This window comes from Marmota monax, unplaced genomic scaffold (genome assembly GCF_021218885.2).
Source record: "Marmota monax isolate L192 unplaced genomic scaffold, Marmota_monax_Labrador192_F-V1.1 WCK01_AAM20220418_F8-fsc01086, whole genome shotgun sequence".
In the NCBI taxonomy this organism is placed as follows: domain Eukaryota; kingdom Metazoa; phylum Chordata; class Mammalia; order Rodentia; family Sciuridae; genus Marmota; species Marmota monax.
In genome coordinates, this window is record NW_026693970.1 from 1 (window position 1) to 72,089 (window position 72,089).

At 38.3% G+C, this 72,089-nt stretch overlaps 2 pseudogenes; both read left to right on the plus strand.

Annotated features, from left to right (window-relative positions):
- Positions 1-7,416: 7,416 nt before the first annotated feature.
- On the plus strand, positions 7,417-8,358 carry LOC124106405 (olfactory receptor 8K5-like; annotated as a pseudogene).
- A 13,056-nt stretch (positions 8,359-21,414) lies between these two features.
- On the plus strand, positions 21,415-28,456 carry LOC131424928 (uncharacterized; annotated as a pseudogene).
- The last annotated feature ends 43,633 nt before the right edge of the window (positions 28,457-72,089 follow it).

The following is a 72,089-nucleotide window of genomic DNA, read 5'->3' on the forward strand; positions in this document are numbered from 1 at the left end:
ATGTGTGGCTCTCATCTCACAGTGGTAGTGGTGTTCTATGGGTGTCTACTTTTTATGTATGTGCAGCCCAAATCCAGCCACTCCTATGAAACTGATAAACTGGCCTCTGTATTTTTCACATTAGTTATCCCAATGCTTAACCCCTTGATCTATAGTCTAAGGAACAAAGAGGTGAATAATGCCTTCCAGAGGGTACTAAAAAATCACTGCAAGGTGTGTTTTTGATGCTCACTGTGGAATATTTTTATAATAAAGCACAAAAAAGGCACCCATCACATAACAATGCTTCTCATTAAATAATTGGATTCCATTTATCCCCAAAGCAAAGTCTAGTTATAACATATATTATTTCCCTTATATGTACCAATCTGCTTCTCACATATAAGATCTCAATAAATTCTAACTTTCTATCATTTGTCTCTTGTGATTTAATGCTTCATGGTTGATTGGCTTGTTATTCCACAGAACTTTGTATTTTTCTAAATACTTTTTAAAATATATTTTTCATAAGTAAACTGTATTTTTTTAAATCAATTATTGTTTAATGTAGTTTCTTCCTTAGCCTGTTATTACTGTAATATGCTTTCTTTGCCTAAATTAAAACAACATAATGAAAAAAGTGATTCTCTTTTAGATGACATGGTTATTTTAGAGGCATATTGCATAATATTGTTTTAAAAATATTTATTCTGGAAATAATGATTTTTAATTGGAGAATTTAAATCAATTATACTTAATTATATTTAATAATTTCTTTTTGCATATTGCTATTTTTTCTGTTATATGTAATAAAATTTTCTTTGTTTTTCTGTATTTGCACCAGAAATCTTGATTTTGAGATTAGGCTATGTATTGCGAATATTTACAATAATAGTCTACTTGGCTGCTGAAAAAAAGAGAATACAATAATCAAATGGCATTTTGCACATGTGTTTTTGTATGACACAGAGAAACAATTTACAAATTTTATTTTATTTCTCCATATATGATTTCTCAGTTTTCATAGTGTAAAAATTCTTCTTTTATTTACTATATATATATATATATATATATATATATATATATATATATATATCTGCTTATCTATCATCATTCTTTTCAAGATTACTCATCTTAGTATGGTTGAAAATTTGGTTTGGATATTATATTCAGATATTGGGAATAATAGGTTGTTTAAAAGCATAGCTATCTTCTAAATATTATATACCAACAGGGCAAAAGTTACATTATTGGTATAAAATTATACCCTAGGTAAAATTCATTGTTATATTTATGCCTCCCTCTTTTATTGTATTAATGCATCTTTAGTGAGAGATGGTATATTTTCAAATATCATACACTGGAAACTACATGTAATTTATTTATTGTATGTTTTCATGTTAAAATAATCTCCAAGTTAATAGTACATGAAATCTATTGCCTATGCTGATGTCTCTATCCAGACAGTTTTTTGGGGGTAAACATGCATGTAATGTGACCATCTAACAATGGTAAAAATATTCATTCTAACGTTCATCATGCACTGTCCTGAATTGTAGACATCTCTTCAGTGCTGGACAGCTCAGACATATTCATTCTCACCAAGATGGAGTTTGAGCTAACAACATACACCTACATATTTTCTCCGACACCTAATTTTCATTGATGCTTGTTATTCTATAATTGTGTGAAACAAAATGTTAGTAATTTTTTATGAGTCAAAAAATATATTATTTTTGTGTTTCTCAGCAAGGTTTCTTTCTTTTTCTCATTATTAGTGAATATTTTAATCTAAAGGATATCCCATGAGACAAATTTTAACCTTCTTCTCTACACAGTCATTTTGGCACTAAGGTGTCTCAGATGCTGTTAACAATCCCTTAGCTCTCTTACACTTTAATGTTTCTCCTGGTCCCCATAAACACTTTCATTTTATCCTCTGTGGCTACAAGGTCATCAGTCATTTCTACTGTGACAGTCATCCCCTTTTATCTTTGATCAAATAGAAATTGATCACAAAGTAAAGGAATGTGGGTCATAGATTGAACAGATTTGAAATAAATCATGGTGGCTAAGAAGCACACATTAACATGAATTAAGAGCATCCTACAAAAGAAACAAAGAGAATGGTTCCATTATTAGTGTCCCAAGAAGTTCATCAATCTTTGATAAAAAAGTGAAAAAAAGCAGAATTTTTATGAAAATGGCAAATGTCTAATGATTTGTCATTGGAAGTCTGTAAGGATGATGACAACAGACAGTGCATGTCAGAAGAAGCAAAATCCCTCAAAGAAACATTTATTCCCATAAACTTCTGCTTCTCTGACTCATATCATTTCATGTTAGCTTCATCAGTTAGGAATATTAATTCAAGCATAAGACAATGAATGTCCAACAAAACATACTGACTCTGATATTGTCAGGCTACTGAACTAATGAAAACAAAAGCTATCAGAACCCCCAATCCTACATTTTTTGTTGTTCAATTAAGCCATCTTCTTTGAGTCAGCATTTGTGAAATGGTCCATTGAATGCATGAATAAAGTACTCCTAAATGCTTTCATGGGGAAAGACAAAAAACACATGGAATTGTGAAGGTTGGGCACCATGTTATTCTGGTGTATGCCATTCACATAGGCCAAATTGAGAAAAACATCACCCTCTTCAGAGATGTGCAGTACATTGAGTATTGGAAGGAACACCAAAAATCTCAGGAATGTGTCAACCTCAATAAAATATACTTTGCCAATTCACCTACCCAGCTTATCATTTAAAGAGTTTTTGAAGGGGCTGGGGATGTGGCTTAAAATGTCACACGCTCGCCTGGCATCACCGGGAGCTAGGTTTTATCCTCAGCACCACATAAAAATAAAATGAAGATGTTGTGTCCACCGGAAACTGAAAAATAAATATTAAAAAAGTTCTCTCTCTCTCTCTCTTCTCTCTCTCTCTCTCTATCTCTCTCTTTCTTTAAAAAAATAAAAGAGTTTTTGAAAACATGAGCCTAAGGAAATATTAAAGATTTTCCATATGAATTTTAAATATTATTATTATTAGAATAAGAAATAATTTTGATTCACTAAAATACTCCATGATTACAAAATTCCTTATATCCCCAAGTGTCAAATTGTATCTGTATACGATTTCTTCAGGGAAAATAATCTAGGAATAAAATTCAGAACAACAGTTGCATGAGGATACATGAGGGTAACGTACGTGGAAATTTCCCTATGATAGAAGGTGGGTGTTAAAAAGCATGAAAGAAAATTATTTGGCATTTAAAATGAATCTATTATCTTCATTCCAGTATTAATATATCTAATAATAGATTTTAAATAATAATTTTGTTCAAAAAAGTTCCGTGTTTCACTGTGTACAAATGCTTACACATATGCAAGTCAATGAGGAGAAACCATAAAAAAGAAAGCATAAATGGTGTGAGATATAAGTGATAATGTTCTGTAGTAGATTTCACTCTCAACATGACTGTGCTTTGTCCAACAGTGGTGAAATTGCAGCTCAGAAAATACCACTGTTGGGTAGACATCATAGTAAAACCATTGCATAACAACAACTGTTACAGTTTTGAGAAAATAAAGGAAAATGTACATCTATCAAGCACATAGAAATAAATTAAGCTGTATTTTCAAAACTTTCAGTCTCAATATATGTAATTTAAAGAAAATTATAGTTTATTTCCTTTTGGTGTCTTCTCTGTATGGTAATGGTAATCTCTAGCTCACATGAAAGGGCTAAATTGCACATTTTTAACTCTGCTTCTGCTATATTTTTTTTAAGAGAGAGTGAGAGAGAGAGAGAGAGAGAGGGAATTTTTTAATATTTATTTTTTTTTGGTTTTCAGCAGGCACAACATCTTTGTTTGTATGTGGTACTTAGGTTCGAACCAGGCTGCACGCATGCCAGGCAAGCATGCTACCACTTGAACCACATCCCCAGCCCTTCTGCTATATATTTTAATTTTAAAAATAAATTGAAGGAAAAATCCCTGTATGATAGTGGTAATTTCATGATTTGGAATTGTTCTATTTTGCAGGGATGAAGCTGGTTTCAAAGTACTTTCCATTATTTAATATTATATTCTAAGAAAGTAGGTAAATGAGTGTCTTCAAGACAGTAAACTCTCCAGGGAATCATGCAGATTATTATGTTGTTTTTCTCCTTTCTGGGATTTTTCTCCTAAACTTTATCACTGGGGAACAAGTAGGGGTGACTTCAATGCTCTTTTTTTTTTTTTTTAGTGAGTCACTCATATAATTAGAGTATAATGAACTGAACACATTGCATGCTATTTCCTCAGGGAACGTCACAACTAAGGGAGAAAACCATAAATTCTTTGTATGCCAAGAAAAATAACAGTTATTTAGGAGAAGGAAGTCCTATTCTTCATTGAAGGTGAGTGTGTAAGAATTGTTATGGACTTACATAATCACCTGGGTTTGGTAATTTTCTATTACTCCCAGATTCTGACTGTATGATCAAAGAGAGCTGATTCATTCCAATTCACTACAAAAAAAAAATCAATCTTTCTTGTTTACTGCTGTCCCTTGGATGAATCATTTGTTTTCAGGTAACCAAATTCTATGGACTCAAAGAAATGTCCTAGAACTATTTTATTTGTGAGATTTCAATGTGGTATTCAGATATTACAAGTGAAAAGTAGGACAGGAATTAAAAAAAAAAATCCAACACTGATCTCATCAATTGGAAATCTTTATAAGATTAGAATTCCCAGATAAAATGTTGGATGTCCAATTTCATTTGATTTTAGATAAATGAAAAGTAACATTTACTGTATATGCTATAAAATATTTGATAAATAAAAAAAATATTTTTAATGTAAATACATAAAAACACATATTTTACAAAAGAACATTTTAAGATGAGCTTTTCTATGGGAATATTTCATCAAATGCAATTAAGTTTTATTTAACATTATTCTGAGTTTGAATGTGCAGAGTATGTAGTCATCTATTTGAATTATTGTTTGCACAAGTTTTCTTACTTCAGAGCCTGCTATTTTTTTTCCCATACTGAAATCCAAACATTGTGTAGATTAAAAGAAATAGAATGACTTTAAGAGTTATGAAGTTATGGAGAAACTCCTGAATCCCTAATAATTCTTGCTATTAACATGAATAAAGATTGGAAAATCAGTCAGTCCTCTGCTTACCTTTTGCTTTCTAATGGTTAGCCTGATGTAGAGATAATAAACATATATCAGGTTATTCAGAGGAGATTAGAGATGTTCTTGCAGGAAGAAGCCTGGGTAAAGCAAAGGAATCCACATATTTTGAAAGGAATATAATAATTGACACTGAATATGGAGATAGTTTTTTTAAAAAAGCAGCAAAAAATGGATTATTTAAAGCTTCAAAGTCCTAATTTTGTTATTAGAATTCTGAATTTCTTTGTTCAATCCAGTGTATTTTCTATTCCATTGTAAACACCTAAAAGAGTAGGCTCTGTTACCCTGTAAACTCCAAATAATATTTTCAAAAGGTAACAAGCTTATTGTTCTTACTCGTGAGTGAGGAAAGGTCCTGAAACTAGAGGATACTCAATGCAGAAAGAGCAGAAACTTCATTCAGGAAGAATGGATGGAAATGACTCCATAATCTCCAGGGTCACCTCCAGCCCAGCCCCAACATGAGTGGATTCTAGAGCTACTAGAATGCCACCAGGTGGTTCTGGATGGCAGCTTCTCCAGACTACAGTCCTGGGCCATTGGGCAGATTTCCAGAAGTTTCTACCTGACAGTTTTGCAGGCTGACACTTGTACTCTTCTAAGTACTCGTTCTCTTTTGCATTTTACCTGTGTATGCTGATATACACTTTCTTCTCAAATCAAAAATCATAATTACAGAGTTCTACATTTTCATTGAGGTGACTCTGAATGTGATAGGAAGAAAATTTTAAGATATTAATCTAGAATATGCTTATCATCTTTAAACAGAGCACTTCTATATTATTTTACTGACTGTTCATATTAATTGTTATTACTAAAATATCTAAAGGTAGAGAGTTATGCTCTCTAAATATTACATTATAAAACTCCATAAATTATTTAGTAGTTACTACTATACAGTATAATAAATGCTGACATATGTATATATCTTAAATTCCTAATAGATCCTCTTATCTTATAATATTATGCAAAGTGATGGTAGAGGATACGAAAGGTAGCAGAATACAACAGTTACTAACAGGGCATTATGTAAAAATGTGGATGTGTAACCGATGTGATTCTGCAATCTGTATTTGGGGTAAAATTTGGAGTTCATAACCAACTTGAATGTAATGTATGAAATATGATATGTCAAGAGCTTTATAATGTTTTGAACAACCAATAAAAAAACTTAAAAAAAAGAAAAATAATAATAATAATATTATGCAAAGTGAAATACATCATATAAAATTAAATAATCAAAACCCATGTATATTGAGCTAAGCTAAGGAATATATCTGTATATTGTGTGTCTTGAAACCTATACTACTCAATTAAGGATTTATGTTCTTCAAAGAAAAAGTAAAATTACACACATTTGAATATTTATTTTGAAAGGAAAAAGAATCTTAGAGTTTCAGTATGAATATACCATTTCTTAACAACCACATAAATATGTAAACATATTAACTTTATTAATTCTATTATAAGGATATTCACAAAGGAATGCTTTAATAACCATTTGTACATCAGATAATAGCATTGCTTAATGTCATAAATTTTTAACCATTTATATATGCCCACAAAATACAATGTACAGTATTATCCTTATTCAATTCCCTGTTAGTTGGACCCCATAAATGCCTGTGGTCCAACTGCAACATGTTATTAATGCAACATGTTATTTGTTAAAGTATGATAGAGTGGAAGTCAGAATGGAAAGAGAGAGTGAGTTTGATTGATTGGGGATGACATATCTTGCCTTTGCAAGTCAGACAAAAATACATCTCTGTGAGTTCACTGAGAAAAGACTATAGAACGCCTTCAAGTACAAATGAGGTGCCCAACATTTAAATTTCATTTGTTTCATGTTTCTTAACCTCTATCTTTAAAAGTACCAAAATGCCACAAATATTGTCCAATAAAAATGGAAGTATCTTAATAAAAATTTGACTCCATTGTATAGAGGATATGAAGACTAATGTTTCTATATTAATGCCTACATGGTTTTATAACCAATAATTATATTTCAAATGTTGCTGACTCAATTAAGACTTTATGCCAAAACAGGGATCACAAGAATCCCTACTTTGCAAAGTTTCACCTTTCACTTAACTTTCAGAATAATTAATATACACTATATATACATATTTTTTCTGTTCTGTCTACAAATGTTATAATTTGTTTGGATGATTCTAAATAATGTGGATAACAATATCTTTGTTTCTTCCAGGAAAAGAGATCTGGACTAAATGGGCCAACAGAACCTTACAGTGCTGACTGAATTTATTCTGACGGGAGTCTCCAGGCGGCCTGAGCTGCAACTTCCCCTCTTTGGGGTCTTCCTCCTCATCTACACACTCACAGTGGTAGGCAACCTAGGCATGATCATTCTGACCAAGCTGGACTCCCATCTGCACACAACTATGTATTTTTTTATCAGACACCTGGCTTTCATTGACCTTGGCAATTCCACTGTCATTTATCCCAAGATGATGGTGAATTTTTTTGTTGATCAAAATACCATTTCCTTCTATGCATGTTCCATCCAGATGGCTTTCTTTATTACTTTCATTATCAGTGAAATTTTCATCTTGTCCACCATGGCCTATGACCGCTATGTGGCCATCTGTAACCCTCTTCTCTACAATGTCATCATGTCTCAAAGACTTTGTCATGTGCTGGTGGGCATTCCATACCTCTACAGCATCTTTCAGGCTCTGATGATCACTATTAAGATTTTCATACTGACCTTCTGTGGCTCTAATGTCATCAGTCATTTCTACTGTGATGATGTGCCCTTGTTACTTATGCTCTGCTCAAATGCACAGGATATAGAATTATTGATCATATTATTTTCAGCATTTAATTTGTTCTCATCCCTCTTGGTGATTTTAGTATCCTACCTCCTGATTCTGCTAGCTATATATCAAATGCATTCTGCAGAAGGCAGGAAAAAAGCTTTCTCCACGTGTGGTTCTCATCTGACAGTGGTGGTGGTGTTCTAGGGGTCTCTACTTTTTATGTATGTGCAGCCCAAATCCACCCATTCCTTTGAAACTGATAAATTGGCCTCTGTATTTTACACTTTGGTGATTCCCATGCTTAACCCTTTAATATACAGTGTTAGGAACAAAGAGGTAAAAAATGCTTTTCACGGGGTCTTTAAGAATAAATGCAAATTTTGTATTTAATATTTAATATCCAATGCTGTTTGTACAAACTTTGATAAAGGCAATGCCCATTGACACTACATCTAAAAATATGAATATATTCCTTTTTATCACTTCAAAAATTCACGATACCATATAGAAAACTAAATTATTTCCTTCATTTTTCACCCCAAATTACCCTCATATTGCAGATCATAATCAAATTTCACTTCTTTTTAACATTTCTTGTTGTAGTTCAATATTCCTTTAGTAATTCCATGGTTTTTTTATATTCTTTCAATGGGAAGAATTAAACTCTAAGTTACTTAACTGTTGGTTTTGCCGAAATTTTTGTTGTTGTTGTTTGGACAATTACCTTCTTATTCTTGTTTTCCTTGTATATTCTGAACCTAAAATAATAAGGTAAGTGTCCTGCAGACAGCATGTACTTAGAACATCATGCCAATTTCTGTTCTTTAATCAGATAATTTAATATTTTATACTAAAATTAATTGCAGATAATTAGAACATATTTCTGTCATATTGCTTCCTGTTTCCTATGTCAAAACGTATTATTGTCATGAATATTTTCCTCCACACTAGTTTCCCATGAGATTGTGGTTGAATTCTGAGTTGCACATGTCATCACTGGATGGCCACAAGTGTTTGTCCACAAGAAGTTTGACCAGGATACTGTAAGCTACTCAATTCCTAGATATGATATAGGGCAGGAAGAAATGCAAGTTCTGTATTGTGATGAGACAGAAGTCTTAACTACAGTGACTCCATTTTGTTTAGTAACTTTATTTTATGAAGCAGCCATGCCAAGTAGAAAGGTCATGACTGGGGCAAGTTATTTTTCCTTTTGTTGTGGATACCCTCAAGAAAATGGAACTATCTAACTGCAATCTCCTGTTTCTGTAACTAGGGAAACTGGGTTTATTTTGATTGGCTAAGCCTCCTGCTACCTGACTACAATCTCCAGCATCTGTTACTTGACTTGCTTGCATTGGCTAAACCCCCTAATGTCCCTTTTGTGGGTTTTTTTTTTTTTTTTGGCTTAAATATGCGGCCAAACTGAAGGGGGTGCATCACTCTGACTATCTCACTTTTAGACAGTAGAGAGTCAGCCGCTGGCCACGAATAAAGGCTTATTTGGAATGGCAGTTTGTGGTCTGAGACCACAAAATGGCAGTTTGAGGGTCTCAGTATCGGCATAACAGTATAACCAGATGGGCTTGTTTTCCAACACCTGGACATATAGTAGTGGTCTCAGAGTTTAAAGCTGCTTTGCACATTTCTAAGAACTTGAAAATAAGTCTCAAGTAGACACAATTGATTCTTGTTTAAAGAATTTAACACCTTTAAGCAAACAAAACAAAAAAAATTAGCATAAAATTTAAAATATTCAGTATCTAATAAGAAATACTAGATTTATAAGGATGATACAAGATGAGACTCTACCTAGGAGACAATTAAAATAGAACTTGAAATGACAGTGATGATAGAAGCAGCAGCAAGTTCATTCAGACAATCACTGTGTGATTCAAGGTGCTTTATACTTTAACAAAAGCATTAGTATCATGAGGAAAAAAATTAGGATTCCAAAACTGAACTTCAAAAACCAAAAATCACAATATTATAAGCAAGTGATTATATGCAGAAAAAACAAAAGATGTCAACTTAAATGAGTCATTAAGCTACCTAAAATGAAGACAGAAAGAAAACAAAATTCTGAACTGAACCATGAAAATAATCTCACTGGTCTTTTTTTAGAATAGGCATATGTTACCTAATGATGTATAATCGTAGGTTCAAGTGAAAAAAGAGTATAGATAGGGTAGGGAAAAAAATGGGAAGAAATGTTGGTGGGGATTTCCTTACCAAAGTACCTTTAAATCATAATACCAGAGATGTAAATGGCTAAAATAGTTCCAAGAAGGCTAAACAGAAACAAATGACACCAATGTGCATCACAATCAAATTTCTGGAAACAAGTGATGAAGAGCAATGTTTAAAAACAATCAAGATATAAGATTCATATGAACATATTAAGAAATTATTTACTACTAATTTTTTGGAAGAAATAATACAAGTCATAATGTGTTGTCTTATGCCAACTTATATTTATATATCTGGCAATATACTGTATTCAGCAAAAATATTATTTGTCTGTGGGTGTTGCATGACCAAATACTACCCCATCTTTTCTAGAAAGTCATTGTTTTATTCACTTATGAATTATGCTCTTGTGTGTGTTATGTACCTAATATGTACATGACATTGTGACAATGAAATTCTGACAAAGGCATGCTTATGATTTACAGGATTTAGTGAGAACACAAACTTTTATTCAATTAGAATGAGGCATGACATGTTTGTTTCTTCTTCCTAATGGAATATTCTGAGAATAATTAACACAGGTGCAAGACACTCTGCCTCAGATAAAGAGGTCTAATTAGTTTATGTTTGAATTAGATTAACATTTAAAAAAAATGAGTCTCATGGGTGAAAAACATCATTTAAATCCATTCTGGAGCATCTTGTCAGGATTAAAACTGGAAAGCCAAAGCAGACCCTCAGGAAGGTAAGTGGAAACATTGGTCTTTGACATTTTTTACGGACACAGCTTAAAAATCCTCAAAGACCCTCTACTCTGCAAAAATATTTCTGTCTTTGGACTACACTTTTCTACCATCAGAACCATTAATGCGCAGGACAAACATGTTATGCAATCCCAACACTGTTGTCCATTACTAGCATCACCTTGGTTTCACATTAACTCACTGATTTAATCCTCTACTTAACAATGACCTATGTCTTTATTCTTAGCATTCCTTCAGTTCCATTCCTCATTCCTAGCTATTCAGGATGCCCTGCACATAGGGAGCTATCTCAGAACAGGTTGTCATTAAAATTAAGTTAATATTTTATATATCAATGATACAGTGGCCATTTTGGAAGATTCTTGATTAGGTGCTCATTCAAAACTGCACATAATTATTTACCCTCTACAGAGATCTTCACACTATACCAAAATTTGCCTTATGATAGTCTCCTGCATGATAAAAAAAAAAGCTGATTTAAAATTAGCAACCTCAAGTTAGATTTTCTCATCATCTACTGGAATGGCATCCTTATTTTGAAAAATCTGTGGCTTTGACAATGCACATTAAAATAAATTGATACACGAAAGGGTTAATTTTATTTGGTTCCATGCCTATTTTGTCTTTTTTATAAGATTGTTTATACAGGTTCACAGACTCTGTGCTAACAAACAGTATCATTCACATTGTATGTTCTCATTCAACAAATAAATGGCTTTTTTACATCTCAATATTCCCTTTGTTGTTTGAGTACGCATTTTTTTTAAATTAAAGTATATGCATTTTCCAAATCATGCTTGTTTCAATCTACTGTAATATTCAAAGTGAAATTTGCATGGAATTGAATCAGAAAATGACTCAAGTTATGGTTATCTCTGACCCATGCTGCCAACTTACATAAAAATGCTCTCATTTTATTTATTTCTCTCTTCCCTGTACTATAGTTTGCATTATTTAAAAGATAAATTGAACTGAACAGCAGTAATACAAAATTCCATTATATAATCTTATCAAACACATATACCATGTTATGATTGGTGTTATTATCAAGGGCAAGTTTTATTTTATATTATACTGCACACACTTGACCATTTGATCTTGTAAAAGTGCTCTTCATTTAGACTTGTTTCCAAGCAACATTTTTTTAAATTTTTTTTCAAGAAAGTATACTGACACCATTTCTACAGTATAATGATAAAAGTGCAAGATTGTAATACTAGGTATGTAACAGCAGCCATGGCCTCGTGGTAAAGCCATGATAAAGCATTCTTTTCCACAGAATGTTTATAATATTCCAGGTCTCACAGATCACCAGCACTCCCCCAAAGAGCCACAAAACAAATATTCTCTTAATAATTATAATCATTAGTAATTGAGAAATAACACTGCCAACCGACATAGCTTTTACAATTTGTATAGTCTCAAATTTCTTCCCAGAGTTGAAAACTTTAGCTTTTTGTATTTGTGTTCCATATATATTAATGGATTGGAGTACCAAAGAGCTTTTAGGTAGGAAATTGTTATATATTCGTATTAATGCAGAAGTGACAGTAATGAATGACCATAATTAATGGACTACATAATGTAATCTCCATTATTTCTAAAATTCCTTGAGGCTGATATTCCACATAGGCCTCTGTAATGAATGTCTTCAATTCTCATCCCCTGACTAGGAAGACATACTCAGACAATAAGACAAATTCTTTCTTGAAATAATTTTCTCAACTACTTCACAATATCTGCCTGAAACAGAAATTTCAGACAGATAGAGGAAGATGGCTAAAAGGGGATTATCTTCTTTACTTCTTTATACATAGCATCCCAGAGCTCATTCCTTAATGGAATAAAAACAGATTTCAGACCAGGGAATAGCTTTTAACAAGGCTCAATTTTAATAGGACTCAAATTTGAATCTCAAAATAATTCAATGGCTGCAGTCAAAAGTGACTGTTGCCATAGAGAACTGGCCTAGAAGTAGCCTCAGGTACACAAGTCCTCATGTAGTCAAGAAAATGCATTATTATCTACAGATAGATGAAAGATTGAATAAACAGAATACTGGCCAAAAATTAAGTTTTATATGCATGTTCAAATGATTATCCACCAAGAGGTCCAAATAATTCTTCACCAAAAGTAATGATAAATGTTTGAGAAAATAGATATGTTTAACCTGATTTAACATTAAATAGTGATTACACGCATTGAAGCATTACTTGGCACCCCATAAATATTCGTGCTTTTATGTTTTTATGGGTCAGTTAAAAATAAACCTGATTTAATTAAAAAGGAAGTCCAAGTAATTCAATATGATCAAGGATATATGTAGGCATTCCGTGTAAGTCAATAGCAAAATGGGGAAGATATCTGAAAATATACCTCACAGGATGGACATTGATATTAATATCATTAGTATAAAAATACATTAAAAGTCCAAACATCTTAGTTATTAGGAAAATGAAACTAGAATAACAATCATCTGTTACTCCTCAACCACTTGAGGGACTATTAAAATACTTCATTACCAGTTAGAAAGTAACAAGATTATATCAATTATGCACTCTCATTTCAGTTTCTGAAATTACTATTGACAACTGGTACGTTCAGCGGTACTCAACTTTAGAAAACAATTTAGATTTTGAAATATACTTCAATACATTACTACCAGAGATTCCAATAATTATCTCCTAGATACCCCAAATGAACGAAAACATGTTTATCAAAATAAGTATACATGCATAGTTATTGATAGACTAATTCATATAAAATGGAAATATTCAACTGTGCCAACAGATAAAAAGAAAAATTGCAGTTCAATTATATAACAGAATAAATACTATTCAGCAATACGTTTCAATGAAACACCAATACCAGGGTGGAGCACTGTGGGGTCAGAAGCCATAGGACAATCACGGAGGGGAAAAGGAGACATGCTGTGGCTCTCATGGCCTCCTCCCTCAAGTACTCCTACCAGAGCTTTCCTTTGGCTGGAGATGGACTACAGAGTCAGGAGTTGTGTAGTCAGTTCTCTGCCAAGTAGAGAAGCTCAGAGGAGGGCTAGAGTCCCCGCCTCCAGGCTGAGGAAGAAACCTGCTCTGCCCTTTGTTGGGAGGAGCTTCCCATCAAGTGGAGAAGATGGGGGGAGGGCGAGATGACAGTGCTGAAGGGGCTGTGGAGAAGGGGAACCTGGGGTTGGAGAGTGTGGGGATGTTCGAGTCCAGACCATCACTTCCACATTTCCTGTACCACCTGCCAAGACTTCCTTCCAGACTTGGGTCTCTGGACCCTGAACCATGGAGGGTTGCAGCTCTACCTGTGCTCCACAGGAGGCAGTAGATTGCCACCAACTAGTCAGAGCCACCCTTGGAGAGATCAGTGGTCTTCAAAAACCTACCTTCTGCCCCCCATGGAGGGTGCTGTGTGCTTGGTTCTCTGGGTCCAAGTTGTGTGAATTGGAGAAAGAATCTCAGCTGCAGCTGCCATTCCTTCGGGCAGGAACCAGTGGCCTCCAGACTATTGAATTCATTTCCAGGTGGGGTTGTTGATACCAATGAAAGGGACTGAATTCCAATTCTGAGGGTTGTAGCAGGTCTGTGCTGTGCTATCTTGGGTTGAGGCCTGTGGTTCTCCCAGAATGGAGCCAGGGATTATACTGTTTGCCCACAGTGTCAACAGTCCACTCACTGGGGTCACCCAGTCCCTTCCCACCCTTGCTCTTTGGGGCTCCCTGGTGCCATCTGTCACTGCTGTTCAGAGCCAGCCCCCTCTACCTTCAGAGTCTCTGCCTGGGCTCTCATTCACTCTCTGATCCTGATCCCCACTCTGCCTCCAGCTACCCAAGGGAAGCAGTGAGAGTCCTTTCTGTTAGGGCTTCATTTCCTTCCTTCCTCCAGGCTCCTGCCCCCCTCCCTCCATCAATGTTGACAGCCCCCAGGGGTCAGCAGATATTTTCACTTCACTCTGCAAACAGGCCACTGGTGTACCTCCAACTTGAAGGAGGATGTGCTTTTAGATGACACTTGGGGATTAGTGAAGGCCATCAGGGTCTCAGGCTGGGGGTTGAGCCTGTCTCAGGACAGCTCAGGGCTTCATCAATGGCCCCAAATTAAGGTATCATTTTCTGCTTCAACCTGGCTTGAGAACAAAACAAGGCCCTTACAGCCATCATTTATGGCTTTCCATAGAAGCTTTCCGATGAAATTTGTGTTGCCTTTAGCTTGAGTTATAGGGGAACAGGAGCTTAAAGCCAGCCTGTTATTGCAGGTGGAATGTAAGATTTGGTGACAGTAAAGAGAGAAGATGCAGTCTTCAACTTCTTATAAATCAATTTTCAAGAGGTATCACACTCCTACATTTAAGATAAAGAAGAAGCCAGTCCCTGAGGAAAACAGAGCATGGTGAGGTTTGCAGTTACTTAATTTCTTTCCCACATTTGTAAGTAAATCAGAGTTTAAGTCTGGCCTTGGACTTTCCTTAAGTTATTGAGAAGGTAAAATGGGAACCTCAAGTCCAAGGACAAGTTCTTCAGCAGGGAAATGAAGAAGAAGAAGAAGAAGAAGAAGAAGAAGAAGAAGAAGAAGAAGAAGAAGAAGAAGAAGAAGAAGAAGAAGAAGAAGAAGAAGAAGAAGAAAGTAAAAAAAAAAGGTGGTTGTCTTGGTAGCGGCTGCTTGCTAATCACATTGCCAGTTGTAGTATCTATTTATGATGGAGGCACTGGGGACCCAATTAGCAGGTCATGTTCATGTAATGGCTTTGGGATTGGGCCCTGGTGTATGAGGAAGATATTGCAACCAGTGATTGCCTTCTCTGGGAAGGGGAGCTGGGGATGCTGTTAGATCTTCTTGCCTTGGATTGCCATCCTTCACTGACAGGAGACTAAAGCTTCACTGTTCCTTCTCATGGGTGCAGAGTAGGATGTTACTCACTTGATGGCTTCCAAGGGCAGAGAGAGATTAGTGATGAGGCCACTATTACAAAGATGGGAGAAGATGGGCATGGTGGTGCACACCTGTAATTCCAGTGATTCTGGAGGCTGAGGCAGGGATCAAAAGTTTGAGGCTGGCCTCAGGAGCTTAGCGAGACCCTGTCTCAAAATAAAATATAAAAGGGGCTGGGAGAAGCACTTTGATTCCTTTTATTTTGCTCAGGGTAGAAATTAAGGGCCTGTGGTGACAACAGACAAAATCTTGATGTTAACTTATTTGCAGTGTGAATGGCAGATATCACATTACCTAGTTTTGTAAGGTAAAAACCTAGAAAGCAAACAGGTGTGCTCTCTCTACCAAGGGCTTTAATATAATTTGTTCTTTGTCTTTCAATTTTGAAATAATTTCAGCTTTTCAGAGAAGTCTCCAAAGGATTCTCCCAATATGAAGTTTCTCATATTTGTTTTGTTTTTCTCATTATATACACATATCCAGTCTCTCTCTTATCCCTCTCCCTCTGTCTCTTCTTTATTCTCTCTCTCTCTCTCTCTCTCTCTCTCTCTCTCTCTCTCTCTCTCTCTCTCAGTTTGTTTCTGAACAGTTTGAAAGTAAGTCACAGATACCACACTCCCATACCCTTAAATACAAAGGTGAATTTCCTCAAAACAATTTTCTTACATAAGGATAACAAGGCTACACTTCTGTAATCCAATTGATAATTCATAGTTTTTATTCATATTTGCCCAACCATTCCACTAATGCTCTTTGTATAAAACCAAGAAAATTTTTAAGTTTTTTAAAATTTGTTTTTTATTTCTTTTTTAACTTTTCCCTGGGGCTGATGCTGTAGCTCAGTGGTAGAGTGCTTTCCCAGCATTCATGTCCCGGGGCCACATCCATGATCACATGTTCCGTTGCTGTATTTTACCTCTTTGGTCTCCTTCCATCTGGAACTTGCCCCATGACAAGGACCAGCCACTTACATTTCAGACTCTTTCCCTTTACTGGGTTTGTGGGACATGTCTTCATGATTTGATTCAGGTTGTGGTTTGCTCTGTATTGCAGTCAGATGTCCTGTTTGAAAAGAGACACCTAGACCTCGCCTTAATTTTTTTTTTTTTTTGGCACTAGGGATTGAACCCAGGGCCTTGTGCACTAGAGGCAAGCACCCTTGTAACTAAGCTAGATCCCCAATCCCCTCACCTTAACTTTTGGATCTGATTCTCTTTTAGGGGGAGAAAAAGTTTTGAACGTAGAGTCCTAAAATCCCTATTTTTATAAATTATAGCTGTACCACTATACTGATATCATACAAAGTAGAACATTCCCCCAAAGAGGGATAAATTAATATTTATGTAATATGTTCATATGTATCTATACAAGTACCTATGAAACTACCTGTGTGTCTGAGTATTCAGATGGTCTCTTTATTTCTTTAAGTAGCCTGTTGCTGGAGGTTTCTGCAGGCACCATCAGTGACAGCTCTCCACATGGTGGAAAGGCTTATTATGGGATAGATTTGCAGTTATTGGTCTATGTTATAGGATTTCTTCTAATACAGGGGTCAGCAAACTATAGCCAGGGGCCAAATCTGGCTCATAGCCTGTTTTATATAGCTAGTGAGCTAAGATGTATTTACATTTTTGAAGTGTTGAAAATAATTAAAACATTATTATTATTATTATTATTATTATTATTATTATTATTATTATTATTAACTGGGGATTGAACCCAGGGGTGTTTAACCACTGAGCCACATCCCCAGAACTTTCTTGTATTTTATTTAGAGACAGGGTCTCACCGAGTTGCTTAGGGCCTCACCAAGTTGCTGAGGCTGGTTTTGAACTTGTGATCCTCCTGCTTCAGCCTCCCAAGCTGCTGGGCTTACAGGTGTGCACCACTGTGCCTGGCTTAAAAATAATATTTCAATAGAAAAAATAATGATGACATTCAGATTTAAGGCACATCAGAAAAATTCATTGGAAACCCGCCCCACTCCCTTGTTTAAATGCAGGATCACGATGGCATATTCCTGCACAGCCCACACCCCTGAAGTTGTTACAGAATAAGATTGCCAGGTCCTGTACTAACACCATCCTGTTCATTAAAGTGTCACATGTTAAGTGAATGATGTTTTCAGGTTCTAGAATTGGCCTTTGGCATGTATTAATTAATGCTCACCACAACCCCCTGAGATGGGGGTCTTCTAAGCAAGCTCAATGAGAAATGAGAAAACTTTGAGGCTTCCAGAGAGAAAGGTATTCCCCTACTTGTACAGCTGGTCAGTGGTAGGTCTGTTTGTGTTTTGACTCTTAGTGACTCAGCATCATTGTGCACTTTTGAGAATTCAGATGATAGGTAGATAGGTTAGCATGAGAAGCCCAGGCCCCATGGCTGGTCTGCATGATCAGAATTGCCCAGCCCATATCTAGGTCTATAGCACTTTCAGTGGATGGCAGGTGCCTGGTGAAGAGTTGACGGATGGATGGATGGATGTCTCAACCTAGCATGAAAATAAAAAGCGGAATAGGACCGGGTGCAGTGGCACACACCTGTAACCCCAGCGGCTCAGGGGGCTGAGGCAGGATGATCCAGAGTTCAAAGCCAACCTCAGCAACTTAATGAGGCCCTGAGAAGCTCAGTGAGACCCTGTATCTAAATAAAATACAAAATAGGGCTGGGGATGTAGCTCAGTGGTCAAGTATCCCGGAGTTCATTCCCCAGTACAAAAAAAAAAAAAAATGGAATAGGGACATAGTGTCAGGGTCAGCTATTAGATTAACAGAAAGTGACTAGAGCAAGAGACCGGCAATCTCAGGGAGTCTGTGATAAGAGGTGGAAGTTAGGCCACAGCAGAGGTGGGAGATCATGAGGGCCCTGGGATGAGGTTTCCCAGACACCGTGCTGGTAAGTGGTGACTGAGGTGGCATAGTTCTTGGGAATGCCTAGACCTGGTCTCTGTGTCCTTTTCAGGCTGGCCTCACTTTCTCTTGCAGTAGAAATATGGCACTCACTCCTGTAGTAGGAATTGCTGCAATTTATTTATTTTTTCTTTAATTTAACAACTTCTAAGCCAGGTGTGGTTCCTGCCTGTAATACCAGCTCCTTGGGAGGCTGAAGCAAGAGAATCACAAGTTCAAGGTCACCCTTAGCAACTTAGCAAGACTTTGTGTTAAAATTTATAAAAAGGCTGGGGATATAGCTCAGTGGTAGAGCACCCCTGGGTTCAATCCCTGGTACTCCAACTAGCTCCCCCTCCCGCCCCTGAAAAAACCACCCAGCCACAAATTACAAACAAACAAAAAAATGACAATGATAAACTCAACAACAACAACAAACCCCAAAAGCAAACAAAACAAACTTTTCTCTAATATGTGAATATGTTATTGTTCAGGGCATTTCAGCTAAAGCTTTAATCTGTTGACTGCTTCCTCCAGCTTGCATGTAGATAGCACAAAACTATTTGAGTAGTTTTATATATGTGTTTATACAAATACATAGATAACTTTTACACAAATAACACTGTATTTATCATCCCACTGCTTGCTTTTTTAAATTCAATAGTGTTGTTTTTTTCTTAAATTCATTTTTGATCTCTCATATATTTAGCAGTAGTCCTTTTAATTGCTGTATAGTATTCCTTTGTTAGAATCATGCCAAACAGGTGATTTGATCTGTTCTTGCTACTAGTCATTAAGACCATTTCACAGAGAACAGTAGCTGCATGTACTTCCTTGTGTACATTCACCAGTATTTGTTTAAAGTCAGTACATGGACTTGGACCTTCTGGGTCATAACAGAAAAGGGTGGTCTTGGCTAGCTTGTGACTCTGGTCCTGATAACCTAGCTCTTCCCTAGGTTCTGATTCAGCCTTCCCTAGCTGATTCTCTCGTCCCTGTTTCTTGTATGCATCATTTCTCATTCTTTCTTTGTGGAGGTGGAGAGGGCTCAGGGATCAGCCTTCTGTGATATTTGCAGGCCATGTATGCACAAATCTAGGGACATCCTGCATTCTTTGTCACCAGCCAGGATACATTTGCCTTAGTTCTCTCTGTCTATTGAGCAAGAGAGGCCAGCAGCAGCCCCTCTGCTTGGAACCTGCAGAAAACAGTAGGCAGGGGAGAGGGCAGTGAGGAGTGTGGACGAATTAGAGAGAATCCTGATTATGCGATGTGCTCCTGATGCAAAATATTCTCGAGAGTCCCATGATATAGTTGCAGAGGAACAGGGGTTGGGAGGGCATGCGGATGGGCTCTGGAGCTGGGTAGATAGATTTGGTTCAAATCTTCTTTGAATGCACGACCAGCCTAGTCAGTCAACTTGCACTGAGCCTTGACTTACCTGAGAATTCTTTGAGATTCATTCCTCAAAGTAGACATAACCCAGAAGATGATGGGCATCAAGTGCTACACACGTGCCTCAAACTTAAGAGCCTTGTTAATTATTATTTCTCTGCTAGGTGTCATTTACTCAGTAACTAAGACATGCTCTTGCCTAGAATGCTCCTGGTTATAAACTTCCATGTAAGGAGGGCGCAGTGGCACACGGCTGTAATCCCCATGGCTTGGGAGGCTGAGATAGGAGGATTCTAAGTTCAAGGCTAGCCTCAGCAACGTAGCAAGACCCCATTTCAAAATAAACATTTTAAAAAAGGACTAGGGGTGGACAGGTTGTGGCTCAGTGGTATAGCACTTGCCTAACATGTGTTAGGCATTGGATTTGACTCTCAGCACCACATATAAATAAATAAATAAATAAATAAATAAATAAATAAATAAAATAAAGGTCCATCAACAACTTAAAAAAAAATAAAAAAGGACTGGGGATTGACTTAATGGTTAAGCACCTCTGGGTTCAATCCCTGGTGCCAAAACAAACAAAAAACACCAGACACCCCCAAAGTTCTTTGTAAGTCAAAATTACTATTTAATGAGCATGAATTGCAGAATCTTAGGACTGATTCTTACTGGACCTGTTCGGATTGTGGTGTCTCCTCTTTGGCCTAAGTGTGGTGGCCAAGGGGACCTACTGAAGGTGGTTTCCTAGGGAGAAGAATGCTGGGGGTCATATTGTAAGGGTAAAAGAAATTGAAGTTAAAGTGAAGGACTAGGTATTGTTAAGTTCCTCTGCTACACCCAGAACCTGAAATTCCTGAGGCAGTTAAGACAATGCCCTACTGGCTATTTAGTTGATTAATAGCCTAGGGCCCTGTGGAATCTTGCAAGTAGGCATCGCAGGGCCTAAACCAATCAGTTTGAATGTGTACCCCGCTTAGGAGTAACCAATCACCCCTGCCCGACCTGTTCCCGCCAATGAATGAACTAATCATGTTTAGGAATTGTTGTTTGATTTTCCCACGGTGTATGATCATTTGTTAAAGGAGACTGTGATGTATGTAAAGTCCCCGCCCTCCCCAAGAAGTGTACTTAAGCAGTGCTCAGCCCCTGCTCTGGGCTCTGGGCTACTCTCCCTTCTTGAGTGAGCATGGAGCCCCAGCGCGCTGGAATGGATCCCCAATAAATCCCCTTCTGCAATTGCATGAGTCAGTCTCTTGGTGGTCTCTTCCTCTGATGCTTCGCCGGACCCTTACATTTGGTGCGTTGGCCGGGAATCCCGCAGCGCTGGACAAGGAGATCCCAACAGACTACTCTAGGGGTAAGTAAGGCACCTTTTTTCTTTTTCTTGCAATCACTCAGGTCAGGTTCGGTTTAAGGGTTGGCAGCGTGTCTGCCGGCGGAGAGAGTGAGCTCCCCCTGGCGGTGGTGGACAGACGTGTCCTGAAATCCACAGGCCATGTCCCCAAGGGACACCTTGGAGGACTCGGGAAACTGGGGGACGGAAGCGCCCTCAACTCAGATGTGTATTCAGTGATTCTGCTGCCAACCCATTGGGTTCTGCCGGTTACTTTAGTCTTGTTCATTGTCTCATATTGAGTTTACTGTCTGCCTTTAGGGTACTCGTGTTAAACGTTTAATGTTTGTCCTTGTCTCTGTGTCACATTTGTATTGTCCCTGTCTTTGCCTGAGTAACTGCCAGTATGGGACAAAGCCATTCCACGCCTCTGTCCCTGACCCTTGATCATTGGACGGGTGTCCACTTAAGGGCCCAGAATCTTTATTTTTCAGTGAAACGCCAGACCTGGCAGACTCTCTGCACTTCAGAAGGGCCCACACTCGGAGTTGAATGGCCCCCAGCAGGATCCTTCCACCTTCCTCTAATCTGAAAAGTCAGAGATATTGTCTTTCAGCCTGGGCCACGTGGCCATCCAGACCAGCAGCCATATATTTTAACCTGGCTGGACCTCTGTGAATTTCCTCCCACATGGCTGAAGCCTTTCCTTGTCCCAACTCTTACTCCAATCCCTTCCCCCACGATCCTATCACTCAAACCTACTGCTCCTCCCCCTCGTCCCTCCGTTCTCCCTGAGTCACAGGATTTAACTTTACTGAACTCCACCCCCCCTCCTTATCCTCTACCCATGCTCCCAAACCCCCAACTCGTCCTAGGTGACCCTCCCGCCTCTGACTCAGCCTCTCTCCGCTGCTAGAGATAATGGGACCAGATCCAAGCCCTCCCAGGGATTTCCCCGCGGTAGAAGCAGCAGCCCCTCCCCCACCAGAGGAAATTGGGCTAGCTAAGGGAACCCGCCAGCGGCAACTAATGGAAAACTTGGATGCCCCTGTGATGCTTCCTCTTCGTCCCTATGGGCCCACAATAGATGATGGGCACGGGCGGCGGGGGGGGGGGGGAGATGCAGGCTTACCAATACTGGCCTTTCTCCTCTTCAGATTTATATAACTGGAAAATTAACAATCCCCCTTTTTCTAAGGACCCCACCCGACTTACAGGTTTAGTCGAGTTGCTGATGTTCTCACACAAGCCCACTTGGGATGATTGCCAACAACTTCTGGGGGCTCTCTTCACAAGAGAGGAATGAGAGAGAATCCTCTTGGAAGCCAGAAAGAATATTCTTGGACCAGATGGGCGACCAACCCAACTTCCCAACCTCATTGAAGCTGGCTTCCCCTTAAACCAACCCAACTGGGACCCTAACACCTTTGAAGGTAGGGAGCATCTGTCCACTTATCACTGGGCTCTTATAGTGGGTTTCCGAGCAGCTGCCAGGTGGCCAACTAATTTGGCCAAGGTAAGAGAGATTATCCAGGGACCCAATGAATCTCCCTCCATGTTTCTGGAGAGAATTATGGAAGCATATAGGAGATATACTCCCTTTGATCCTCAGGCAGAGGACCAAAAGGCATCTGTTGCAATGGCTTTTATTGGGCAGGCTGCCCTGGATATTAAGAGAAAGTTACAACGTTTGGATGGATTATAAGATATGACCTTAAGAGATTTAGTCAGAGAGGCTGAGAAGGTATATTATAAGAGAGAAACTGAGGAAGAGAGGGAACAGAGGAGGGAGAAGGAAAGGGAACAAAGGAATAGGAAAGGAGAAAAAGGCAGACTAAAGCATTGGCTAAGGTCCTGGTCACAGCCACGGATAGGCCAGAAGTTAGAAAACAGGGAGACAGGAAAGGATACTTGGGCCCACACCAAAGGCTGCCCCAGTCCTCAGATCAATGTGCCTACTGTAAAGAAAAAGGACACTGGACCAAAGGGTGCCCCAAAAAGAAGCAGCCACGTCAACCTGCCATGCTGACTCTAGAAGATGACTAGGAAAGTCGGGGCTCGGATCCCCTCCCCGAGCTCAGGGTAACATTTGAATTGGAGGGGACCCTAGTGAACTTTGAAGTGGATATAGGAGCAGTATATTCAGCCCTTAAGACCCCACTGGGCCCTCTATCTAATAAAAGATCCTTAGTCCAAGGGGCTAATGGCAGCAAATATCGGGCTTGGACAACAAAGAGGACTATGGACCTAGGAAGGGGAAAAGTCCATCACTCTTTCCTAGTAATCCCAGAATGCCTGGCCCCATTAATGGGCAGGGATCTACTCACCAAGCTCCAGGCTAAAATAACTTTTAACCCTGATGGTCCCCAAGTGGAATTTTTAAATCCTTCAGTAAAAAACCCCCATAGTCACAGCTTTGACTATGTCAGTAGAAGATGAACATCAACTCTTCACAGCCCCTGGGACTGATCAAACAGGCAAACTACCCCAGAAATGGATAAAAGATTATCCTGATGCCTGGGCAGAAACTGCTGGGTTAGGTCTAGCCATAAAACAACCTCCAATAGTAGTAGAATTAAAAATCTCTGCCTCTCCAATCAGTGTTAAACAATATCCTCTAAGCAAAGAAGCTAGGGATGGGATAAGACCCCATATTCAGAAATACCTGGCTCTGGGGGTCCTAAGGCTCTGTCAATCGGCTTGGAATACCCCCCTGCTACCAGTAAGAAAACCAGGAACTGGGGACTACCGTCCTGTTCAAGATCTAAGAGAGATCAACAACAGAGTGCAGGACATTCACCCCATGGTACCCAATCCATATAATTTGCTTAGCACTCTGAATCCAGAGCAAAAATGGTATACTGTGCTGGACTTAAAAGATTCTTTCTTCTGCTTGCCCCTGCATAAGGACAGTCAGTTGCTGTTTGCTTTCGAGTGGATAGACCCAGAAACAGGAACATCAGGCCAACTAACCTGGACTAGACTCTCACAGGGGTTCAAAAACTCTCCCACTCTCTTTGATGAAGCTCTCCACAGGGACCTCAATGACTTCAGAACTGCACACCCCGAAGTTAACCTACTCCAATATGTGGATGATTTGCTGCTGGCAGCCAACACCAAGGAGAACTGTGAGTCTGGGACCCAAGCACTATTATCCGAGCTTGCTCAGCTCGGATATAGGGCTTCTGCCAAAAAGGCCCAAATTTGCCAACAAGAAGTAATCTTCCTGGGTTATTCTCTTAGGGGTGGCAGACGATGGCTCACTGAGCCCAGAAAATGAACAGTTGCGCAGATACCGCCCCCATCTAATAAGAGACAACTCAGAGAGTTTCTTGGGACTGCCGGCTTTTGCAGGTTATGGATTCCTGGGTTTGCATCTCTGGCTGCCCCTTTATACCTGCTGATAAAGGGGGATGCCCAATTCCAATGGACCCCTGAACACCAACAGGCTTTTGATAATATCAAAAAGGCACTGCTATCTGCTCAGGCCTTAGCACTCCCAGATGTATAAAAACCCTTCACTCTCTACATCGAGGAGAAGAAAGGAATAGCACGAGGAGTGCTCACTCAGACTTTGGGACCTTGGAAAAGGCCGGTAGCATACTTATCAAAAAAACTGGACCCAGTGGCTAGCGGGTGGCCCCATTGCCTAAGGGCTATAGCAGCAGCGGCAGCCCTTCTAATAAAGGATGCTGATAAATTAACGTTGGGACAGAAGCTAACCATTATAGCCCCCATGCCTTGGAGAGCATCATCCGTCAGCCTCCAGACAGGTGGTTATCAAATTCCAGAATAACCCATTACCAGAGCCTCTTGCTTGACAAAGACAGAATAACACTGGGACCCCCTGCTCCACTCAACCCGGCTACACTGCTGCCGGAAGAATCATCAGGACCTGTCGCTCATGATTGTCAACACATACTGGCAGAGGAGACCAGTGTACGATGAGACTTAAAGGATCAACCACTGCCTCACCCTGACGGGAGTAGCTTCCTCCAAGACGGTAAGCGGCGGGCTGGAGCAGCAGTAGTTAGCAAAACTAATGTCATCTGGTCCTCTGGCCTCCCAGAAGGGACATCAGCTCAAAGAGCAGAACTAATTGCCCTTACAAAAGCACTGGAGCTAGCAACAGGCAAAAGGGCCACCATATACACTGATAGCCGCTATGCATTTGCCACTGCTCATGTGCACGGGGCTATTTACCAGCAAAGGGGGCTATTAACCTCCGCCGGGAAGGAAATAAAGAACAAAGATGAGATCCCCCACCTTCTCTCAGCAGTAAAAGGCCCTAAAGAACTAGCTATAGTGCACTGTCAGGGGCACCAGAAGGGGAACGACCCTGTGGCAGTTTGAAACAGACGGGCAGATGAGGAAGCTAAGTTGGCAGCCCTAAGCAGAGTGACTCTGTTAACTGTTTCCACGATGGGGGAACAACAACCAGGAGACTTGGCTGCACAGGAACATTCAGGCAACTTATCGTCTGGGGACACAGACACAGAACTCTGGGATCCTACAGAACCAAGTTTACAATTTCATAAAGCCCAACTCTACGTCAAAGATGTACACCAGCTCACCCATTTAGGCTCAAAGAAGTTACAGGCACTCTTAAAAGACAAAAGAAAGGACTTATTGTTGACTGACATGCAGAGGAAAGAAATAGCTGAGCAGGTGACCAGAGCTTGTCAAGTCTGCCAATTAGTTAATGCATACCCATCCAAACTTCCTGTAGGGAAGCATTTACGAGGGACCAGACCCGGACAATTCTGGGAAGTGGACTTCACTGAAATTAAGCCAGCAAGGTATGGACTTAAGTATCTCCTAGTCTTTGTAGATACTTTTTCAGGATGGGTCGAAGCCTTCCCCACGAAGAAAGAAACGGCTCAGACGATGGTCAAGAAGATCCTAGAAGACATTTTTCCAAGGTTCGGCCTGCCTAAGGTAATAGGGTCCTATAACGGACCTGCATTTGTGGCCCAGGTAAGTCAGGGATTGGCCAAGACCCTGGGGATTAATTGGAAATTACATTGTGCTTATAGACCCCAGAGCTCAGGACAGGTAGAAAGGATGAATAGAACCATCAAAGAGACCTTAAAAAAATTAAACTTGGAGACCAGCATAAAAGATTGGACTATGCTCCTACCTTATGCACTGTTTCGTGCAAGAAATACCCCTTCTGCCTCTTTGTGTAACCTTACCCCTTATGAAATTCTCTATGGTGCCCCTCCTCCAATAAGGGATCTAACCCCAACCCTGAGACTTAACGATTCCTTTCACACCCCCTTGCTTGACAGACTTAAGGCTCTCGAACAAACCCAGCGATTCCTGTGGAAACAGTTGGTCACTGCCTATCAGCCCGAAGACGAAGGAACACCACATCGATATCAAGTGGGAGACTTCGTCTACGTGACACAGCATCAGGTGTCATCCCTAGAACCCCGCTGGAAAGGACCATACCAGGTGCTACTCATAACACCTACGGTGGTGAAAGTGGACGGAATCGCTTCCTGGATCCATGCCTCCCATCTCAAGCCTGCACCCTCCCCCGACTCCAGCTGGAAATTGGAAAAGGCTGGTAACCCTTTCAAATTGCGTATTCACCGTATGGATAGGGCTATGGATTCTCCCATGTCCACCAGCAGTCCTAATCCCCATCAGCCTGTTCAGCAACAGTGGCAAGTTATAAATCCCACTGGACAAGTAGTTTGGTCCATTTCATATACAGCCCCCTTATGGACTTGGTGGCCATCTCTTCATCTGGACATTTGTCAACTGGCCATAGACCTCTCTGACTGGGACCTCCCTGACATAGAGGACCCCAAACTAGGGCAGCATTCCCCAAGCAGACATACGTACTATGGATGTCATCGCCCTCATCATAGGTGTAGACTAGCCAGTCTTGATTATTATGTGTGCCCAGCTGATTTCCAAAGTCACAAACAGGCCCAAACCTGTGGAGGGCCCAATGACTTTTATTGCAAATCTCGGGATTGTGAACAAACGGGAGCTGCATGGTGGAAACCAAACTCCCCAGACAGCATGATTCAGGTAGGGTGAAACGACACCTGGATAAACCCTAGGAACTGTTTAGTTAGCCAAGTGTCAAGGACTTTCTGTGGAAAAAGTAGTCTATGTAACCCCCTCAATATAACTTTCACTTCCAAAGCAAGGGGCTACCTCAGAATGACATGGCTTACGGGAAATACCTGGGGAATGTGATTCTATGTTTATGGCCCCACTTATGACTTTGGTCTCTGGTTAACCATCCGACTTAAGCAGGAAGAAAATCCCACCACAATAGGGCCCAATCCCCTCAAGCCAGGAATTAAGCCTCCTAAACCTCCCATGCCTAGAACTACCAGATCTCCTCTGCCATCTCATTCCTCCCGGTTTCCGTCTTTGCCTACTTCCCCAGTCAGGAGTATAGCTGACTCCTCCCCCTGGGAATTGATTAAAGGAACCTTCATGGTACTGAACTCCACACAGCCAGATCTCACCCAATCCTGCTGGCTATGCCTCTCTGCCGCGCCCCCTTATTATGAAGGGATAGCAGTTAATGGGACTTATGCTGTGAAGACGCAGAATTCCACCTGTAGTTGGGGTGAAAATCCTAAGTTAACTCTCCCAGAAGTAACCGGGGCAGGTTTATGTCTAGGGTCCCCACCCAAAAGTAAACAACATATATGTTCCCAGATAGGAGAAATCAATGCTACGCAGGGCTTTCTAGTCCCTGAGAAAGGAACTTGGTGGGCATGTGATTCAGGATTAAGTCCTTGCATTTCAGCCCAGGTGTTTGACAGCTCTGTAAACTATTGTGTAATGGTGCAAATACTCCCCAGGATACTTTATCATGATGCAGAATCCTTTGAAGGTCTAGTAGGGGGACAAACAACCCGTTTCCGCCGGGAACCAGTGTCCCTTACTCTAGCCATCCTATTGGGAATAGGAGCGGCTGCAGGAGTAGGTATGGAGCAGCCGCTATGATCCGGGGGTCACAACAAATGGCCCAGTTAGAAACGGCAATAGATCAAGACTTGAAGACATTAGAGACCTCTATCACAGCCTTGCAGGATTCTTTAACCTCTCTCTCTGAGGTTGTCTTGCAGAACAGGTGGGGGTTAGATCTCCTCTTTATGAGGGAAGGAGGCCTCTGTGTAACACTAAGGGAAGAATGTTGTTTTTATGCTGACCATACTGGAGTTGTAAAAGAATCCATGAGTAAATTAAGAAAACGCCTTGAAGAGTGCCAGAGAGAAAGGGAAACTCAACAACGGTGGATTGAGTCTTGGTTTGCCCAGTCTCCCTGGTTAACTACACTCCTATCAGCCCTAGCTGGACCCTTGATTATTCTTATGCTGTTACTGACTGTGGGACCCTGTTTGCTTAACCGTATAGTTTCTTTCCTCCAGGCTCAGATTGGACAGGTGAAACTCATGGTACTCAGACCGCAATATGCTCCACTGGCAGTAATGGAACATGAAACCCTTCAATAATTGTGATGCATTACTTTTAAGATTAAAAGTAGTCAGAAAAAAGAGTGGGGAATGTAAAGGTAAAAAAAATGAAGTTAAAGTGTAAAATACCGGGCATTGTAAAGTTTCTAGGCTGCAAGGCCTGAGTTAAAATATAAAGGATTAGGTATTGTTAAGTTCCTATGCTACATGCAAAACCTGAAATTCCTGTAGCTGTTAAGACAATGCTTGGAACCGCCCAGTAAATATTCCCCCTGACCGCTTGGTTGTCTAATAACTCAGGGCTCTGTACGATCTTGCACGTAGGCATTGCAGGGCCTGGACCAATCAGTTTGAATGTGTACCCCGTTTAGAAGTGACCTATCACCTCCGCCCGACCTGTTCCTGCCAAAGAATGAACTAACCATGTTTGGGAATTATTGTTTGATTTTCCCGTGGTGTATGATGATTTGTTAAAGGAGACTGTGATGTATGTAAAATCCCCGCCCTCACCAAAAAAGTGTACTTAAGCAGTGCTCAGCCCCTGCTTGGGGCTCTGGGCTGCTTTCCCTTCCTGAGTGAGCCTGCAGCCTCAGCACGCTGAATCGGATCCTCAATAAATCCCCTTCTGCCAATTGCATGAGTGGTCACTTGGTGGTCTCTTTCTCCGACGCTTCACCGGACCCTTACACCACCACACAAAAAAACACTATTCTAACAAAAACACTCCCACATGGCCCTCATCTTCTTCCATACAGACACTCATCATAACATTCTGGCTGGGGGTTTCCATAGGGGGAGCCGTCTAAGATGGTGTGCAAAGTAAGCTCTCATGCCCATCATATGCCAAATGACATGGTGACCTGGACACCCTTCCTGAGAAACAGGATAGATAAAATGGGCCTGTAGTTAATACTGCTCTGCTTCTCAAATTACAGGCCTCCTGCGTGCCAGGGCTAGATTCTTTATGTGTACTGGAGTCATGAAAAAACCCAAACACCTCTGTGATAGTTACTGTAGGGCTTACAACAACTCATTTGACCCAGAAAATCCCTGTTCTTAACTTCATAGGGGTCAGGAACCTGACCAGAGGAAGGCTAGAGACTTCATCCAATATTACTCTTCTTTTTCATCCTTTTAGATTTGGATGGACACATGGGATTTTTCTTAGTTTCCTGGGGTGATGAGAATGTAATTCACAGCCACACACAGGGCCAAGAGTCTGATTCAGACACATCTTTTACAAAGCACTTTACCTAAAAGGCACAGATTAGGCCTCTTCATTTCCATTTGAAACTGTTTACTTGAGAATTCCCAAAGCAGTGCCTGAAGGCAAAGACCTCCCTGACATTCAGGGGAACAGATCAATAGGTAATGAAGAAGCCCTGGGAAAGACTTTTCTTCAAGATGAACACTGTGGCACTGACAGCTCCTAATCATGCTACTTGGGTTGCTATCTATCCAAGCAGGGATTCTCCAGATAGATCCTTACCAGTCATGCTATTTTTTGAGTTTTCTTAGATGCTTGGCATTCCTTTCAGCAATCCAGTCCATGGCCATGTCACAGAGCTTGAAGGTGGTACATATCTTGGACACAAAACCATGAACCCCTTCAGAGAGTGGCCAAAATTCAGGAAGAAAACAGGAACTTAGGATCATAGTAGGTGTTGCCCATCTGAAATAAAAGCAGCAGTCCATTCATAAATTGGGCATGAGGAGTGATAGAAAGTTTTCAACTAGACAGGACACATTCATGGCTGCATTCTTCTCTCTACTCTCTTTAACCACAAAAAGCAGTGGGATCCACTGACATACAAAGACTCACTGGTTAACAGTCCATTTCAAACCAACAACAACAACAACAAAAAAAAAACAAAAACGTTTTTCCTTCAGGTTCTCAGAACATGAGACAAAATGACAAATTCTACCACACACCCACTAAGACACACAAACCACGCCTGTATTTGGTCTGCATCTATCCACTCTGTCTAATGACTGGTGAGTGAAAATATGATCCCCAGCAGTGGCCTGTCTTGTCTCAGCTCTGGTGTACTTGGCCATCTCTGTGTAGTTGTCAGGAGCCAGCAATGAGCCAACACTTCTTTATCAGGAAGGGCCTCTTTTCAAACCATTCAAGGCATTTGGCTATCCACACATCACTAGATGCCAAGAAAGAATGACTCTGGCCTTGGTACAGACAAACAAGTGAGCCCACTGGGACTGGAACTGCCTCTGGGTGCCTCACCTCCTGGATCCCGAGTTCAGAGAGTTCCATCACCAATGAAGTGAGGTGAGGACACTTCCTTCAGGGAAGTGAATGAGGTCACTGCCTTGGCAACCACTTTGTCCTAACAGTTGTTTCCAAGGGTCCTATGAGATGGGGGCTGCCCCACCTTCCTGTGATATTTTCACAAGACATGAAGGTCTATATACCCTAGTAGCCCGGGATCAGCTATCCACACAGGCCTGATTCTGTCCATCTTCCCTGCATTGAGAAGAGAGAGGCTGATTCAGCCACATCACTTCATCCTGACCGGGTTGTTGGCCATGGAAGATGACTTTAGACCTCACAGGTCCGACCTAGCTGCATACATATGCTCCAGGAATCATTTCTGCATCTACCTTTGAGTTTCTCAGCAGCTGGAGTATTCCCTACATACCTGTATGGCAAGATCAACTCAGGACATGCTGTTATGTGAAAATAGATGGAGAGAACAGAGTATGGGTAAGGGTCATATCATGTTGGATTTGGGTTAGAGTCATTCTGCTGGATGAATATGGGTATTGGGCAATGGGAATATTTATAAGAATGTAAGGTGAAATGTAAGTATGAAAAGAGAAAACTAGGTAAGATCTGAAGCACACAAGGGTGTTGGGGCCTTGACTTGGATACATAGTTTTGAATTATGTTCTGCAGAGATGAATCCTCTAAATCCATATACAATGGCATAAGATCTTGTACCTGGGACTACTGAATGTAAAAGAGAACTTCCAGTGAAATAGAGACAGTAGGCAGAATTCCAGTGTAGGGTAAGGAAGAAGAGTGAGTTTAGGATTTGGACAAAAGGCTCTCTTTTTTTGCAATCAAATTTCTATTAGAGTGTAAATGGGAATATCAGCACACATGAAGAGTCAGTCACAACAAGGCACTTGGAAAAATAGATATCAATACGGATGTTAGGAGATCTGGCAAAGTACAAAATGAGTGATAAGATCAGGGATATTTTCAACAGGGGGGTGGGTGAATACATTATCCTAGGAAGAAACAAGTGTATACTCAACATAGGATTGAAATTTGAAAACAATACGCAACGCAGACTTAGATGATTTTAGTATTCCATGCTCTCATTCAAATGAGGCTTTGGTAGAATCATAAGATAAGTGAGAGTTTTGCACATTGTGTCCAGAAGATTATGTGATGGAAGGAATACATGGAGCAGGTGACATGCGTATTTCTTCTACCATTTTTGGGAGCATGTTGGGAAACCCTATCATTTAGTGTTTGGGGACACAAAAAGGTGTACCCTGTGTCTACATATATAGAGATGATGTATGAATAGAACATACGGTGAATAAAAAATATAAGAGGCTACTAATTTAAATGATGGATTGACTTGATATTTTTAAAAATACATGAAATCTGGTATTCACATACAAACATTCAATCCAAGTAGTAATACATCTAGTGGTAATATTAGGGTTACTAATTATAACAAACTGTGTTTGAGTTTTGCTTCGAAAATGATGATGGAAATCAAATGTAATGTGTTATAAAAGAAATCTCATGAAAAACAAGTAAAGCAACATGGAGAAATACATGAGTTCTGATACAGGGAGTGAATGAAAGTGAATCATATGCATATCAATTTGTGAATGGATGAAATGATACATCCTGTGAGATATATATATATATATATATATATATATATATAATATATATATATATATATATATATATATATATATATATATATATATACTGAAGAAATAGGAATATAACAATTTTGAAAAAAAATTAACTTCAAAATACACATCATGTCCCATATGATTATACTTTCATTGATGTTAAACTGGGTCACTTACTGTACAAATATTAGGGTTAGTACTCAATATTCACTGAAGTTCATTTTGAGTATTCAGAAATGAATATGTATGTCAAGAAAATGAATATTTCTGAGAAATATCTTGTGAAAAATTGATTAAAAATCCACACAGTTGGACATGAAAGAATCAAGGTAGTATATGTATATGACACATGTTTCATGTTTGCAAATCCGTACAGTGTGTGTGTGTGTGTGTGTGTGTGTGTGTGTGTGTATATATATATATATATATATATATATATATATATATATATATAAAATACATTTAAATGTAATAGTACATATGCTAATCGAAATTCATAAGGGGATATATATCCTTCACATATATAATCAAAAGATTCATTTTCCTCTACAGTGTTTCATGTAGAAGAATTTGTTGAAGTATAAATCTCACCACAGTTTGAATTTTCAGTTCCCTCAGTGTATGGGGGGAGTGATCTCTTCATGAAATTTGTATTTTCCAAAGTCAGAGTACTCTCAAGAATATTCCTGGACTATGTATCACCTGTATGCATTGTGAACTCACTTGTATGCATTGTGAACTATCTGTTGGTGCAGCGACTTGCGGTAGTGTTGTGGTATTTTTGCTGATGGTGTCATTGGTGGTACAATTTTTCCAAAAGGAGCTGTCAATTGGCTTGGTGTATCTTCCTCCCTTCTGCTTGTGATGGTTGTTCAGCTAAAATTTGGGAGCCAACAGAGGTGAAGCAAAAACCTCACCCCCCCCCCCCCGCTGGTACAAAGACCTATCCACAGGTGTGGCTGTATGCTGGACCAGTAGTCAATGACGGGTAAGATCCAATTGCAATGGTACCAACCTAAGACAGGAGGCTGACGCCTTGAAGTCAGCTCATCCGATCATTGGTAAGGACCATATGTAGTATTGGACAACCTAAGGCAGGCACAGTCCCTAAGCCACATGCTTGTTGTTTAATCAGAGAGGGGGAGATGTTGAGATCCACAGCTGAAGGGGCCCCAGAAAACTTCCAGCTGCTAGCAAACTTCCAGCTGCCAGCTAATGATTGGCTCACAGCGGCCCCAGCAAAATTCTAGCTGCCAACTGATTGGCTCCTCCGTGGTGATGCTAATTGGGCTGTTTCCCCACCATTTCAGACCATGGAGCTGCTCATTGGGGGACTTTTGGCTCCGCCCTTGCAACCCAGCCAATGGGCCTCAAGAGCATGAGGGGTGGGGGAGGTTGAGAGGCTTGTGGAAGCTGGTGGTGGCAGTTGGGCTCTGAGGGTTTTCCTGAAGTGCTGTGTTGTGTGGTGTGTGTTTTCTAAAAATAAAGTGTGTTTCTTTTGACAAGTGGCTCCTGAATTGTGCCCAGCCAGACTGCAGCAAACTTTGAGGTTCTCAGCAGGTGTAGGATCTCCTACATTACTGTATTGTAAAATTATCACTGTACCTGCCCTTCTGTAAAGTTAGATGGAGGAACAGTGTATGGTTAGGATTAATAACATGCTCAATTTGGGTTAGGTATCATTCTGCTGGATGAATACTGGTATTGGGAACCTGCGATATTTATAAGAATATATAGGTGAAATATAAGAATGGAAACAGAAATCTAGGTAAGATTTGAAGCACAGAAGGGCATTAGACCCTTAATTGGGATACACAGGTTTGAATTATGTTCTTAACAGATATATCAGATAAATCAGTATACAATGGCATAGCATCTTGTACCTTGGATTATTGAATGTACAAGAGAACATCCAGTCAGAATGGGACAGCCTGCAGGATTAGGAAGATAGTTGGTAGGTTTAGGAAGAAGAGTGAGTATAGGATTTGGACCAAAAGCTCTTTTACAGTAGGGTTTCAGTAAGAGAGTGAATGTAAATGTCAGCACATTTGAAGAGTCAGTCAGAGTGATGAACTGGAAAAAATATGTAGGAAAGCAGATATCAACGTAGACATTAGGAAATCAGGCAAAGTATAAAGTGTGTGATAGGATTAGACATTTTCAACAGGGGGAGGTTGAATATATAATCTTAGGAAGAAACAAATATGTTTCTTAAGAAACCAATAGGATTGAAATTTGAAAGCATTAGACAATATGGACATGGATGTTTTTAGTAATCCATGCTCACCTTATATTTAGACTTTGGTACAATCATAAGTGTGACCTTTGCATTTTGTGTCCAGAATATTACTGTGATGAAATGAATATGTAGATCAGGTGACATGAGTATTTATTCCACCCTTTCTGGGAGCAATGTTTTGAAGGCCTATAAATTAGTATTTGGGATACAAATATGTGTACCCTGTGTCTATGAATAGAAAGAAGATACATGAATAGACCATACTGTGAATAAATAATATAACTGGTTCCAACATTAAATAACGGATTGAATTGATATCTGAAAATATACATGAAATCTCATATTGATATACCTACATTCATTCCGACCAGTTATACATCTAATGGTAATATTAAGATTACTCTTGATCATGAAGAGTGTGAGATTTTGCTTCAAAAATGATTATGGAAGTTGCAATTAATGTGTTTGGAAAGAAGTCTCATGAAAAGGCCAGTCAAGAAACATGGAGGAATACATGTGTTCTGAAGGAGGAAGTGATTGAAAGTGAATCAAATGCCTATAAATTTGTGAACTTGTGGATGAAAGGATATATCCTATTACGTACATGAACTGAAAAAATAGTAATGTACCGATGTTGAATACAAATTAACATCAAATTACACATCATGTCCCATAGGAATCTACTTGCATTGATGTTAAACTGGGGTCAGTTACTGCAGAAATTTTAGGAATTTTATGCACCACTCACTGAAGTTAGTTTTCAGTACTAGGAAACAAATATGTATTTCAGGAAAATGAATATTTCTGAGAATAATCTTGTGAAAAGTTGATTATAAATCCACATACATGAAGATGAATGAATTTAGGGAGTGTATAATAAGACACATATATTTCATATTTTGAAAAATCTGTAGAGTATATATATATATATATATATACACACACACACATCAAAAATAGCAATATATATGCCAATCGAAATTCATCATGGAATATATATCATCCATAGGTCCAAAAATATTCATTTTACTGCACATGGTTTTATGTATAATGTGGTTCGATTATGAAGCTTACCCATATATTGAATTTTCAATTCCATCAGCTTTTAGGGGAGTGATCTCTTTCACAATTTGTATCTGCCAAAGTCAGTAGCCTCACAAGAATGTACGTGTGATACCAGGTAGGATTCTATATATGCATATAAAAATGCATGTGTTGAATAGGCTACAGAGAAAGGGAGACAGAAATTTACATATTTGTTAGTTTTCAAAACTCATGGAGAAGTATTACAATGAAAAGTTGACTAGATTTATAACACATAGCCTTGATAAAGCAAAAGGCAATTCCAAGTATACACCATGCCTCCTATGAACTGCCTGTACTTCTATTCTGTTAGTTTTATTTTTCTCCATCATGTTAGGATTAGTAGTCAGAGTATTGTAGGGTATGGGTTAGTTTCAGAGATTCCATATTTTGAATGAAAAAGAGGAAAATGAATCCAATGTGTATGCAAATATGTGCTACACAAAAATCTTCCCACTCTCATCCAGAACATTACATTTACCTTACCATAGCCACAAGTAAGACACAATTAGAGGAGAAGAGGAAGAAACTCTGGGAATACAATCCTGAATGGAAAATGCTCAGGAGTTCACAACCTTGGAGGTGTTACAGAAGATTCCACAAGTAAGGGACAGGGTAAACACTCCACAAACATGGAGCTCTGCTGGCCTAATGACTTCTTGAGAAACTGCCTCCGAGGTTGGGCACTTGAAATATATGTTGTTGTCAGTAGCTTTCACTTCCTTTGTAGTGAGTCCATCAAAGCTGGTTGTGCATCTATGTGACCAGGAGGACATGGTTTCTTGTTTTCCAATGAACATGAGGCAGCAGTGCTGAATCCTCTCTTTGTATGTAAACTGTGGCCCCTGGGGGCTTAGTGTCTCCCCGTGTGGACTGTGAAGCCATTTGGTCATCCTCCACTTTTCATGGAGTTTCTTCAGCTGCACTGGGAGTTTGGTATTTGTCTCATGAAATACAAAGAGTTCAACTGGGACACAGTGCTGGAGGAGTTCTGTCACATGTGGTGGGTCAGGGTCTGCCAGAGAATACACCAACCAGGCTGCTATCCCATACATCTTGCCCCCTTGACCGTAGCAACTTGATTCTGAACATTGCCCTGAAACGTCTCCACATAAAAAGATGCCTTTACATATAAGGGTCTGCTGACTGCACCATGTCAGTCACAAGTCATTTGGAAGCCAATGGCAGATCCGCATGGCCCCACCACAGATATTTTATCACACACCTGCACTCCATTGCTCAAGGCCCACTTCTCAGTAGGTTCCAACTTACTGGCATGTCTTTCTACACCATTTTCATGAAATCCAGTCAATCAAGGCACGGTGTGGTACAGTCATGATCAGGAACATGACATCCAAAAGTTCTCCAGTGCCACCTGGTCATGGGAATTTCAAAAATTTCATGGTATTTATCTAGCCATATTTCAAGGATGAAGTAGGAGGCACTCTGGGTTTCAATTCATTCAGGAACCATTAAATGGTGTGGAATCTCCTTTCAATGAAAGCTTTGGAGAACTCTCGCAGGCAAGTCTTCCCAAAGAGTGGCCAAAAGGTCACATGAAGCCAGGCCCATTGTGACCTACCATGTGAGGTCCATGTGTGTTTTTACTCTCAACTATGGCTGCCAAGTCTATAAAATAAAATAATGTGATACCCTGGCTGAGATTCCCAGTACTGTGTGGAAAGCAACCCCGGGCCTAGATCTCAGTTTCCAAGTGCAAATCTCATGTGTGGACTCCTAAAATCCCAACAGAATTCATGGCAATACTTCTCTGAGGTCAGTTCCAGAACTCAGTCTCTAAGGGGAATCACACCAGAATTCAAGCTGAGGTTGACCCAGTCATCTCTTCTGACCGCCACACTAATGACCATAATTCAAACCAAAACACTCCCACATGAACCTCATCTTCTTCCATATAGACACTCATCTTAACCTCTGGATGGAGGTTTCCAATAAGGGCATACCCCAAGACAGTGTCCAAAATAAGCTTTCTTGCCCCTCATTTGCCTAAAGTCAGGGTGGCCTGGATACCCTTCCTGAGAACCAGGAGTGTTCAAATACACCCTCTATTAATACTGCTCCACTTCTCAAATTTGAGGCCTACTGAGTGTCGGGTATAGATTCTTTATGTGAATTTGATTCATGAGAAACAACAAGCACCTATGGACTAGCCTCTGCATGGCTTTGAAGAACTCATATGACCCAAAGGATCCCTATTCTCACTTCACGGAGGTCAGAAATTTTACAGAGGAAGTCGAGAGACTTCATCCACAATGACTGCTCTTTTTGCCATTTTTGTTTTAGATCCACACATGGGATCTTTATTTACTTTCATCAGGTGCTGAGAATCTAAGCCACAGCCTCACACAGGGCCAAGAGGCTGATTCAGACACATCCCTTTACAAAGCAATTGACCAAACAACCATTGGTGATGCCCCTTCATTTCCATTTGGAAACTGTTTGCTTCAGACTTCACAAAGGGGTAGCCTGAGGCAAAGACCTTCCTGACATTCAGGGCAACAGAACAATAGGTAAGAAAAAGGCCCAAAGCAGGGTTTCTCCACTGAGACATTATTGGTCACAGGGATATCTGAGTTTACTGAGATGCTCCGCATTCCTTCAGCTATCCAGTACATGCCCATGTCACAGAGCTTGGAGGTGGTACATATCGTTGACACAAAACCATGAGCCTGTTCTGGAAAGTGGCCTGAATTCAGGAAGAATACAAAAACTTAGGAAGATAGTAAGTGTTGCCCATCAATAAGGCAAGCCGCAGTCCTTTCATAAATTGGGCAGAATGAATGCTGGGAAGCTTTCCACTAGAAAGGACACATCTATTGATGCATTCTGTTTTGTAATGTCTACAACCACAGACACAGTGGGATACATAGACATAGAAACACTCTCCTTGAGCCAACGACTCACAAGAAACTCTCCACTCAAAACCAAAACAACCACCTTTCCTACATATTCTCAGAACATGAGACAAAACCACAAATGCAAAGACACACCCACAAAGGCACCTCCTTTCCCAAGTAGGTCTGCACCTATCTGGAGTGTCCTCTGACTGGTGGGCCATGCTAGGTTCTCCAGCAGTGGCCTATCCTGTCTCAGATCTGGTCAGCTTGGACAACTCTGTGAAGTTGTCAGGAGCCAGCGATAAGCCACTACCTTCTTTCTCAGGGAAGGCCCCTCCTCAGACCTTTTCTGGCATTTGGACATCCTCACATCAGTAGGTACCAAAAAAGACTGACGCTGCTTTTTCTTAATCCAAACAAGTGAGCCCACTGGGAATGGGACTGGGACTGGCTCTGGGTGCCTCGCTACCTGGATCCCAAGTTCAGAGAGTTCCATCACCAAGGAAGTGAGGTGAGGTCACTTCTTTCAAGGAACTGAATGAGGTCACTGCCTTGGCAACCACTTTGTCCTAACAGTTGCTTTCAAGGGTCCCATGAGATGGAGGCTGCCCCATCATCCTGTGTTGTTTTTTTTTTCACAATTTAGAATGGTATATAAACCATAGTCGCCCAGAAACAGCTATCCACACAGGCCTTGTTTCCATCTTTACTGCATTGAGAAGAGAGAGCTGATTCAGACACATCCCTTCAACCTGTCCAGGTTGTTTGCCATGGAAGATGACTCTTACTCTCTCAGGTCCTACATAGCTGCCTATATCTTCTCCAGGGATCATTTCTGCATCTACCTTTGAGGTTCTCAGCAGGTGTAGGAACCCCTTCACACCTGTATTGCAAGATCAACTCTGTACCTGCTTTTCCGTAAAATTAGATTTAGGGAACAGAGTAGGGTTAATGTTAATAGCATGTTTGATTTGGGTTAGGAGTCATTCTGCTGGATGAATACTGGTATTGGGAACCTGCAATATTTATAAGAATGTATAGGTGAAATATAAGTATGAAAACAGAATCCTAGGTAAGATTTGAAGTAAGAAGGGCATTGGACCCTTGATTGGGATATACAGGTTTGAATTACATTCTGCACAGATGTATCAGATAAATCAATATACAATGGCATAGGATCTTGTACCTCGTATTATTGAATATAGGAGAGAGCATCAACTCAAAAAGGTATACTCGGTAGGATTGCAGTGTAGGTATAGGAAGAAGAGTGAGAATAGGATTTGGACCAAAAGTACTTTTGCCATAGGGTTTCAGTAAGAGAGTGAATGTAAATGTCAGCACATGTGAAGAGTCAGTCACAATGATGAACTAGGGAAACTATGTAGAAAAGCAGATATCAATATAGACATTAGGAAATCAAGCAAAGCATAAAGTAAATGATAGGATTAGACATTTTCAACAGTGGGGACGTTGAATATATAATCTTAGGAAGAAACAAATATGTTTCTTAAGAAAGCAGTATGTTTCTTAAGAAACAAATATGTTTCTTAAGAAACCAATAGGATTGAAATTTGAAAGCATTAGGCAACATGGACATGGATGTTTTTACTAATCCATGCTCACCTTCAATTTAGGCTTTGGTACAGTCCTAAGTGTGACTTTGCATTTTGTGTCCAGAATATTACTGTGATGAAATGAATATGTAGATCAGGTGACATGAGTATTTATTCCACCCTTTCTGGGAGCAATGTTTTGAAGACCTATAAATTAGTATTTGGGATACAAATAGGTGTACCCTGTGTCTATGAATAGAGAGAAGATGCATGAATAGACCATACTGTGAATAAATAATATAACAGGTTCCAACATTAAATAATGGATTGAATTGATATCTGAAAATATACATGAAATCTCATATTGATATACCTACATTCATTCCAACCAGTTATACATCTAATGGTAATATTAAGGTTACTCTTGATCATGAAGAGTGTGAGATTTTGCTTCAAAAATGATTATGGAAGTTGCAATTAATGTGTTTGGAAAGAAGTCTCATGAAAAGGCCAGTCAAGAAACATGGAGGAATACATGTGTTCTGAAGGAGGAAGTGATTGAAAGTGAATCAAATGCCTATAAATTTGTGAACTTGTGGATGAAAGGATATATCCTATTACGTACATGAACTGAAGAAATAGTAATATACCGATGTTGAATAAAAATTAATATCAAATTACACATCATGTCCCATAGGAATCTACTTGCATTGATGTTAACCTGGGGTCAGTTACTGCAGAAATTTTAGGAATTTTATGCACCACTCACTGAAGTTAGTTTTCAGTACTAGGAAACAAATATGTATTTCAGGAAAATGAATATTTCTGAGAATAATCTTATGAAAAGTTGATTATAAATCCACATACATGAAGATGAATGAATTTAGGGAGTCTATAATAAGACACATATATTTCATATTTTGAAAAATCTGCAGAGTATGTGTGTATATATATACAAATTAAAAAGTAGCAATATATATGAAATTCACCATGAAATTCACCATGAAATATATATCATCCACAGATCCAAAAATATTCATTTTACTGAATATGGTTTTATGTATAATGTTGTTCAACTAGGAATCTCACCCATATGTTGAATTATCAGTTCCATCAGGATTTAGGGGGAGTGATCTCTTTCACAATTTGTATCTGCCAAAGTCTGCGATCTCACAAGAATGTACATGTGATACCAGGTAGGATTCTATATATGCATATAAAAATGCATGTGTTGAATAGGCTACAGAGAAAGGGAGACAGAAATTTACATATTTGTTAGTTTTCAAAACTCATGGAGAAGTATTACAATGAAAAGTTGACTTGATTTATAACACATAGCCTTGATAAAGCAAAAGGCAAGTCCAAGTATACACCACGCCTCATATGAATTGCCTGTACATTTTTTCTGTTAGGTTTATTTTTCTCCATCATGTTAGGATTAGTAGTCAGAGTCTAGTAGGGTATGGGTTAGTTTCAGGGATTCAATATTTCAAATGAAAAATAGGAAAATGAATTTAATGTGTATGCAAACATGTGCTACACAAAAATCTTCCCACTCTCATCCAGAACATTACATTTACCTTACCATAGCCACAAGTAAGACACAATTAGAGGAGAAGAGGAAGAAACTCTGGGAATACAATCCTGAATGGAAAATGCTCAGGAGTTCACAACCTTGGAGGTGTTACAGAAGATTCCACAAGTAAGGGACAGGGTAAACACTCCACAAACATGGAGCTCTGCTGGCCTAATGACTTCTTGAGAAACTGCCTCCAAGGTTGGGCACTTGAAATATATGTTGTTTTCAGTAGCTTTCGCTTCCTTTGTAGTGAGTCCATCAAAGCTGGGTCTGCATCTATGTGACCAGGAGGACATGGTTTCTTGTTTTCCAATGAACATAGGCAGCAATGCTGAATCCTGTGTTTGTAGGTAAACTGTGGCCACTGGGGTCTTAGTGTCTCCCCATGTGGACTATGAATCCATTTGGTCGTCCTCCACTTTTCATGGTGTTTCTTCAGCTGCACTGGGAGTTTGGTATTTGTCTCACGAAATACAAAGAGTTCAACTGGGACACAGTGCTGGAGGAGTTCTGTCACGTGTGGTGGGTCAGGGTCTGCCAGAGAATACACCAACCAGGCTGCTATCCCATACATCTTGCCCCCTTGACCGTAGCAACTTGATTCTGAATATTGCCCTGAAACGTCTCCACATAAAAAGATGCCTTTACATATAAGGGTCTGCTGACTGCACCATGTCAGTCACAAGTCATTTGGAAGCCAATGGCAGATCCGCATGGCCCCACCACAGATATTTTATCACACACCTGCACTCCATTGCTCAAGGCCCACTTCTCAGCAGGCTCCAACTTACTGGCATCTCTGTTATATACCATTTTCATGAAATCCAGTCAATCAAGGCAATGTCTGGTAGAGTCATAATCCGCAACAGGACATCCAAATGTTCTCCAGTGCCACCTGGTCATGGGAATTTCAAAAATTTCATGATTTTAACCTAGCCATATTTCAAGGATGAAGTAGGAGGCCCTGTGCATTTCAATTAATTCAGGAATAATTCAATGGTGATTAATCTCCTTTAAAAAAGCTCTGGAGAACACTCGCAGGCAAGGCTTTCCAAAGAGTGGCCAAAAGATCACATGAATCCAGGCCCATTAAGGTATACTATGTGAGGTCCATGTGTGTTTTGACTCTCAACTATGGCTGCCAAGTCTTTAAGAATAAATCATGTGATATCCTGGCTGAGATTCCCAGTGCTGTGTGGAAAGCCCACCCTGGACCTAAATCTCAGTTTCCATGGGTGACTCTCAACTGTGGCCTCCTAAAATCCCAACACAATTAATGGCAATATATCTCTGAGATAAGTTCCAGAACTCAGTCTGCAAAACAAATCACACCAGAGTTCCACCTGAGGTGGACCCAGTCATCTCTTCCAACCACCACACAAATGACCACAATTCAAACCACAACACTCCCTCATGGCCCTCATCTTCTTCCATATAGACACTCATCATAACCTCTGGCTGGAGGTTTCCATGAGGGGCGCAGCCCAAGACAGTGTCCAAAATAAGCTCCCATGCCCCTTATTTGCCTAAAGTCAGGTTGGCCTGGACACCCTTCCTCAGAACCAAGAGAGATCAAATAGGCCTGCGGTTAATCTGCTCCGCTTCTCAAATTTGAGGCCTACTGAGGACTGTCGGGTATAGATTCTTTATGTGAATTGAAGTCATGAGAAAACCCAAGCACCTATGGGCTCACCTCTGTATGGCTTTGAAGAACTCATTTGACACAAAGGATACCTATTCTCATTTCACGGATGTCAGGAACCTTACAGACTATGGCGGAAGACTTCATCCACAATGACTGTTCCTTTTGCCATTTTTGTTATGGATGGACACATGGGTTCTTTATTTAGTTCCATGGGTGCTGAGAACCTAAGCCACAGCCTCACACAGGACGAAGATGCTGATTCAGACACATCCCTTTACAAAGCAATTAACCAAAAAGCCACAGGTGATGCTTCTTCATTTCCATTTGGAAACTGTTTTCTTCAGACTTCACAAAGGAGTGGCCTGAGGCAAAGACCTTCCTGACATTCAGGGCAACAGAACAATAGGTAAGAAAAAGGCCCAGGAACAGACTTTTTCAGGAGATTAACACTATGGCACTGACAGCTGTTGATCATGCTACTTGGGTTTTTATGTAGCCAAGCAGGTTTTCTCCAGTGAGACTTTACTGGTCACACTGATATCTGAGTTTTCTGAGATGCTCAGCATTCCCTTCAGCTATCCAGTACATGGCCATGTCACAGAGCTTGGAGGTGGAACATATGTTGGACACAAAACCATGAGCCTGTTTTGGAGAGTGGCCAGAATTCAGGAAGAATACAGGAACTTAGGAAGATAGTAGGTATTGCCCATCGATAAGGCAAGCCGCAGTCCATTCATAAATTGGGCAGGATGAATGCTGGGAAGCTTTCCATTAGACAGGACACATCCATTGATGCATTCTGTTTTCTAATATCTACAACCATAGACACAGTGGGATACATAGACATAGAAACCCTCGCCTTGTGCAAACGACTCACTACAAACAGTCCACTCCAAACCGAACAAATCTCCTTTCCTACATGTTCTCAGAACGTGAGACAAAACCACAAATTCAAACACACACTCACAAAGGCACCTCATTCCTGGAATTAGGTCTGCGACTACCCGTAGTGTCCAGTCAAAATGGGATAGTCGGCAGGATTAAGAAGATAGTCAGTAGGTTTAAGAAGAAGAGTGAGTATAGGATTTGGACCAAAAGCTCTTTTGCAATCGGGTTTTGGTTACAGAGTAAATGCATATGTCAGCACATGAGAAGAGTCAGTCACAATGATGAACAGAGGAAAATATATAGGAAAGCAGATATCACTACAGAGATTAGGAAATGAGGCAAAATATAAAGTGTGTGATAGGATTAGATATTTTCAAAAGGGGGGAGGTTGAATATATAATCTTAGGAAGAAAAAAATATGTAGTCACCATTAGGATTGAAATTTGAAACCATTAGACAATATAGACATGGATGTTTTTAGTAATCCATGCTCACCTTCAATTTAGGCTTTGGTACAATCATAAGTGTTACCTTTGCATTTTGTGTCCAGAATATTACTGTTATGGTATAAATATGTAGATCCGGTTACATTAGTATTTCTTCCACGATTTCTGGGAGCAATGTTTTGAAGACCTATAAATTAGTATTTGGGATACAAATAGGTGTACCCTGTGTCTATGAATAGAGAGATGATGCATGATTAGACCATACTGGGAATAAATAATATAAATTGTTCCAACTTTAAATAATGGATTGAATTGATATCTTAAAATATATATGAAATCTCATATTGATATACCTACTTTCATTCTAACCAATTATACATCTAATGGTAATATTAAGGTTTCTCTTGATCATGAAGAGTGTGAGATTTTGCTTCAAAAATGATTATGGAAATTGAAAATAATGTATTTGGAAAGAAGTCTCATGAAAAGGCCAGTCAAGAAACATGGAGGAATACATGTGTTCTGAAGGAGGAAGTGATTGAAAGTGAATCAAATGCCTATAAATTTGTGAACTTGTGGATGAAAGGATATATCCTATTACGTACATGAACTAGAGAAATAGTAATGTACCGATGTTGAATAAAAATTAACATCAATTTACACATCATGTCCCATAGGAATCTACTTTCATTGATGTTAACCTGGGGTCAGTTACTGCAGAAAATTTAGAAATTTTATGCACCATTCACTGAAGTTAGTTTTCAGTACTAGGAAACAAATATGTATTTCAGGAAAATGGATATTTCTGAGAATAATCTTGTGAAAAGTTGATTATAAATCCACATACATGAAGATGAATGAATTTAGGGAGTGTATAATAAGACACATATATTTCATATTTTGAAAAATCTGGAGAGAGTATATATATATATATATACACACACACACACACACACACACACACATAAAATGTACCAATATATATGCCAATTGAAGTTCATCATGGAATATATATCATCCACAGATCCAAAAATATTCATTTTACTGAACATCGTTTTATGTATAATGTTGTTTATCTAGGAAGCTCACCCATAGGTTGAATTTTCAGTTCCATCAGCATTTACGGGGAGTGAACTCTTCTCACAATTTGTATCTGCCAAAGTCAGCGACCTCACAAGAATGTACGTGTGATACCAGATAGGATTCTATATATGAATATAAAAATGCATGTGCTGAATTGGCTACAGAGAAAGGGAGACAGGAATTTACATATGTGTTAACTTTCAAAACTCATGGAGAATTATTACAATGAAAAGTTGACAAGATTTATATCACATAGCCTTGATAAAGCAAAAGGCAATTCCAAGTATACACCATGCCCCCTATGAACTGCCTGTACTTCCTTTCTGTCAAATTTATTTTTCTCCATCATGATAGGATTAGTAGTCAGAGTCTAGCAGGGTATGGGTTAGTGTCAGTCTTTCAGTATTTTTAATGGAAAATAGGAAAATGGATCCAATGTGTATGCAAACATGTGCTACACAAAAATCTTCCCACTCTTATCCAGAACACTGCCTTGACCTTACCATCGCCCCAAGTAAGACACAATTAGAGGAGAAGAGGAAGAAAATCTGTGAATACATATCTGGAATGGAAAATTCTCAGGTGTTCACAACCATGAAGGTGGTAGATGAGATTCCAAAAATAAGGGACAGGGAAAACACTCCATAAACATTGAGCTCTGCTGGCCTAATGACTTCTTGAGTAACTGCCTCTGAGGTTGGGCACTTGAAATATATAAGTACCCTCATAAGTAAGAGTGTAAGTACAATAATATTAGAAGACTAAAGTCAATAACAGTTACATAAAAATTCAGTGTGTACCATCTGAAATTAAGTTTTTTTTGGTTGATTGACTAATGGGAAGATGTTTTCAAAGGCATTCTTTCGATATGTACTTGTGGAAAGCCATTATTTTCTATTGCAATTGGTAATACCATCCAGAAACCATCTACCAGAGATTTTTGAATGGTTCTGGCACTTTAAATTTTGGCTACAATGATTAGAAGCCGGAAAGGTGGCTTAATGATTTTCTATTCAAACAGCTTCTTCATAATCAGGTCTCTAAAACTGCATTCACCAGCTTGCTGCTAGGAAGTGCCCATATCCTGCCACTGTGCCCCTCTCTGGAAAGCAGCCACTTTGGAGGAAGCTCACTTGGATGGAAACAGTTGGTGGCCAGGATTTTGCATCCATCTTTTCACAATAGAATCAGATGACTTATTTTTTATACACCCAAGTAAGGCTCAGGAGAACAACTGACAAACCATTTAAAGTCTTCTCTTTACCTATTCCTATTTAGTATCCAAATAGACCCCGTGGAGCCTCTTCTCTGGCTAAACTACAAAGGAAAAGCAAAATGCTTTTTGTTCTAATTTTGGGCTTTAGCAAGTCATTTTGTATTCCATATAGCAAGCCCTGCTTAAAGAAGTAATTGTACACTCATATAGTGTATCCTTCACTGGAAAGGCTCCATCAATGCTGCTGTACCTTACACTCATAATAAAATGTATCCCTAATACAGATTAATCATAACCTTCAGGAACCAAGGCTTCTCAATAGGATGCAGTGGCAATTCATTTGTATTATTGATATAATGGATTCAAATAACTGCCTAAAGGTTAAATTATAGACAGTTAAAAGAAGAGTACCTTGGTATTTAATTTATATAAGATTCACTTATATTTGATATTCATACACATAAACAAATATGGCAATAACAATCATTTGTACCCTCATAAAGTTAATATAGTGTCTTCCCTTGCAGATCCGAAAGCTGGCTTTATGCTAGTGTTTGTCTTTTTATTGAAAATACTTTTAAAAATATTACTTTCTGGCACTTTTTAACTACCACAGTTGTTGAAAAGGGGAAAATTGATTTCAAAATGTACTATGATTTCTGTTTTTGAGAGATGAAATTTCACTCCAGAATAAAGAATTTGAAAAGAGTATACAACAATTAAGATTGTTCTGTTGGCATTTAAATGCACTTGAACTTCTCTCTAACTTTGTGACCTCATCATCAGAAAATTTTAAGTGAATTATTATTATGATTGACTTACAGGTAACTATTACTTTATACTGCAATAATAAGGCACTTAGTGCTTCTAAAACACATGTTTAATAATGGCCCAAAGAAGACTTTATAGTCACATACATTGACAATTGCTATTAGATGCTAACAATTATTAGGATAGTATATCACAGAACTTATCGGATTCTTAAATAAAATTTATTTGGAAATTCAGAATAAGGATCTCATCATTTTCCATACAACACATAAATGTGAATAGTTTCTTCTCAGATGAATAGTCTCCCTATATGTCTTAATTGTCTCATTCCTACTTTCACTAAGCAAAAATTTTCAGAACACCTACTATGTGTGTATTCAGTGCTATGTATTGGGAAGGCAGTGGAAAACAAAACACACCTGTTCCTTCTCTTGTGGAGATTGCAGTCTATTGGCAGAGGATAAACATAACCACTCCTTTAATAAAATACATAGTTCTAAACTGGTGGATATTCTAAAGGAACAGAACAAGGTATCTCCAAGACAGCAGAGCAGAGTCGATTTAAATTGGGCTTGAGATGGTTAGGTGGGATTCCCTGAGACAGTGACTATTAATTAGAGGCCTGAAGAATGTATTATTATTTAGCATTCCAGGCAGAGAGAAGAAAAACAATTGATATGAGAAATTTCTGGACACATCAAAGACTACAAGGACAACCTATGTATGTAAAGTGTCATGAGCATGAGTAGCTCAGTGAGGCAGTGGTGTAGGATGAGACAAGGACAGGCAGAATATTGTTAAATCATCCAGAGCCTTAGGGACATTGATTAGGATTTTGGGTTTTACACTTAGAGACAATGAATAGGCAGGGCATGTGTGATATGATCTGGTATACAGTTCGAACAATCTTTACCCATGTCAATCAAATCCTTATTACTCATTAATTCTCAATAAAAATTTTCTATCCTTATTCTTCCTTTTCTCTTTATAACATGTGCCAGTATTTCTCAAAGTGTGGTCCAGAAATTCCTGACGAAGGATTCTTTAGAGACTTTTAAGGTGTCTGTGAATTCAAATTTATTTTTCATAATAATACTAAGTTATTCTTTGCCTTTTATTCATATTCTCTTGCCTGTCTACACCAATTAATTTAAAGCAGAAGCAGGCTGGATAGAGTGGCACATGCTGTAATCCCAGTGACTGGGAACATTGAGGCAGGAGGATAAAAAGTTTGAGGCCTACCTCAGCAACATAGTGAGACCCTATCTTAAAACAAAAAATAAAAAGGGCTGAGGTTGTAGCTTAGTGGGAAAATGTTCCAACCCTGAGTGTGAAAAAAAAAAAAAAAAAGAAGAATCAGATAGAACACAACTATGTCCTTTTAACCCAGACAATACATATAATATAACTACTCTTTGTTTTGGAAAATATAGCAATTTTCATGAAAATGATATTTATGTTAACATATTATTGATTTATTACTATTATTTTAATTTCTGTTTTAACTTCTAATACATAAATATCAGTAGGTATGATCTACAAAGACAACTGTTTTGGATTCCTCAATAAATTTTAGGAGTTTAAAAAGAAGTTATAGTCCATGTATGTTTGTCAAAATACATTCTACTGACATATGTAACTAAAAAGAACAAATAATTTTTTAAATTAAAAAAGTGTATAAGGGGTCTAGAGACCAATGACATCATCAATCTTCTTTTCTTAAAACTATTTGTCAACATACTTTATATACAAACAGAAATACAAAAAGTGTGGTTAAAAAACTAATTGTGGGGCTGGGGATGTGGCTCAAGAAGTAGCGGCATGCTCACCTGGCATGCATGTGGCCCGGGTTCGATCCTCAGCACCATATACAAACAAAGATGTTGTGTCTGCCGAAAACTAAAACAATAAATAAAAAATTCTCTCTCTCTCTCTCTCTCTCTCTCTCTCTCTCTCTCTCTCTCTCTCTCTCTCTCTTTAAAAACATTTTTTAAAAAAACCTAATTGTGACTGCCCTCCTGTCAGTTTTTTTATTGTTCCTAAAGTTCAGTCATTAGACTCACAATAAGAAATTGATTTTATATTGCCATATAGTATGAATACTTCCAGCAACCATGTGATGCATTCAGAAATTACTTGTTCTATTCCAACTGAATCAATTGCTTTCTTGACCCACTAACTCACAATTGATAACATGTGGATGACCTTACCCATTTCCTGGTTTCAACAGTTACTTTTCTAGATTGACATCTTCCAGATTACATCACTTATCCCAACATTCCTCCTTGGTTGCATCTGTAACAACTAACTGTATATTCCATTATTAATATTTAAATATTAATAATTAACTCAAATTCAATTTGTTTAAAACTGAACTGATATATATATATATATATATATATATATATATACACACTATATATATACACACAATATGTATATACACACAATATGTATATACACACAATATGTATATATAATATATACATATACACACCATATATATAGTACTGGGGATACAAACCAGGGGCTCTCTCATTAAGCTACATCTCCAAACCTTTTTTATTAATTTTGAGACAGTAGCTCTCTGAGTTGCTGATGTTTTCAAGAAAGTGCTGATGTTGGCCTGGACTATGCCCAGTCCATCACACACACACACACACACACACACACACGCGCACACAGAGATACCAGGGAGTGAACTCAGGAGTACTCCACCACTGGGCCACATCTGCAGCCCTATTTTGTTTTTTTATTTGGAGACAGGGTCTCACTGAGTTGCTTGGCACCTCACCTTTGCTGAGGCTGGCTTTGAACTTGGGATTCTCCTGTCTCAGCTTCCCAAGCCACTGAGATTACAAGTGTGCACCACTGCACCTGGCTCCCCATGTATTTTTAAATAAAAATTGAGAGATATCAATAGTGTATAATCCTATCTTTGCATGAGTAGAGTGTAATAAAATATTTATATATAAGTGAATGGAGGAAGAACTAGGAGAGAGAAATTACAGTATTAATGGTATCAGAAATTTTCTGGTGATTTAAAATTTCTTTTTAATATAATTCTGTATTTTATTTTCCATAATATGTGTCATATCATATTCAGAAAGTTATACATTAAAAATAAAGACGTAACTATTCTTCCTCACAAAATCTTTACCTCTCCTTGACTTTTGTTTTAAAGGCAAGACTTTATTCATCTCAAAATTTGCTATAAACACACTTTTACATAATATCATTATAGTAATGCAGACTCCTCCAAGACCACTATGTTTTATCACCAAAGTAATTTCAATCACAGGATGGGCATAGACAGTAGTTACCTAACACTAAAGAAGTAGGCTCATCCATTTTTTAGGGTATTTGATGCCTTGGTTGAAGTTCTAGATGCTGCAGGTTACTACTGCCGTGCTTGAAATTATGTGAAGTATAGTTTATCCCACAGGCCATCAGACAGATATTTGGGTAAAAGGGAACCATCTGTCCTTTTGTTTAAATATCATTATGAATAAAACCTAAAAATTCCTAGTTCAAAACACTCTTCATCTGCCTGGGATACCCTTCTTCATTTCTAGCTGTCTATCCATAATTGTCAGTCTCATATCTTTTGCTATCTTTTCCAATATGTCCTCCCTTAACTTCCATCCTGAAATGATATCTTCTGAACTTCAAAAGTATTTTTCCTTTCTGGACTCTTATTCCATTCTTTTTTTGTATCATAGTTATTTACATGCTTATTTATCCTATTGTACTTTTATTTCCTTGATGGCAGGGCTATGTCCTTAGTATAGTTTGGTTATACATCATACATCATTTAGAAAGAAATAAAGATAAGTTTTAAATTAGCATCTTTATTTCTAAGACAAAGAATTAAAATAATAATGAAAAGAACTCAGGGGAAATAGAATGATTAAGTTTAAGTAATTAGAAATATCATGTTTCCTACCCCATATAAGAAATTTTCTTTAAAATCTGACCCTTGTTGAGCACAGTGTTTTATGCCTATAATCCCTGTGACTTTGGAGGCTGAGGCAAGAGGATCACAAGTTTGAGGCCAGCCTCAGCAACTTAGCAAAGCCCAAAGCAACTTAGCAAAACCCGTGTCTAAATTAAAAAAAAATAAATAAATAGAAAGGAGTAGGGATATAGCTCAGGGATAAAGATATATATATATATATATATATATATATTTCCCCACCCCCCCAGGGGGAAAAATCTAGTACCTTAATAGAACATTGTTCTATGTGATGGAATATATAAGAGATAATACTGCATTTAAAAGAGATTCTTTCTGTATTAGTCCATTTTTCATTGTTATAATCTGAGGCTGGTAATTAATAAAGAAAAGCAGTGTATTTAGCACACAATTCTGGACTTGGTAACTTAAAAGAATTTTGAAGGCTGAAAGTCCACATTGTATGGTGCAGGCATTTGCTCAGCTATGATGAAAATCTCATGGCAGATGTCATCATGTAAGGAATATGTAAATGGTGGAGAGATTACATGAGGAGACAAGAAACCAGAGACACTTAGGAGTTAGGCTTGTTGTTTTATCACAACACTCTCATGAGAACTAACCAGGGTGTCAGCAGAACTACATCAATTCCTTCCAAGGGCAGCACACCCAATGACCTAATCATCATCTCCCAACACTAACACACTGGGGACCAAGCTTTGAATATAAGAAACCTTAGGCGACAAACCATATCAAAACTATTGCATTTCCTATGTATCTAGTAAATTAGGCTTCTTGGTTATGGTGTCATTTATATATTGCTGCTTAATAAAAGTTACTGTATAGTTTAAAACAGCAACCTACCATTTCTCACAGCTTTGTGGGAATCTTTCTGTTGGATTGTCTGGGCTTATGAAAGTGGCTGCCTTCAGGGATCCTGGAGATGAGCTCTTCCCACGTATCCTCACCTATGTGTCTAGTGCTTCAGCTATAGTGGCTGGAATAGCTGAGGTTTCTTGACCTCTCTCTCCATGTGGTGTCACTCAGTGAGAGCTCATATCTTGTGTATCAGTTAATTATTATTGCATAACAAATGACCCTGAAACTTAGTGACTCAAAATAATAGCAATTTATTATTTCTCATGGTTCTGTGGGTTAACCACACTTTTGGTCTATTTTTTTTTTCCACACGTACATTTGTTCAGATACATTTAATTGAAAGATGAACAGCGAATGTACAATGTGGACTCAATCTTGCTTGGCAAGAGATGCTGGGTGTTGCCTGGATGCCTTAGACCCCAGTTCTCCTCCATATGGTCTTTCACTGCCTAATAGGCCACACTAATTGCCTTATATGGCAGAGTCAGGGCAGCATCCCATAATAGCAAAGGTAGAATATGTAAAACCTCAAAAGGCCTAGGATCCAGAATATAACATATTGCTTCTATCATATCCTGTTGCTCAAATCACAGGAGTAGTTTGGACCAAAGGGTAGAGAATTGCCTTCATATCTTGATAAAAGGTGCTGCAAAATATTGCAGCCATGATTTTCTTTCTATCAAAGGAACAATTTAAGATATATATCATTGGCCAGGCATGGTGGTGCACTCCTGTAACCCCAGAAGGTCAGGAGGCTGAGGCAGGATGATCACAAGTCCAAAGCCACCCTCAGCAATTTAGTGAGGCCCTAAGCCCCTTAGAATGACCCTGTTTCAAAATAAAACATAAAAAAGGGTTGGGGAGGTGGCACAATGTTAAACCACTCCAGAGTTCAATCCAAGTACAAAAAAAAAAGAAGAAGAAGAAGAAAAAGAAGAAGAAAGATATGTAACATGAATCTCATGTTCTCCTGGGATAAGGTATAGTTAAATTCCAGTATAGGCAAATTATTTTTTCCTTTATTTTCTTTTTGAATTTGGATATATTTCTGTTCCATGCTCATTTTCATTTCTCATTTTGTTCTTTTTATTGCATAGACATTTTATGAATGCATTCTTATTGAAAAATATTTAAGTAACATAATAATAGCAAATCATTACATAGTAAGCATATACTATGTTCAGTCTGCATTTTTATTAGTTCACTTAAGTTACACATAACATTAAGATTCATTTTGGCATAATTATAAAAGCATGAAATAAAATTTGTACTAATTCAATCCCCATTTTCCCCTTTCCCTTCCATCCTCCCTCTCCTTGTTCTTTTTCCTCTACTCTACTTATCTTTCTTCTATTTACTTATAGTATTTTTTAAATTAATGTCATAGATATACATAAAGGTGAAATTCACTGTGGTATATTCACATATGTACATAGAAAATTTAGATCAGATACATTCCACCAATTTTCCCTTTTCCTGTCCCTCCTCCCTCCCCTTTAATAACATTCCTCCACTCCACTCATCTCTCTTCCATTTTCATAGAATCCCCCCATATTCTTCTTCTTTTTTCCTTATTTGGTCTAGCTTGTGCATATCAAAGAAAACATTCAACCGTTAACTTGCTGGATCTGGCTTATTTCACTTAGTGTTATCATTTCCAGTTTCATCCATTTACTGGCAAATGACATAATTTCATTCTTCTGAAATGCGTATACATTGTGTGTGTGTGTGTGTGTGTGTGTGTGTAACATTTTCCTTATCCATTTATCTGTTGAAGGGCACCTAATTTGGATCCATCATTTGGCTATTTTTAATTGTGCTGCAATAAACATTGATGTAGCTGAATCCTTATAGTATACAAATTTTAGATATTTTGGATATACACCTCAGAGTGGGATTACTGTTTCATATGGGTGTTTCAGTCCTAGTTTTCTGAAGAATCTCCATACCACTTTCCAGAGTAGTAGTAGTACTTTGCAGTCCCATCAACAATGTATGAGTGCACATTTTCCCCCACATTCTTGCCAACATTTATTATTACTTGTACTCTTGATAATTGCTATTCTGACTGAAGTGATATGAAATCTTAATATAGTTTTGATTTATAGGTCTCTGATTGCTAGAAATGTTGAAGTTTTTTTCATATATTTATTGGCCATTGGTATTTCTTCTTTTGAGAAATATCTGTTTGGCTCTTTTGCTCATTTTATTATTTGGGTTATGTGGATTCTTGATGTTTTTGCATTATTTATGTATTCTGGATATTAACCTTCTATCTGAAGAGCAGGTGGCAAAGATGTTCTCCCATTCTGTAGGCTATCTCTTTACACTTTTACTCATTTATTCGCTGTGCAGAAGCTTCCTAATTCGATGTCATCCCACTTATTGTTTTTGGTTTAACTTCATGCACTTTGGGAGTCTTATTAAGGAAGTTGATAGCCAGGCTTCATTTTAAGTGTTTTACATACATTGCTTCATTTTATCCTCACAAAAAGTCTTTGAAGTAAGCATTTTGTAGATGAACTGACTCATAGAGAACTTACATAACTTGTGAAAGATCACATAACTATTCCCTTATCTACCTTGCTATAGCTCTCTTAGATTTCCCCTACAATAATTTGGCATGCATTTCTTTAATCTATGTATTTCTATACATTTATGTATCTAATATGTTCATATTCATTTCCTTGCCTAAATTGGATCACCTTATATGGAAGATTCTGAAACTAGCTTTTTTAACTCAAAATACAGCAAGATGGCACATCAATATGTATAGATCTACCTCATTTAAAAATAACCTGAGTGCCAAATAATAGAAAAATGGTTAAATAAATTATAGTATATCCACATCTATACTTATTGATGTGCCATCAATAAGTATAGATCTACCTCATTTAAAAAATAACCTGATACTACTATGTGGATATACTATAATTTCTTTAACCATTTCTCTATTATTTGGCACTCAGGTTATTTCCAATTACTTCTTATTGCAAATAATGTTACAATAATCCTTCCTTACTTCGTTCTTTTATTTTTAATATCAATATTTGTGCACTTGTATGATAATTTCTTTAGAATAGGTCCTTAGAGTGGATTTGATGGACCAAATTCTGTTTGCTAGATACTGCTGACTGTCCCTTTAATAAGGTTTCAACAAGAGTGTGTGAAAGTTTCCATTTCCCCGATACTCAATATTTTACATCATAAGCAGTTTAAGTTTTATGGACAATGGTATTGGACAAAAGTATGTCATTGATGTTTTAATATAAATTTGTTTGATTGTTAGTAATTGAAATTTTTTCAAACAGTATGACTTTTCCTTTCGTAAAGTGTCTATTATATCATTTTCTTATAGATTTCATGTTATTTTGGTAATGAATTATCACACAAAATAAATTTCATGTTTATTTTGTGTTATTTACATATATTTATTTTTTAAATTTTCAATAATCTTTTATATATATTTTCTCTAATTCTATCACCTGTTGTTGTCAGCTGTCTCAGTCTTCTTCATGGAGACTAGGTTATATACTTTGCTTAGGAAGAACTTAACACCCAGCAAATTTTAAACATATCCATTATTTTCTTCTATTGTTTTTAATACTTTGTAAAAATCATAACTTTAAAGTTTTTGTTCATGGTTTTGATTGGGGGGGTGACTATTTTCTTTCTCCACTTGATAGGCCACTTGTTCTTTTTTGACAAACCCATCTTTTTCTCAGTGATCTGAAGTTCATTATGAACCAAAATTAGCACACCTTTTTAAGTGTGATCTTTTTTAAAAAAAAAAATCTTATTTCTGTTCCCCTGATTTGAGTGACTTTCTTTGAACTAAAACTATGCTCTATTATCTTTTCACATTATGTTTTGACATCTCTCAAGTAAAACATTCCTCTTTCTCTTTCACTCGTTTTATAAAAATTATTGGTAGTTACAAAGTTATTTGTATGCCTTTCCCACCTATATGAACTGTGGGGATTGAACCTGAGGGTGCTTTATCACTTAGATACATCTCTAGCCCCTTTTATTTTTTTAAAAAAATTGATACAGGTTCTCACTAAGTTGCCCAAGCTGGCCTCAAAATTAATCCTCCTGCCTCAGCCTCCCTTTCAAGTATCCGGAATTGCAGGCCTGTGCCTCCACTCACAACACATCTATATGAACCTATATGAAGAAAAGCTTCTTACCACCTAGAATTTACTTTTCACTGATATAATTTTTACTGATATAATTTCTCTTTCAGGGGTGTAATGAAAAATTGTTTATAGATTTAGGTTATCATAAAAGGAGAATTAAATTTAAGAAAGTATTTGTATTTACTAGAGGAAAGTTACCTGTAATACCAAGGAATAACCTTATGTCAGAGGGGAGTATCCATAAGAGAAATCCACAAGAAATTAGGTTGGGAGACTGCTTTGGAATACAGTCACACACCAGACATCTCTAACTTTAATTCTCAGCAGGGTATGACCCTCAATATCCACTTATCCACCAAGGATCCCCAAACTCCTTTTACCTGACTATCCACCTGTAGGGGACTCTTGCCTTTAGCAAATGTAAGTAAACCAAACACTGAATAACTGGCAGTTTGTTATTGTTTCCTCTGAAGTGGCATTCCCTTTCTCCACAGAGAAGCCCTCTTCACCATGGCTGATTTTAGGACTGTCAGCAAAAGAGTGCATTGTAGATAAACTTCCTATTTTCATGTCACTCTGTTTACTTGGCCACTGGCCAAGAAGATACCAGCACTCCAGGTGCTGAATACTCCCTTACTAATTTTTCACAAACATATCAAGTATAGTACTTTGAAGAAATGTGTAAACAAGGCCTCTGGCCTTGAGCTAGGCTTCACAGAGATGTCTACATTTTTAAGATAAGTTACAAATGGGCTCCATGGTGACAGCTGGCAGGGGGAGGATAGAAAGAAGAGAAGAAGCTCTCCCCTTCTCAGGTATTGTCCTTGAAGAGTTAATTTGCCCAGAACAGTGAAAGTAAAAGCTGCTTTTATGTGAACTTCTGCAGACTGTGAACTTCTGAGCCCCTACCCTTACATGCTGGGTAAATAAGAACATATAGAAAATTTTCATGTATTTATACTCCTTTCAAAAATGACTTAGGAGGCTGGGGCTGTGGCTCAGTGGTAGAACGCTTGCTAGTATGTGTGAGGCACTGGGTTCGATTCTCAGCAACACATATAAATAAATAAATAAATGCCCACTGATGACTAAAAAAATATTTTTAAAAAATGATTTAGGGAATAAAATACAGAGACCATAACTAAGAAAGAAGTGAAGTTTGGTTGGCCAAAGTTCCCAAGTGATAAGGTAAATGTAAGAAATATAACACTCTGATAATGAAATAGGCAGACAGATACTTAACAGTACAGAAGCTGTTGGAATAATGATCTTTCACATAGGCTCTTAAAGCATTGTCACAGGATTCTCTCTAAGACTTCAAACCTCCATCTACTTCCTTTGGTTGAGGGTCACTTGCTTCTTTCCATAAGTGATCAAACTTAAAGGAAATTTTGTTTCTTGGATCTAAAAATCGGCTATTACCCAGGTCGCCATGCTCTGTAATTAAGACCTTCCAAATAAGAATTAAAATTATGAGAAACTATAAAAAATATAGTTATCACATTTTGCAAAACAAGTAAATAAAATTGAGGAAAGCAGTTTTTCATTAAGTCAAATTTCTCTTTCATATTGATTTTTCCAAGTCTAATTTTTATTCTTATGAAAATATTATATTTATGGTAAGTCAACTTTATCCTATAAATTGCCCCCCTCCGAAACAGCCATCATTTCTTGGTTGGTCTAATATTTATGTAAGTACTTTTGAACACTTTGGTATTCTTTTTTCTATATTTTATGAAAAATTTTCAGAGTCATTATACTGTACATTTAATAATATATAAAGGTAAAAATCTCCTATTTCCCAAATAGCAAATTCCTAAAGGGACTTAAAGTAGGCTACATTTCAGTATGAATGCTTTTATTTCCCCATTGAATAAAAATGTCTCCTGTTATTCTTACCAAAAAGAATTAGAGACAGCTGGAAAACCTTTAAGATCTTTTGATTTTCTCTCTTCATATTAGGGGCATATCTCTCTCTCTCTCTCGCTCTCTCTCTCTCTCTCTCTCTCTCTCTTTGTCAAAGATAACAACTAGTATCAGCAGAAAGAGAAAAGAATATCCTAATGTGTAGAATATTTTTAAAGCTTTGAAAATCAAGACATAAATTTATTCAGCACTTAATTCATACATCTGCTTTGGTTTCTGTCATCTCAACTACCTGTCAGGCATAGTCTATCTAATGGGTGTATTTTTTTCATATATTTTTTGGATCTTTCGAAAATATGTGGAAAGGCCATTTGTTGGGCATGTAAGCTGGAAATAAGCCTACTTGCCTTTGTGAAGAAGGCTCATAGGGCTCCACACACTGTTTCTGATATTTGTGGTCTGGAACACCAACCACAACCAGCCCCATCACCATGGTAACCTGGCCACCCTCACATTGTGTTCCTTCTCTTTCTGCTTATTGCCAGTGAACTTTCAGCCCATTGGATGCCACTTGTAAGTGTGTTGCTTTCTCACTGGATTATTATGGCCCTCAGCTAAGTTTACTAGGTAACAGACTATGCATACAAGGCTTCCCTATGCAATAATAACATGGAACAAGTTCTGTGAAACTGGTCACCAGAGGCCTCTTTTTTACTTTGTCACCACAACCTCCTCAGCTCTTCAGTGGGCTTTGGCTGGACCAAGTGAGCCCACAGCCATTGAGTACTCTTCTTCCTAAAACCAAAAAGTGTGTGTGTGTGTGTGTATGTGTGTGTATATTTGTGTACAATTAAAAAAAAATCATGGATACTTTGAAGCCAATTAATACTGCCACCAGGTAAAAAATCCCAGCAATAAAGGTGCCTCTGAAAAAAGCATACTACTACACAAATCATACAGATGCTTTTTAAAGTAGATGCTACTCAAGTTTTATAATGTTATATGTTGCTCACTATCATCATATAACTATGCTGAACCCTTTTTTTTGGATATAAGAAATACCATAAGTAACACTGCCTATTATATATTAGGTGACTTATCAGTACTTGTTAACTGAATGCAAGTATTCTCTTAAACTTTTTTATGGCATGGTATTAAAAGGATATCAGTACCAATGACCAAGAAATAAACAAAAAGAATCCCTGAAATCTTTAATAATCTCATAGTTATTTTTAAAATTCAGTTGGTAATTAAAGTCAGCCTACAAAGAAAAAGCATGAAGTTGACTCTTTCATTTAAATTCTCAAAATTTATTACAACATTCTCCCTCATATCTGGATCATGGACCCACTATGAAACCAACGAATACCAATTAATGAATGGCTTATGATTTAGGATTTACCATTTCCTGAGTGAACTTTCCTTGAAAAAAATCAGTGCAAAATTATTTAACATTAACAAAGCATTATAGCCTCTTATATAATAAATAAGTCTTAAAAGAGCTCTAAGAACTCCCTTCTCTCATTGGTAATATTAGTTACTTGTATGTCCATTCTATTTCTTGATTTAGTACCTCAAAAGTTTATCAGTCTTATTAATTTTTCCAAGAATCACCTCTTGACTTCATTGATATCAATTGTATGTTTCATTTATTTCTGCTTCATTTGTATTATTTCTTCTGTTTTTCTGTTCTTTTGCTAACTTGCTGTTCTTTTGCTAACTTGCTGAGATAAATAATTAACTCATTATTGTTTAACTATTCTTCTTTAATATGAGCATTTTCTCAAACAGTTACTTTTGTTAAAATCAACAGATTTTTATATTTTTAGTTGTAGAATTTGTAAGGAAGAAAGTAATTTGCAGTTAATTTTATTGTGCCTTGTGATAGCTGATTTTAGGTACATAGATATTTGGTTATATATTGTGTCTGAGGGTTATTCTAGATAAAAATAAACATTTAAATTGGCAAAATTAGTACAGCAATATGCCCTCTCCAATGTGGGTGGCCTCATCTAATCTACTAGAGACCTGAATAGACTTAAAGACTGAGTAATAAAGAAATATTTCTCTGTTTGATTGTATTTGAAGTGAGATATCAGCCTTCTGCATTTGGATTATGACTCTCACTGAAACTCAGACCATGAGCTCTCAGGAGAGAGACTCACTCTGGTCTTCAGACTCAGACTGGAACTATATAATTATAGGTTTCCAACTTGTCACATACAGATTTTGGACGTCTTAGCCTCCATAAATGCATGAACCAATTCCCTTATAGTAAATGTATTTTTAAATGTCTCTATTTGTGTGTGCATACTATTAGTTTAGCTTCTCTAGAGACACCAGATTAAGACTCCCATACAAGATACACCTGTTATACAGATAAATTATTTGAATTCATGAAAAGTAAACTTTCATTTTTATGTACCAGCTACAATGCTAAGAAATAAAAATTTCAATTAATAGCTCTTATAATAGAATAAAATATCATGTACTTTGGACTAAATCATATAAAATAAGAAGACCCCTCAGGAGAAAATTATACTATTAAGAGAAATTGAAGTTTTAAGAACAAGATACTATTTTTGTGATTATCAGATTTAATATTTTCTGAAGGGCTATGTTAATTCCCCACAAGAAGTTAGCAAAATTACAATCAAATCAAGCAGCCTGTATTGACAAGATAATTTAAAAAATAACATAGAAAATTCAAAAGGTTAAGAAAATCTGTAATCTAATCCTTAAAGAAGCACAAGTATTTGCTCCTCTAGTTGTTATAATTTACTACAAACTTGCAGCAATTAATAATTGGCATAAGGATAGAGAAATAGATCAATGGAACAGATTAGATTGTTCAGAAGCAAGATCATTTATACCCTTGTCTTACAACAAGTGATATTAGAGTATGGGAGAGTGCAGACAGTGGAGAACTGGGGTAAAGTGGATGAATGATACTGAACAATTAAAGACACCTATATGGAAAAAGTGAACCTCAATCCCTCCTTCATATTCAACATAAAAATCAATACTTGCAGGCTTTCATACCTATTAACTAAACATATTTATTAAAGTTCTGATAATGTAAATATATATCTTTAAGACCTTAGGTAGAAAAAAGACTTCTTCAAGAGAACACATAAGTTACTAATCATACAGGGAAGGGATAACACACTTTAACTACATTTAACTCAGATTCATCAAAAGCCACCTCAAGAAGAAGATTAACATTAAACAGGGATGAGAGGTGGGAGGGAAAGGGAGAGAGAAGGGAAATTGCATGGAAATGGAAGGAGACCCTCAGAGTTATACAAAAGTACATACAAGAGGAAGTGAGGGGAAGGGGAAAAATAATACAAGGGGGACAAATGAATGTCAGTAGAGGGGGCAGAGAGAGAAGAGGGGAGGGGAGGGGAGGGGAGGGGGATAGTAGAGGATAGGAAAGGCAGCAGAACACAACAGACACGAGTATGGCAATATGTAAATCAATGGATGTGTAACTGATGTGATTCTGCAATCTGTATATGGGGTAAAAATGGGAGCTCATAACCCACTTGAATCAAAGTGTGAAATATGGTATATCAAGAACTATGTAATGTTTTGAACAGCCAACAATAAAAAATAAAAAAAAAATAAAAAATAAAAAATAAAGTACACTTACAAAGCAAAAAAAAAAAAAAAAGCCACCTCAAAGAAGACAAAAAATAAGTTGCAGAAGTGGAGATGGATGTGACACATATAACAAAATGATTCATATCCAGAATATACGAAGGACGCCTAAACCCCCAATAGGAAGAAAAGTATCAAAACCCTAATAGAAGAAGATGGGGGTATGCATAGGGTATACAGCTCAGTAGTAGAGTGTTTGCCTAGCATGAGCAAGGCCTGGTGTTGATCTATGTCCTACAAAATAAAGGAAAAATACAAGCACTTCACAACAGATGATATTTAAATAGCCAATATACATACGAAGGTGCTCTAACTCTTTAGGAAATAAGGAAATGCAACTCAGACAATATTGAAAACTATTACCTACTAACCAGTCAGCAAAATTATTATCAAATATTGATGATAATTTGGAGCAATAGGAACTTTCTTACACTGCTGTTGGAGCATTAAATGGCTCAAATTCACCATTTCATACATACATGAGTCACATGAGATTCTAATCAGCAACAGATCACATATATGACAGTGATCCCATAAGATTATAATGGAGCTAGCCAGGTGCAGTGGTGCACACCTACAATTCGAGCTAATAGGAAGACTGAAGTATTTAAACTAGCCTAGGCAGCTTAGCAAGACAATGTTTTAAAATTTTTTTAAATAATAATAATAAAAGGCTGTACATGTAGCTTGGTAGTAGAGAACCCATGGCTTTAATCCCTAGTACCACCAAAAATGATCATAATCTAACTGAAAAAAATCCTTAATACGTAATGAAGTCGTAGCTGTCTTGACATCAACATGATACTCATGTGTTTGTGGTGATGTTAGTATAAACAAACTTACAGTTCTTCCAGTCATATCAAAGTATAGCACATACAATTCTGAAAAGTGAATAACATTTGATAATTATAATGATCATCTATGTTATTCATTTGTATATTTGCTCTCCCATACTTTTTTTTTTAATTTTGGAGTCTTGCTACTTATTTTAAAAGTGCATATCCAGGTGTGGTGTTATCCACATATAGTCACAGCATTTTGGAAACTGAGGAAGGAGGATTGCTAAGGCAAGAAGATTGCTTTAATCCAGGGGATTGGTGACAGTCAAAGTAGGACCCCATTTCTTAAAAACCAAAAATGGCAAGTTTACTATAAAATAATATGCAATAACAGGCCACAGTGGGCCACAGTAAGTGATTATCTAATATTATCTAGGTTTATATATGTATTCTTTATGATGTTCAAACAAGGACAAAATCACCAAACAATTAATCTGTCAGAATGTGTCCCATCATGAACATATACATATATATTCTTTACAGTTAAGCATTTAATACAATAGACATTGGTCAAATATGGATAATGCACATCTACAATGTAGCTCCACTGAATTGATACAGGCTCTAAAGAGTATAAAACACAGGCCAGAGTTAAAATACTTAGTATAAAAATGGCAAATATCTTAATTTTTTAATCTATCATGTGTTGCAATGATTATATATTTATTAGCTGAATAAAATGTATCATTAAAATCAACTTTATCTCTGTCTACTTACATTTAAATGTAGCTTGGAAAAAAATTAAATTATATATATATATATATATATATATATTTCACATTATATTCTATTACATATCACTATTTCAGAGACATTACTCACATGTATACTTGAAGACATGCACCAGGAGGATTGTAAGTAACATTATTAGTTATAATTCCCAAACTGGAAATTATTACTAGAGTGTAATAATATATTGTGGCATATTCATACAACATATAGCAAAAAAAATACCAGTACTAATAAAAACATGGATCTATCTTCAAAATATTATTAACATAATGAAGCCAGATTAAAAAAAATAAAAACACATATGATTGAATTTATTCTATTCTATTTAAAAAGTTCAAGATCAGACAATACTAACTATGGTATTTAGGGACACTGATTAGATGAGAAAATTATAAATATAAGCAGTGACTACCATAAAAGTGGGGTACCTTTTAAAGAGATATGATGAGAAAAGTGCTGACAGTGTGCTAACTTCAACACACATTATGCCCAGTGATGGTTAAATACTGGTGTTCTGTAAATTGTATATTTTTTTATTTATATGCATTTTCTGATTGGGTTACAATTCACCATAAAGAGGACTTAAAAATAATCATCAGGCAAAGAAAAAAGAAGGGTAAAGTTATCAATAGAATAAGTCTAAATGGTCATTCTAATACCCAGTTCAAAGAAAAAAGGACAATTTTCAAATTCTGTAAGGGTATAGCAGAATACATCTGTAACACCAGGTTCTCAGAAGAAGAGTGAGGTAGGAGAATCAAAATTCAAGGTCAGAATCAGAATTTCAGTGACACTCTGTCTCAAAATTTAAAAAAAAATAAGTAAAAATTAAGAAAGAGTTTGGGATACAGCTCAAGGGTAGAGTGCTCCTGAATTAAACACACACACACGCACACACACACACACACAGATGGACACAAACACTGTCAGAGCTTCAGAGACAGAGAACCTCCTCCAAGACTGGGGGTTAGGGACGAAGAAAGAGTGGATGATATACAAGTAGCAGTGAGATTATTCCAGACTTTACTAGTAATACTAAAAGCTAAACAACACTAATTTCCAAAACAGAATTCATCATTCAAACAAATTATCAATGACGTGTCATAGTAACATACTCCTACATATACCAAGGTAAAAAATCTTATCTCCCATATATTCTTTCTCATTAAGCTTCTGTGGGTTCTGCTATTGTAAAATGAATATAAATATCAATAAAAGAAAAATCTGGAATATAAGAAATGAAGGAACCATTATGGAAGAATGGCTAAAAGAATGCCCAGAATGAAATGAAGGGAAATTACAGGATGAGAACTATTTAATAAACAAAAATATCACCAGTCCACATTTAGGTCAGAAAAACAGAAATATCACCAGTCCACATTCAGGTCAGAAGACCCTGGGAGAAACTGTCTCAAGAAAAGAAAATTGATACCACAACTGAGGGAACTAAAAATCTTGAGAGAATATTTGGAAAACTGGTAGAGAGTTTGAGAATCAAAACATAGAAAACTGTACAAATAAGAAAACAAGGTAATTTTCTAATCAAAAACTTCCTCCAGACCCAATCTTGAGCACCTTAAGACCTATAATGCCTGCAACTCTTAGCAGGCACTACAAACGTGCATGTGACAATGTCCCAAATAGTGTTAAACTGAATATAATCTAAAGTACTTCACCAAAAATTTCCCAAGGTATTTAAAATGTTTCTGTGGGAATTTACATTAATTCTATTAAAAATTGTTAATAAATTAATAGAAACTGTTTTTATACTTCACTAAAATGGTCAAATTTTCTTACACATATTTTATAAGCAAAGGGTACAACCACAATTGTTGAGTTCAACAATATAATATTTGCCAAGCACCTAGAAAACAAGCACAACATATGAATGCTACCTAATAGGACTAAAGCAAAGGACAAGGATTGGATGCTAGTCCTGGTTTTGCTCTAACATATCCTGAAAAAAACAAATATGGACCTGAACATGAAGATGATTTGTCAATACCACCTAGACTTAAATACTATTGGCTACCACAAAGTAGTAATGGGCATATACTTGCTTTATGCTGCCAACAACATAGACCTACCTGTTAACTGAACTCACACTTCATGATAGAAGTACTATCTAAGCATTTTCCCCTTTGCCTTTAATTCAGGTCAGAGTTCATTATGACCACTCAGCACACTTCCACATTGATTCCGTCTCCTTACAGAACTGGACTACACATTTCAGAATATCAGTTTAATACTTTAGAACCTGGTGCACCAATGAGATGACAATCACTCCACCCAGTGTTTTAAAAAGCATGACTTGAAATTTGCCCTAAGGGAGCCAATGTCCACTTTTAAGAATCAGGACATTAGAAAATCTGAAATTCGGAATGCCTGAGAAAATGTTTTTACCTTTAAAGCACACTACTGCCTTCCTTTTCTAGGAATTTAATGTATGAAGAATTATATTCCAGGCGCAGTCTTTTTCTCACCTGAATCCCTCCTGGGGACAACAGATGGATCGCAGCAGAGTTTGAGAAAGGACTGCGACCTGAATACAGTTTTATGACCACAACCAACCCTTCCTTCCAGGACCCGCCAAAAATGAAAACAAAACAAAACATACCAAATCGAGAAAATGCCCTCCAGGACCAACAGGCAGCAGAGTCCCTGCCGCTGGCCACGGGGACATGGCTGGGCCTTGGCTGAGAGCGAGGAGGACCCTGCTTCCTGTAGGACTTCAAGGATGGACAGGCACCCCACCCTCTTTGGGCCAGCCAGGTCCCTCCCCCAGGTCTCTGGTGGCCACCGGACCAGCACTGACCTTCTGGAGGCCCAGGACCAGAAACCCCTGCCATTTCTGATGGTTCTCTTTGCTGTAGATTTCTGACCGCCCCTGCGCCAGCTGCGTGGCCAAGGTGCCCACAGTGGAGCTGGGGCAGACCCTGGGCCAAGCCGGGCCAGGATGGTGGCCAAGCCGGGGCAGGCCAGTGGCCACATAGGCAGAGCGCAGGCCACTTGTGTTGCAGGCAACCGCCTCTCACCTGGGCGGTGACTGTGGTCAAGGAGCTCAGGGCTTCTTCATGCGCCCAACTGGCCCTCGCCTCGCACAGCGCCCGCTAAGGAAGCGCGGGAATCCTGAACTCCAGCCACCTGCAGGGCCCTCTATTCAGCAGAGCTGGCCCGCTTCTCCGTGGCTCCTGCTTTTTCTGGGCCCTCAGCCCCACTAGTGTCCAGCGGGCTTTGCCTCCGTCCTGATTCCAGTCCAGGCCAAGGTGGGCTGTGGGCGGAGGCAGCAGCTCCTCTGCTCCTAGCCCTGTCCCTGCCCTCCAGACAGGCAATGGCCCACCTGCATCACCTTTAGAGGGCCAATGCCACAGACTGAACGCGCAGAGGGCAGGAGCATGCCACCGGGCCATGCACAGCATGAGCCGCCCCTTGGGCAGCCACGCAGAGCTCTGGAGGGAAGCCGAGTTCCAGGGTGCAGAAGCAGAGACTCAGCACGCGCTGCCTGGAGAGGCCCCACATGGAGTATACCTGCAACAGGGCGGACCAGGCTGTGGCCAGACTGAGTGTGGCCCTAGATTCGGCCTCTGGGGAACCTTTCAGGGACTGTTTCATACTCACGGAGGATAAGTGCTCTGGGCCCCGTGGCCAGTTCTGCTGTAGTGTGAACTGGTCAATATAATCAATGTCATAGGCATAGGTTATAGACTATAGGAATAAGATAAGATGATATAGAGAAGGAACGGTTAAGACATAAGTTCATAGACAAGTTCACAGGAGTAAGCCTTAGTAGTGAAATCATGTAACTATAATACATGGCATTTAAACCAAAGGAAATGCTCCAGCAAGAGAGGCTTGATTTAAGACTTATGTTTCAAGTCTAAGATCTGGTGGCCCCTTGGTTTGAGCCTCTGTGAAAGGTGGCACATTATTAAGGGAGAAAATATTGGAGGGATTTCTCCCACCTCAAGTCAAAGGAGAATACAGAGGGGAGGAAGGAGGGAAAGGTGGAGGAGAAGATGATGATGATGATGATGATGATGATGATGATGATGATGGAGGAGGAGGAGATTGATATGTCCCAATCTATTTTTCAAACCATGCTTTCAAACACCTCAGGACTTTTTACTAGGCCTCATCTCCTGAAGATTTGTTACAATTCCCTCTACCACCCTCGGACCAAGCTTTTGTATTACATAGAACTTTTGGGAACACTTATCCAAATTTTAACAGTCAAGATTACTAAACTCTTGAGTAAAAAATAATTATCATATTTCTAAAGTTTGAAGCTAACACAGAGCCAGATGCTGGATCAAGTAGAAACATTATTACATAGAAATGTACAGATCAGGCATATAAATGTTAAAAGCTTCTCTTCATTAATTTAAGCATCTGTGAACAATCTCTGAAGAGTAGTAGTTTTTCCAGTCAATGAATAGAAATCTCAAGGAAAATTTGTCTTTCAGACTCTTCATATGGAGAAACAATGTAGGTATGAATATGTGTCCTGAGAGCCATTGCAAGTGAGTAATCTGTACATTTCTGTTTTGGTGATGGAGTGCTCTGTGTGCTTTGCCAGTAGAATGTCTAACACCATGAATCCCACCTCCATTTCCTCAGCTCCTAATCTTTTTATGCAACCAATTCTTTAGTGAATGCTCAAAAAGGGCATGTATTATTAGAGCCTGCATCCAAAGATCACTGTGAGAAGTGAAATAGGTAAGTGCTCTGGAAATGACTTGGGATAATAGTAAATAGAAACACAGTGTATTCTTCACAGTTAGGATGGTGATTGTGATAATCATGATTTATGAAATTTCTCTGTATAATGATGATAACAGATTATTGTTTGGCTGCATAAGAATAACATCTTATTTTGGAGCACATTGTGATTGTTTTGTTACACAATTCTCTACAAGTACTATTCAGAGCTTTATCCAATTTTGAATTTTATGAGTAGCTGAGACTAACATTTATATACCAGTCCTTTTGGGCTGATCAAATGGCCAAACTCTGATCCAGTCTCCTAGTTTCCTTCCCAGGAGACAATCAGAGGAATAGGAAACAGTAGGAAGTTTAGAGTGGAAAGGAGGAGGTTAGAAGCAGCCTTGCACAGGGGCTATGTCCAGTCTCCTGGGCCACTGTATGGGAAAGGGACATGCCTGAATGAAGACAGAAGTCATATTCAATAATGGGCATGAACAAAAGTAAAGAGTGTGTGGTAAGTTGGTGGTAGGGAGTAAGGAAAATAAGACCTAAAAACATACTGGGACCACATCACGAAAAGTCTTGAATGCCTGCTGGAAAGTGTGTTATTCAGGCAAGGGATCTCACTGAAGGTCCATGAGCCAGGGAGGCTTAGAGGAAGGTTGTTTCAGGAGGGAAGCTTAAGGAAACTTGCGAGTGGACAAGACTAGTGATGGGAAGAACTACTTCAAGCCTAAAAGTTTCTGCATGTGGCTTTTCTGGTGATGAAGCCTCACAACAACCACTGCTGATTTTCTAGTTCCTGGACTTGAAGAGGTATTCTGATGTCATTGACCTTGTGATGTGGAGAAGTGAAACTAAAGTATATTGATAGTTGTGGCTTCATGGGAAAAGTACTGGGACAAGGATTGGAGAGACCTGTATGGGAGTGTCCTGAGTTGGAAGATTTCCCTCTCCTAGGTTTTGTTTTCCATCTGGTAAAACAAAGCAAGCGAGATGGATTGTATTGGGCATTTTAATCCAAGCTAGGAGCACTAGGAAAGACTTAAAATACAGCTTCAAGGGGTCTGTAAATGCCTGAAGTTGCATAAAAATTTGATCTATACCTTTCCCAGTTTCTCTTGCTCCACTGAAATGCCCTCTGCTGGAGGTGAGTCTTCTTCCTCAATTTTCCATGAATTTTATGTTCTCTTCCCATAGCACGGATCACACCCAGTATTGATGTTTCTTAACTCCTCAGAGACCATAATCCCTTCTCAGTAGGTTTACCTGTTTGCTCCCACTTCTGACTCTAGAGCTCATATACACATGTGTGTGAATCTGTAAATTTAGGGATGGAATTGAGTTCTGTCTAGGTAGGTGCTATGAGGATTCCTTTCTCTTTCCATTTGTTCCCTTTTAGCTCTTTTTGTGGTTTGCTGTATAGAAATGAATGTTGCTCTGTAGTTCTAGAATAATGAAGTAATTGAACTTTGCAGCCCAAGAAGGAACTGTTTAGGGACCTCTTGCTAGTTGATTTTAAATTGCATTCTTACTTATCAGTCTATTTGATTAAGTGGTAGTTCATTCTCAGGACCCTCATCCTAAGAATCTTCCTCAACATCATATTTCTTTCACTCTTGAATCTCCTAATATTTGGAGAAATAAAATGTTATTATTATTTCCTAAAAAGTAAACTTAGGGCCTTTGTGTCTGCTGCCCTTTGGAGCCACTTAGTGGTCATACATTTCCATGCAGTTTGCCTTCAGCTGCTGTAATTAAGCTGGAAAGGCCTTCAGTTCTTTATGCTTCATCACTAGCTTGGAGTCAAAAGATGAACATGTTTGAAAACACGCAATCTCACAGGTTGTCACTCATCTCTTCTGAAGTCATTATTTCTTTCCTCTTTTCAACTATCATGCCTTCCATGGGCAAGTCCTTCAGAGCTGAATAGGATATGGCCCCTTCCCTTGAGGAAGTTAGAGTCTAGCATGAAGAAAGATAAGTAATTAAACTATTATAGATAAAAGTTCTTGTAGGTATACAGAAATAATTAAACTCCTTGTTATTATGCAGGTAAAATTATAAATCCATGATGTGTCTGACAATTTGTGTGCCTTAGGTTTAGTAAGTTAGCCAGGAACTTTTCTTCACTGAAAAGGGAGTGGTGTGGCATTGATTTAGCAACTATGAAATGATGAATCTTCAAGTAGAAGGATGCCCTTGGGGAGCACAATGGAGTCACTGATTCATGTTGCATTGGCAAAGAGGCTTAGGTAGGAGCCTCCATTGAAAAGAGATCTACCTGAGAAGAACTTGTTTTCATGAGTAATTCAGAACTTTGGTCCTGCAAGTGTCTGCCTAGTGTGTAAAACCCTCTTACATCGAGAAGTCACAAAGAATTAGAGACAAACCCTTTAAAACTCTTGTATGAGTATCAAAACTACCATAGTCTTAACTGCATCACAGGCACTGTGCTAAATTGTTTACTTACACTCTCATTTAACCCATGTGATAACTCTAGATTTCTAGTATTTTTATCCCTCATTTCACAGATGAGGAAATTAAAACTCATAATGATCAGATAAATTGCCTTCTACATGTACAGCCCTTAAGTGATATCACCAGAACTAAACTACAGGTGTATCTGCTATCCTTCTGATGAATGGGAGATTACAAATAAATCTATTACCAAGAGGTGTGTATAATCTAATTTTAATGATAGAAAAAAATGCCCAGGTAAAAGAGAGAGAGCACAAGCCTTTAGTCACATAATGAGTTATTTGATGATCTTTTCAGAAACGTAGCTAGGATTCACACCTCTTAGTCATTTCTTCTGCTACCCACAGACTTTCATGGTTTTAGCAGGAAGCTGGCTCATTTTTTCCCCTGGTAATTGTTTCATTGTGTTCCCAGGAGGTAAGTTCACCATTTTTAGATGGACTAAGTGCCACAGTGCCCCCGAGTGCAGCCCAGAGGGAGATCCAGTGCCTGTCTACACTGCAGCTACTACAAAATGTCCTGCAGATTCCTGGGAATGAGTCAGAAATGGCCAAGGTCTTTGCCTTGCTTGATTCTTGAACTCAATAGTTCTCAATTTATCTTGTTCAATGTGAGTGTGGAGAGTGAATGGGAGAACTCTT